This window comes from Scophthalmus maximus, chromosome 3 (assembly GCF_022379125.1).
Source record: "Scophthalmus maximus strain ysfricsl-2021 chromosome 3, ASM2237912v1, whole genome shotgun sequence".
Lineage (NCBI taxonomy): Eukaryota > Metazoa > Chordata > Actinopteri > Pleuronectiformes > Scophthalmidae > Scophthalmus > Scophthalmus maximus.
Genome location: NC_061517.1, coordinates 19,733,957 through 19,806,045, shown reverse-complemented (window position 1 = coordinate 19,806,045; position 72,089 = coordinate 19,733,957). Strand labels below are relative to the sequence as shown.

Below are 72,089 nucleotides of genomic sequence, written 5' to 3'. Positions count from 1 at the left end.
TAGTGCTGTATCCATGGAGATTAATTAGATTCCTTGAGGCTCTCCGTCGTTCTTCGCTCTAGACCCTCTGTGCACGCAGTGAAAGGGAAAGAGGGAAAAACACGGGAGGAAGTGTGAGACGCAGTCCGGGCAGCTTAAAGCGTCAGGCGGGCAGATAGGAACGCAGTAGTTGCCATGCGACGGCCACATAAAGTGGTGATGGCCAGGGTAATGCTACCTGGCGTTCTGTTCAGTGATTTAATCAGCTCGCCCCGGACGGCCATAAATCATCATCAGGCTGAGTTACAAAAGCTTAAACAGGAAACGCCAGCCAACTCTCAAATTCACGCCACTGCTGCTTCCGTAAAAGGTTGTACGTTGTAAGTTTTTCATATTGGCGGGCAGTGTGGATGGACGCTGGTAGTTTGATTGGTGATCTATGTGGGCACGAAAAAAAGCGTTTGTTTGAATCTCTGTCCCAATCAAGTGTTTGCTTATTGTGACAGCTGTTGGGTTTCTCTGTATTGTTGTGAGGTCTCAACCATACTATGTCAAGTGCCTTGAGATAATGTAAGTTGGGATTTGGCGCTACGCGGTTAATCAGTTGGGTGTGATAACGTTCTTAGCTGTTGCTTTGTCACATCTGTAATTTCCCATTGCCCGTTTTTTCCCCCTTGACTTAATATATGATGGTGTTACTGGTGTGTGTTGGGTGGCTGGGGCTCAGCAGAGGGTCATCCACCAATCAAAATGTCAATGATTTGATTCCCCAGCAAGACACTGAACGCTAAATTGCCCCCCGCGATAGCTGTTCCGTCAAGAGTGTGAATCATAGAAAAAGCGCAGGATATAGAAGAAGCACTGTATGAATGAACAAATTCAGTCCATTTATGATGCTGCTGAGGTCACAGTTAAAGTGAAATTGGAGCAGGCGACAAACCGACATTGATTGTGTTGTTGAAATAACCTGAACAAGATAGAATATCTAGCTCACAAACATTCGCAAAACTGGCTTGCTAGCTTCCACTTCCCGAGTGGAAACAAACTTCTTCAAATGCAATGATATATTGACTAATAAAACATATAAATGTTTGTAGGATATGGCATTTTTCAGTCATTAGTGCTCCACTATAGTACAGTTAGCGTCGTTGGCCCCCCCAAAGAGTTAAAGATTTGCTGCTGTGGTTTGTGCTTCACTGCATCTATCAAACTTCATATGCTTCTAAATGACATTTTCTCGCATTCAGTGTCGTCCTCTCGAGGAAGGACTTCTACAAGTGAGAGAAGCGTTATTTTGGCTAAGGCCGGTCGCGTGTAGCGCCATCATCACTACCATCTGACATCAGACGCCGAAGAGAAGCAGCACCAGGCATCGCAATAGAGAGGTTGGTGTAATATGTGTTCAGTAAGGAAAAAAGTTCCCCACCCCTCTTATCCACACCTTCCAGTGAAACGTATACCCCCAAAATCAATAACTCCTCAATCTAAAGGCCTTGCCTTCGGCCTAGTAGACGTGTCGGGACCTGTCTGTAACGATAACATCACAGCAGTACCCTGCAGAGAGACCCCTCAACAGGCAAACAGTATGGAAGCCACTCATGCCAGTGACATCGCCACCGACGCCTCACATTTGGCACCTTACCACTTCTTCAATCCACACAGGATTTTAAATTATTCCACCACAGAAATTTTGCCTCGTGCATGTGATGGATGAAGAGTCAAGTCATGCCAAAACGGTTTGCAAGGCACATTTCAAGGGTCATTAGGTAATCCCGGGAACTTTTCTCTAGCTGTATATCAACAATTTCCTGTGCTGTTTGATCGGGTAATATTTGTGGATTTTGCATTTAAGCGCACAGAAATCCTCTCATCTGTCTTTGAAGGAGTGCCCTCCAACTCCCCTTTAAGTACAGGACAGATGGCTGTTGTGTCAAGTAAGCTGTTTCAAGTAGGAAGGCAACACACTCAAACCCATGCACGCGCACAAACACAGCAGTCAGACTTGAACCGCAGGTCTTATCGGGCTGCCCCAGCTGTGTTGCCAGACGCCGGCCTCCGCTCGCCGTCTGTCTGCTGGAGTTAAACTGGGGGTGTTTAGAATTAGATTTAGCATCGATCATTTCCCCGGCCTGAATTGGGACCAATGTCGGGGGCTGGCAGGGGCAATCCCTCACCCTCCGTCCGTCTGCCTCACCTCAACACACCATCCGTCTGGCCCGGGAGAGACCTAGGGAGGAATGGAGAGAGCGGGAAAAACACGCTGAGGAGGAGAATGCGGTATGACGGGAGATGGGGCAGGGAGGAAGGGAAAGAGGAGAAGAGAAAATGGAGGAAAGATCGCGGAAGGAAGGATAAAGCGACAGAAGGATGATGGGAGAAAAGGGAGCCGATAAGAGGAAGACAGGAAGAGGTGATACCGATTTGGAGGAGAGGGGGATTTTCTCAAGTGGAGAGGGGAAGGAAGGAAGGAATGATTAGGCAGATGAGGAAAGGGAGAGCGGGAGTCGGAAAAACAAATTCACAAATAGCACCTTCCTGTTCTCATTCGGCTAAAAAACACTTGAAGTGTAAAGAAGGTTCAGTTGAGATTAAAACAGTTACTGGATGGATCACAGAGATTAGACAGCAGAGATAGAGGCCGCCGCATCTCAGCAGTGGTGTCATTTACATGACTTATTTGCATGGTAATTGTATTTCCATGCTACATTTCCCTTTATGCGAAGTCACCGCCGAGCAACAGGAGGAAGAGGTGATCGGCATATTAACAAGTTTCGTGGAGGCACAATGTCGGATGATGGATATACGTGTGTATTCTAACTTTGCATCCCTGCGCTGCAGCCGTGTTTGCTTTAGTTGCTAGAGGGAAAGGTGGTTAAGGACATAACATTTTATTGTATTATGAACATGGACTATGTCTGAAATCACTTCATATTCACAAATTACTTTGCACTACACTCATCCACAAGCCACCATTTTATTTGTGTGTCCGAAATCTGAAGTAACGAAACCTCATTCAAAACCTCATCTCAACAGTGTGGCTCACTTCATGTCCGAGTAGATGGTTTATTATTTTTCTCATGATCTAACATATTTGTTCATTCAATATTTAGCTGCCTAGGAGGGCTTCACTTGTAATAACAGTTTTTTGACTAGTGTGAACTGTCCATTGAAATTTCATAAACAACGCCTTTGGAGAGAGCGATGGAGAGTTCTATGGATATTGACATTATGTACCCACGCTCTCATAAGTCAGTGCGATCTCTCATTCGGCATTTCTTTCATTGGTCTTTCTGGCGGGTGAAAAAAGAGAAAAAAAAGAGAAGCCAAAAGTTGTCTGAACAGTTGTCAATGATAAGGAACAATATGAAGATTAGTTGGTGTCCACTCACACTGTTACTCACTATTGAGTAAACGATCGAGTATCCAAAATATATAGCGAAAAGTTAATGAGTGAACAGTTCAAATCCCCAAGAGAGGGATTGTTAGACCAAGTCTATGAACCCTCGACATGGTCGCGAAAAGAGTTTTCATTACGTCTAATCATCTGAACATTTTTTATATTGATAATATTATGGTTTTTACAACTGACGCCATCGTCGTTTTTTTTTTTAAATATCAGGCAGAGAGATTGACATGTTTGTGGCAGTGATGAACCCGTCACCTGAATTTGGAGTTTCCCCTGACACACTTGTCAAATTACAGTACGTCCTGCTTTCGTTCTGTCTACACTCACACTTATGTTTTAAAAAGCGTCCCTTCTTTGTATGTTTACGGCCTAAAACGTTTGAGACTTTTGTAAAAGCTGTTGGCCCATTTTTATGTAAAAAAAAAAGGAAAATCAAGGCTGCGTCAAAGAAGTAGACTTTGTAGAATATTGAAATCGTTTTTTAAAAAAGAAAACCGGGGTCGCGTGGGGGCCAAATTTCGGTCACATCTCTGCAGTATCAATCTGTCGGGCACTTTTTACGAATCGCACAATAAAGTCTTTTCAAGCCCGACACTCTCCGTGCCGTCCGTCCACCTCACAACAGTTAATGCCCCCCTCATCGGACTCCTGCCGCTGCCATCAGCGTGCTTGTTATGTTTGTGAGGCATGGCCTTCCCGAAGGCAGGGAACATTGATTTTTATATACCAACTCCCCAGCAAGGTTCGTTTCATCTTTAGTCTCGCTATCTATAGACTTGTGTCCGTTACAGAGACAATCTCTTTTGAGCGAATATAGTAATTGAGCAGTTGAGGACTCGCCGATAAACATTTGATCAGCGACATAATGAACTGTTTCCCCTTCGTAGAACAAAATACTCAACGCAGTTAATCCCCGAAGTGGATTTCTCATTACTGTCTTAACGGCTGTTCAATTAGGAGATCCCATCACTTTGAATTGAAAGTGAATTTGCCCATATGAGCTGCAGTCAACTGTTTGTGCAAAAGGGACCATTCAGTGTGTGTGTGTGTGTGTGTGTGTGTGTGTGTGTGTGTGTGTGTGTGAACCTTTTACCATCAGTTCGTTTGTACCGTTTATATGAAGGCAAATGCTTTTGTTTAGTGGTGTATGTTTTCTTATTGAGTTTTAGCACGTCACCGTAAACGTCTCTTCACAGCGAATGTGAGCAGCGAGTGCAGCGAGTGCGTCCGCTGGCAGTCTGCGGCCCCACTTCAGCGGCACAAAGACGAATCGCCGCACTTTCGCTGTGGTCGCAAACGTGACAGAAACAATGAGGCGATCCAGTTGTTGCGAGCATGACTGTGATGTCGGGGGGGAAATGTGTCTAATGGCGCCAGCAGGAGGCGGGAGAGAGAGAACAGGCCGTATAAATCCCATTGCTCCTCTGCTCATGCTGTTAGATCTACAAACACAATCTCTGTACATTAAGACGTTTTTTTTCGCACTAGGATCAACCAAAAGGTTTGGTTTGCTCAAGGATTTGTGGTGACTTTATTAGATGGACTTTACATGAATTTACATGAGCTTGTATTGAACGACAAACTGAACCACGGAGCGGGAAATAGACGGTAGCCCACACAGGGGTTTGAGAGTGTGTGTGTGTGTGTGTCCACCCCCGAGAATCCAAACACAAAGGCTTCTTACTCTTTTTTTGCCGCTCGACGCGGACTTTCGACAATCACAGACAACTATATAGTGGACGAGGCGCACAGACCAATTTTACGGTGGCCTCAAAGGCCTACGGAACCCCAACACAACCCCAAATTTCCATCTTAGTGGACCTGTCGTTCAGACCCGTTCACACCATGACACTGCTGTCTTTCTTTCCATTCTGTTAAAACCGCTTCGACGAACACGTCGCCTTTGTCCTCTTACTCACGCCCTCTCCGTTGTCAGTGGCACCGTGGCGAGCATCTCTCCGCTGTGTGTGCCCACGTACTCAGCGGCAGACTTTCAATTTAAAACTAGGCGGCATTCCTGTACGTTGTGGTTGATGATCTGGGATATTTCAGCCGTGCCAGCGGCTCGCAGTCATGGAAACTGACACATCTCGACGATTATTGGATGGATTGACATTGATTTTTGTACAGGTATTTGTGGTCGCCTACTAGGGTCTACGGTGACTTACCCCGTGAAATGTTTCAGAACCTACTTGATGGATTGGCACGGCATTGTCCTGACAAACCCTCCAGCGCTCGGAGTCGCCCCCTCACTTTTCTCATGGCACCTTCATCTGGTTAAAACTTTCATTTCTCCAATCGCTTCATGTCCAATCACCTGCAAAACCAAGAGCCTTACCCCGACGGGCTCGGATGGTAAAGTAATTCACAAAGTGATCGCATGCCGCCGTGAGACAGTGAACATGACACGACACACATCGAAACCGGCTCGACATCAGCGCGTCAGCATTGTCGTTGTGAGCAATACAGCACGCTTGTTGCCATTGGAGCTGAAATCGAGCTTGCATTTTTTCCACACTAAGATAAAAGATGATAGCAGACAGAAAAACAAAACATCTGAAAGATGAAGTCAAATGACAATAAGTGTGGTACATCTGGCGCAGCACTGTACAGCGGAGTACTCTCCTGTCTGATCATTAATAAAGAGGATGAACTGTCACTCATCATATCTGTCCTTTACTTCCGTCCAAACTGAGTTGATTTCCCCCCTCCCCCCCCCCCCCCCCCCCCCCCTTCCTTGACCCCTCTGCGATAGCCATCAATCCTTAACTGTTGAGAGACACACTCATTTCACGGGTCAATTAATTTTAATCAGAGTGTGTCAATTTAATCTGAGTTCAAACCACTAGACGGACACTTTGTGAAAATCTCATTAACCTTCCCGGTTCCAATCTGCTCACTTCATCAGCAGGGGCAGAGCTGTGACTCAGACGTTTTCAAACCCAGCTTTTTTTCTTTTTCTTTTTCTTTTCCTGTTTGTAAACAAACTCCTGAATTTTGGATAATGTCACGGGAACAGAAGGTCCCCCCCCCACCCATCCACCGGGGAGGAGAAACACACGACATCCTCTCGGACCCAAAATGATACTGACATTGATTTAGTGTCCTTGGGCAGGTGGTTTAATAGCAATAACGCCGGCAAGAAAATCAATGTGATCTCCCGATAAGGTTAAGGTTAAGTGATTGCCATGCGGATAAAGGGACGACTGCAACAGGAATCAACACACAGGAAGTTAATGCAAAAGATAGAAGACAAAGACATCTTCATCGGCCCCCGACGGAGACTGAACGCTCTACTCCACAGTACGTCCACACTCCGGGTATGCATGTGCTTCTTCAGATGTTGCGTGACGCGCGTCGGTTATCTCTCTGATAACGAGCGTGACATTTTCATGATTTCAATTCCAAGGCGTCCCTTCTGCATGAGACAGACGACGGCCATAAGCTCGTCCACCTGGCAAAGAAAAAGCTGCAGGACGACAGGTTAGTCACCTGGCCTGCGGACGCCAAGCTCACGACTGGAAGGAATGTTTCAGGAGATGCTTACGTCTGAAGTGGATCACGAGGGACACGACAAAAACAGTTAAAGCCAGGAGGGGTTAGGTGAGCTAATCGGTCATTTGACATTAACAGTGAATCAAACGCAGCCTGGCGTGGCTTCTCAAATTCGCATTAGTCTGGGACCTCTCGTTTAATTTTTGGGATTTCCAAGAGGCGTAAACCAACGGACAGCAGACGAGTCATGTGACGCCTGTTGAGGGACGTGACAATGTCGACGGACCAGAGCAGAGAGGAGACGCCCGTGATGATGATGATGATTCCACAATGTCTGTGAACCAGTGTTGTCGTTGTCTGTGAATGCTCGTTCGTCAGCGCCAGCAGCCTTGGTTGTTTCCAAAGTCGCCCCCCTCCGCGTCGTGGTGTAAACCCCGCCCATTGTCAGATAATCGGTGGTGATCGGACCGGCAAGTTTCCTGCCGGAGGGAAATCCCTTCCCAAAGGAGGGGATCCAGACCTGAATGAGCTGCCAGAATTCGTCCTAGGGTAAATCAGACGCGGGTCGCTCACAAACCTCGTTTCCAGTTTCATTTTCTAGAGTGACATTTAAAAAAACATTTTTTTCCCTAATATTTGATGATATTATACAACATCCAGTGTTTTTTCTGTGTGGCCTATCTGAAGCGACACAGGCAATGTCAGGCGCCACCTGAAAGGACCATGTAATTTTGTGGTGGTAATAGTGGGATCTCTGATACCTTTAATGTCCCTAAAGCCAAGTTTGCTTGGTGTAAAATGTTCTAAAATGGACCTAAAATGTTGTTGGCCACTCAAATTAACAGACAAATCGCGACAAAAATATGACGGCATGATAATCGTGGAGTAAACTTCTGAGCGACCAAAAGGGAGCCAAAAACCAGAGTGAATATTGGACTCATCCAGTGGCTGGTGGCACGACTCCAAATTTGCTCTGCGTCTGTGTTAATAGGCACGCCGGACTTGGAAGGTTCACTGTTATCTAGTTTGTTTATTTCATTTACTTGTAGGAATCTTATTTGCTCATCTCTTTTATTTTTGAGCTACGATTCTGATTCCCTCACGTTGAACGTCTCCTCTCCGCTGCAAAGTGCCGTAGCGGGAACGTGAAAAGAAACATTTGGAAGAGCCTTAATTGTACCGCACACTGGGCTACCTAAGTACCCACATTGATCCATACACACATATTATCACAATTTGGAAAAAAAAATCAAATTAGACTACTTTTATTGTATTAATAAAAGTGCAATAAGTATGAACACAGCGGCTGCAGCAGAGCAGATGTGCACGTGCGCATTATCAGCTCCTCCTCATTATCAGATTTACAGATGGACCAACGCAGTCTTGTGTACGCGTACTGTGGGTGCGGTGCTGTTGCGGTTGATGTTCCACACGCTTCATTTTGAGCCCGACTCTCTCTGTTTGCAACCGAGGCTTAGCGCTTTTTATTCTGGAGACATCAATGTGCCAACGCCACCGCTGCGGCCCCGGGTGTTCATTATTTGGATTTCGGCGTCGCGGAGAGCTGATAAGATGCGAGCTCATTTGCATGAGGGGCCGAGACGCCCTTCAGAAAGCACGGAGCCGCCGCGCCGTCCGGCTGCTTTGGTCACCGCCGGCCTTTCATCTCCATCTCCATTACTGTCCCTGCTCGTTCTTCACACAGACACACACACACACACACACACTGCGAAAAGATGACAAGGCGGGCGAGAGGTTTTATTCACCATCACAGCCTATCATTTTTTCGAGACAGCCTCAGCCAACCACGGCGGATTCCCTGCACGATGGGAACTGTTTCAGGACGTTCGCTTCAGACGAGAGAGACCGTCTCAAAGTTGTTTTTTTTGTTTTTTTTGTGGAGACATTATGATATTTCGATGTAAGAGGACATTTGGACTTTGAGCGCTGGAGTTCAAGAGAATGAGCAGCAGTGGGCTACGTGCACTCGGCTTCGTGACGTACGTCAGGTCCAAAACAATGCTGCCCGTCTGTTTTTTCAGTAGTTTTCTACTACTTCATTCAGAGTTTTGGCAAAATGTCCAAAAGGTTGACATTTTCAAAACAGACGAAGAAGTGCTCAGAGCACGGCGTCATCGAACTTTAATGGCGTACCAAGTTTCCATGGGTTTTTCCGACCCGTCGCGACCTGAGAAGACGATCGGCTGGTAAACAAACGTCGGGGTCATTTCTCCGTCACCTGTCACACTGCAGCAGACACTTACCGGTTAAACCGGACCGGAAACAGTTGAGCGGCACCCGGAAATGTTTGTGTACTTCTTTTACAAAAATGACTGGGAAGAGAGGGTGAAAATTCTTGCTACGATATGGAAACCCTTGCCAAGCCTGTCAGTATTACAGTGCGGGATTATGAGGACAGACACACACACACACACATGCGCGCGCACGTCTCTTTATCCCTCTCCCTCTTTCTCTGGCCTCTTTAGTATTCCGACGTGGCTCGTGACCCTCTGTCAACCTTCGACTTCACGGGCGGGGGGGGGGGGGGGGGGGTCGGACTTGTGCAGAGAGAAGGCCGGCCACCTGCGGCTCGCTGCCGCGGAGCCCTGTAGGCGAAGGGACAACATGGACGGACAGACGCACACCAGGACTCATCCCTTTTGACTGTAACACGCGTTCTCCTGTCGCCCCCGAGCTACAGCGGCCTGTTACAAAGCAATCCCAGTCAGACTGACACAAAAGCGACAAATACGCTTCCTAATTACAACAGAGGCCTTTATCAAAGCCCCCCGCAGATACATTTCCTTCAGCTCTGCGCTGGGACGCGGTACAGCCGTCTTAAGCATTCGTCTCACACCCAGTTGGCTCCTGGATATGATTCAGCCGGAGTACATTTACGCCTGACATTAAAATGCGACCGCGGTATACACAGCGAAATTGGATTTCTCCCCCCCCCCCCGCCTAAATGCAGATTGTGTCCTTTACGTCCTTCAAAACTGACAGCAAACACCTCGCCTTGCTTGTCGTTCACCGCCTCTGACACGTCCCGGCCGCCCGTTGGAAGTTTGATTTGCCTTATCTCCGTCCGTTGTTGCTTTTATGTGGATGTGAAGTTGTGTTTTCGTACTGTTTTTTTTTGTTTTTTTTCAGGGACCCTTCAGGGTGTCTGGGAGAGGGAGGTGACATCCGCGCACATTGCACTCGCGCCCGCTCGGAGAAATACACTTACGCACGCTGGCGCAGTAGTATTCGGATGGGAGCAGAGCTGATAAGTAGAGGAGCTTAAGAGCAAATGCAGGATATCTTAATATGCTTACATGCTGCATGCCTACTAATGGCTCCAGCTTCTAGCAGGGGCTGCGATTGGACTAACAGGCGAAGCGCCGCGCTTCCCGCATATCTGCCGCTCAAGTGTCCTGGAGCAAAGCACGCCGCTCTGCCTGGTGCAAGTTCTTATCCCCGTTGTGCGTACGCCTCGGAGGTGGATTAGAAAAACCCAAATGGTGTGTTTTTACCCACTGCGATGCGAGCTCATTGCTTACCGTCATCCTCCCAGCTGTTAGTTCAGTGCGCCTGCTGACCTCTCACATCTGTTTCCATTACCCCAGGACACACTTCTATTGACTTAATAGAAGTGTGTGCGTGGCTGCGTGCGTGCGTGCGTGCGTGTTGCAGGGGCTCACCTCCCATTTGCTCCCACATATCAGAGAGCATAGAGATAAACATAGACAGAGAGATTCCCACGAGTTTAGCTGTGAAAATGTGCGGCTGACATGTTATTAGTGTTATATTAGGTTTGCTAAGTGGCAGCTTGGGGAAAATGCTCACTTAATTTCTCGCTCACCTATTCGCATGCTACAGTTTGTCTTGTTGGTTTAGTCAATACAAAACAGAGAGGCGAACAAGGTGCAAAAAACATTAATCCGATTTCAAGATTCTCGTCGACGGAGCTGTTCCCCCCCCCCTTTCTCCACGGTCGCCGAGTGCCTGCTGACTGTGGGAACTGTCGGCTTTTCTCTGCAATATAGTGAGGTCTCGACCTCCCTATGTAAAGTACCTTGAGAGGATGTATGTTGGGATTTGGCGCTCTTCGCATGAAATTGAATTGATTTGAAAGAGGCAGGCGGAAAAACGTAGGCAAAATCAGGAAGACGGAGAGGGAATCATTCAAGGAACATGGAAGAAACGAAGGACAAGAATCAACAGGATTGACCCAAACTGCGCAGACGAACGGACAGAGAAGACTGCAGAGCACAAAGACTAAATACACAAGGGAGGCACGGGTGAAACAAGTAAGGCCCCAGTATACTCTAAATGGGACCATCATTTACCAAATTAACCTAATGCTATATTGAAGAAGACTTGAAACGAGTGACTGAGATCATAAACCATGAAATATTTTCTGACGTTTTAACTCAAGTGAGGAGTAGAGTCATATTCTCATAGACTTTTTGCAACCAGCGAGTCGCCCTCTGCTGGTCATTCCAGAGAATACAGGCTTCAGGCACTTCTGCATTGGCTTCACGGACCCGGTGACCACAACCATTTTAATAACTAATCTTTGGTCCTACCTGAGGAGTGCAGGCAGCAGCTGTGCTCTTAGAGTACAAGTAACCCGAACCCAGAGATGGAAGTACAAGCATGTATTTAATAAAATCTTAACCAATGGGGAAACCCATGTTAAACAAAACAATTGGTACGTTTCGCAATCTGTTCCAATTAGTTGCACAATCTAAGTCCAACAATACCCTGTTTTTTTAAAACCATATCTAACACTCGGTAATTAACATAATGGCATGAACCTCTATTTGGTTTCGGTTTGCACAGAAGCCTTGTATCTTTGTGTCAGTCCGCTGTTGTGAATTCAAAGCCCGTCGAGGCCACTGGAATTGTGAAGAAGAAGATATTAAAATATAGAAGTTTCCATTCATTTGATGGCTCTGTGCCTGTAAATCGCGTTTTCCCCCTCACTGTTCACGGGTGGGGTGTGAGCAGATTCATTAATTGAATTAATATCCCTGCCTTTTAGGAGCTTCTAATCCACCTAAACCTCTTTCATGAGTATCAGCTCCTTTGGAGACTTTTTGTATTACATCTTGCTCTGAGTTCTGTTTCCGAGGCTTTTTTCCAGCCTATCAATTACAGTGTGCGTACGTGCGTTTATGCGAGTGTGTATGTGTGTGTCTTTTTATGTGTGGGCTTAGGCTTCTCCGATTAGCTAACCCTGGTCCACTATCGCCCGAGGGTGTGGGACCACCACCACAGCGCCCCGCAGCCAACACATTCATAATAGAGATAAAATTAATTTGCTTTCCCCTCCACTATCTCCTGTTCTACCCCCTCTCTCTACCCGCCCACCCACACATTTCATACAGACATTTTTCTGGAGTTCGTCCTGTGACTCACTATCTCTCTCTCTCTCTCCGTCCCTCGACCATTTAACAGCGGGCCAGGCCGCGGCCTCTGACCTCCATCTGTGTCACGTTCGCGTGCTCTACATTTGCTGGCTTTCTTAAAGTCCTTTCATGGAAAATGGGCCGAAGCTTTTCACAGTTTTCTTTGTGTCAGCTGCATTGTGTAAACACAATGCAACATTTTTTTTTATAGTATGCAAATGAGTCCCTGCTAATAAGCTGTTGTTAACATTTAAATTGCAAGAAAAGCAGAATATGAATGAGAAAATATATTAAGAGTCAGAGTTTTTCTGCCAGCAGATGGATGGGTGAAAAATAATTCACAACCGTGCGTTTTGCTCACCTTCACCTCTCACCTCTCGTCTTCTGTGATGCGCTATAGACAACGACGTCATGTTGGAGGTGATGAGGTGAGACACAGCTCACGTCAGGGCCACATCCAACCCGAGGGCAGTACAGCCTGGATCTTAATATGATTACTCTGCTGTCGATGGTTTCATTTAACAACATATTCGCAGGACAGGCCACCTTCCTTTCAAGGAGTCCCGATTCATTTGAACGTCTTCCAGCTTTCTACGCGTTCCCGTAGTCTTTGTTTAGCATTGTTTGTTAAGCAACTACCTTCGCCCCTAATTTTTTAGCAGCACAAACTCTGTTGAAAATCTAAATTATCCTCTTGTTTCACAATGTATACACACAAATACAGCAGAAATAAGTCACAAATACTATAATTTACACCAAAATAATTTTTTCTTTACATGTAATGATTTTTATCTCAATTCACTTTTGTTCATTTTTCATTGGAAGTCTGTGTGTGGGCCACTGAAAATATGAATAAGTTTTAAAATATAAAGAAAAGGAGGACTTTAAGGAATCCACACCATCAGGACCTTCAGCCGTTAGTCTCTCTACATGACATATGAATGTGTGCAATAAACTTCATGTTATTATAGACATAAAACATCATAGCGCACTGATAAATTGATAAACACAAAGGCGTCGAGGCAAAAAGTAATTTCCCATGGACTACCTGAAATGTAATACTTTGCCTCAAAGCAGCAAAAGGAAAAATGAAGTATGTCATAAATCAAATTAAAGAACGGAGTGGACGACAGTGGTGTGTGTGTGTGTGTGTATGTGTCTGTGTGTGTGTATGTGTGTGTGTGTGTAACACATTTCTGTGAAACCATCCAGTGAAGCCATCTCGTAATAAAGTGAAAGTTTTCTATATAGTTCACTGTGCGTTTGTCCATCCACAGGTAACCATTACACCCCGTGACTCCAACCAATTCTCAGGGTTGTGGACATCCAGATAAGGACCTTATTGATTTATGTATTGGTGGGGCAGCTGACTTTGAAGGATGCCGCGATTTCATAACTCAAATCATAACTCAAATCATAACCAAGAGGAGAGAAAATCATACGATTGCACCACATGACTTAGGTCAGGGGATTATGATAAGGAGAAGCGGTCCTCATCATCTCGCCCCCTCTACCTTAGTAATACCAGTGCCACTGTGAATTTCCAGCACACTTCTGTCTGCCTCAGCAGCGTGACACAATCACACTGACTTCATGTGACTTAATGCAATCAGCCCTCACAGCTTGTGCGCAATTACACTGTTCCGTTGCAAAAGAAATTGTGGGTGCGATTCTGTGGGAAACGATCCCGCCGCGTGGCCCCCAGAGTAATTCTGTGGGGAAAGGACGAGGCGATGTCATTAAGCACACGGCTGTGTATGAAAAGCGTTCCGACTCCTTCGGGGATTGTGGAATGTGTTGATCATTGTGCAGAACGAAAGGGATTTGTAATAAATTCAGCAGCCGCAGCAGGATATCGGAGTTAGTCGAGAGCCCTAATTAACGGCATTTGACATGTTTATATAAAATGTGCAACAGATTTTGACCCCCCAGCTTGTTGATCTTTAACATACAATCATGCTAAATGACTATTTCATCATAACTTGCTATTTTATAGCGTAATTGGATCATGAGACAATGGTGATTTGGGGGTTTATCTCAACACATTCAACCAGTGTTCTAATATTTTTTTCAAAATGACAGTTTAGTCCAGAGGTGGCACTACAGTTAAAAGGGGCCCAAGGTCCTCTAGTGGGACCTGTGCTCACAGCCCAGCACCCTGCAGCTCGAACGCATTCATGCAACTTGGATCAGTCTGTGATTAAAATGTTTTACTTTGATTTTTCGGATTGTGAATCCAACCCTAAATGGGTTGATGATTTTGGTTCCATCATTTTGTTCTCAACAAATTATACTATGTTAATTGGTAAAGAAGATGTGAATAATTCATTCATCGAGATCTGATGTGGGAATTAAGTGTTCCCTTAATTTTTAAGTAGCAGTATATATGCACCATCAGTTCTTTACTGTATACAATTGATTAATTATTTTTTAATCTGTTATTTTTTCTTTCCCCTTCATATCTTCATCTTTTTTAATTTTTTGTATCACTTTGTTTTGATAAATATAGTCTATAATTTCAACAAACATTAAAAAAGGGTTTTGTGCAGATTGATCCAGAGATGTGCAGATTGATCCAGAGATGGACTGCACCTTTCATTCATGTATAAATGTATTAATGCATTTAGCTGGTGCAGAGATTTGGTTGTGCAAAGTTATGTAATTGGTTTCGGTTTGTTTGAAAATTTGATTAAAGATGCGGGTCTAAGCCATTGTAACAGGTGATAACAGTTCTGGAGTCAGTTTTATTGAACATTTTACAATAGTTGACATTTTACTACAGTCGATGTCTTGTGAACATCAGATGAACACGTCATCGTTGTTTCCATGCAGCGTGCCGTTGCTGCCCCTTGCGATATTATAAATTTACTTTAAAGCCTGGCAGTACATAAAACCTGTGATAAATATGCACCACCGTGTGATAACTCACCATCAAGACTAATTTGGAGGCACCAACACATAATTTACCCCATCAAACCTTTGTATTCATCTCAAACTCTCACCTTGATTTCCGTATACATTACTCGGTCCCACCTCTTCTTTCCTTTTTTTTTTCTCTCTCCCTGTTGCTCTCTCTTTCCTTTGATCGAATGCGTTCTCCCTCGTGCTCACTGGGACGTCGATCTCCGCTGCTCGGCAGTGACCTTCCTGTTTCTTCTGTTGCTCTACTGTCACAGATCACTGGTCAGATACTGCGGTGGCAGTGGAGGCCTCTCCACCCTGATGCATCGCTCATACTTTTTCCCAATGTCGCTCGTTGAAAAGGTGATTTTCTGCCTGTCTGGAACAATAAGCCAGCTTTGGCATATCGAGCTCAGCTGGTATGAATGCAACAGTACTGAGCCGTTCAGATCAGGATTTCATGTGAAGGCTCTGATGAGGAAATCATGTCTATATTTTTTATGTATATCATTAAGGCTTATCACAGGATTGGTGAGTGAGCCTCAAGGATTCTGTTGGGGCAAAAAAAACATATTTTTTTTCAGATGTATTACCATGTGGTGGTTAAAGTTGCCAATTAGTCGTTGATCTGTAAGCTACTCCTTTACAGCAGTAAGTACAATCAGCATCCTCCACCTCGGCCATTTACCGGCAGTCTCTCTCTCTCTCTCTCGCTGTGTGTCTGTGTGAGTGTGAATTGTTCGGCTGGAGACAGACAGGTGTGCTGGACTTAGAGCAAAGCCCCCGACCAGCTGCATCCCAAGACTTCGACAAATACCCACTGCCACCCTGTCAGATCGCAACACCTGCTTGACAGTCTGTGTTCAGGCCATTCAAAGATGTACTCTGCTAGTAGCCTATCACTTGGCCTGATTTTCCTCTCCTTTCAGTTCCGTCTCCAGTTCCTCTGCTCCTCTGCTCCCAGACCCCCCCTCAGCTCAGCCTCCCCCTTTTTGCTGATACTCGGTTCAATTCTATCCCCAACTTGTCGTGCTCCGCACAACCAGCCACCGGCCCAGTCCTTGTACTCCCACCATCCTCCTTTTCCCCTGCTCGCTCCCAGCTCAAATCGCTTTCCTTAAACTCAGCTCTTCTCCAGTCTCCGCCTTTCTGTATACTGCACTTGGGTTCAATAGCCTTGACACCAAAGTTCCAAAAGTGCCAATCCTTACATTGCTGTGAATGATCATTATTAACATTCTTTTAACTGTATGGCACACTGCTGTATGTTAAGTCTTTATCTGTAAAGCAACTTTAGATGTCATATAATATGTAATATTTACGTAGTGGTGAATGTGGTGAATTAAGTCACGTAAAATGTACAGGTACTTCAAAATAGAACCTAAGTACATGACGCTTGTACTGTGTTGTATAATGGAGTTAATAACAACATTCCAACAAACCATGACCTCAAAACCAAACAAAGCATTTCATCAACACATAACTGACACAGTGTCAATAAAAACTGTCAAAATTATAAATCTCATAGTAGTGATATTTATTACAAAGCTGTCATGGTATTTTTTTTGTACAGTTTCATTCATTTTCCTTGCAGAAACCCTTGCAAGTCTACAAACATCAGGCACCATACTATACTATACTATACTATACTATACCATACTATACTATACAGCATTCACACATGTATAATAAACACTATGATACATGTTGTATACTACACTAGCTGTATAGTGACTGCACCTATACTGGCTCTTTGCATATCATTGAATCCTGCTGTAAAACAAATCATAGTAATCATGAATAATCATATATCATGTGTTGTAAGTGTTGTAGTCTAAGACCTGAATTGCAACAGCTCACATCCTCTCAGCCTAACCAGAAGATCTATATTATCAAGTCTTCCTCAGTCTTAATAATGTTTTCAGGTTAAATTAATCAATATTATAAATAATATATATTTATAGTTGAAGTACATCTGTTACATATGAGATTTTTTGCAAAAAAATACACCTTGTAGATATGAAGGGGTAGACGTTGCCAGATTGTTGCCCGTCAATAGTTGTATTAGGGTTACGGTAAGGTGAGTTATGGTTTACGACAAGGGGGGTTGCCACGACAATGAATAAAAGCGGTTTACGGCAGCCGTGTATATGTGCGCCGCTTGTTGTTAGCCGCGCAGCTAAGTGCATGCTCGTGTTGTATTTTTTAACCTCAACATAACGGTGACAGGGTTGAGTCTTCCAACCGGGACAAATGGATGTTGGAGAGCTCCTGAACTATCAGGTAGACTTTCAGTTCTTCGTGTCGGTGTTTGGGGAACTGTGACTCGGCTAACCCTCAACTTAGCTCATTCATCGGATTGCATGCAGCAGCATTGCTAGCAGTCACTTTTGAACGGGAGCTAGCAGACTTTAGCTTAGTCTCGTTGTTTACTTTTGCTGTGCTCGTTTGTGTCCGTTAGTTGTCCACCAAATGTCCGCACTATGTCTCCTTACGTAGCACCCGACAAAAGAACAATTTAACGCCAGTAGTTGTTTACAGTGACCAACTTTAAGCAGTTAGCGTGTTAGCATAACAGGTTGCTATGCTACGGCTTCAGTGGATGACGACAGAGACTGCGACACGAACTTACACTTGTGCGTTTATTGCATAAACTACTTACAAACGGATTGAGGTGTAACAACTGGGGACAGTCAGTTAGATGACGTCTCCTGTATAGTGTACACAATTCCATACAGTTTTGTCAGTACAGTAGATAAACACACTTCAGATCATTTGAAGAAATTTCTATATTTATTTGTCAGTTTTCAATTGCAAATTCGGCACACCAATTGCTTTCTAAAAAATTTGATTTCACGAAACCTCACATTTTTACACAATGTCTAACTGCGTTGTTTTAAAAAAAATGTCACTTTCTCAGACTAGCTGATAATATTGGTGCAATTTTGCAACGATGTGTAAAGAAGGTAGCGGATCAAAGATTTTGTGGTAGTTTCTGCTGTGTTCTATATATTTGGGTATATGCATATAATCCTGTTTGCAATTTCATGATGCATTTGTAACTTTGGCTTCAAACAGACCAAATTTCTGTGCACATAATTTCATTTCACCATCTGTCTTTCACCTCACAGCCTGATAGAGGAGCAAAGCGTCCCAGGCAGGGCGATGGCGGAGCAGCGGGAGGCGACGAGGAGTCCAGAGGAGGGAAGCAGCAGAAAGGACAGGGTGTCAGGGAGTCGGCCAGATACCGGGACGTCGCTGCCGGAGTTGGAATCGAAGGAGGGTTTGAGATGAGGAACACAGAAGAGCAGACTGGGGACAGGAAGAAGATCCTGGAGAAACTGATGGACCGGGATGAAGAGGAGCCTGAGGTGGGGGAGATTATTATAGATAATAAGATTGTTAATTTTTCTCTGAAAAGTGAAAAATGTCTTTGCAAAGATAAGATACTACCTTTTTTAAAAAAAAAGGCTTCCTCTCTTGCTCATAGATGTAAACAGTTTATTTCTTCAGTAAATAGCTGCACAATTTGTTGCAGTGTAAAATGTTCACAGAAAAAACAAACACACATTTATTTCCTGAACACAATGACAGGACAGTTGCACATTCAGAAATGACACAAGACTGTTAAAAAGCACAGTATGACCCTATAAAGTATGAAAAGTACAAGTCTGGTTTTGTGGTGGTGATATCAACTGGAGAAATGTTACGCAGAACGGTTAATCAGGACCTGGGACTCTGATAAACTCTTACATCAAGCAGAAGTGGGGGTGTGTTGGTGTGTGTATTTACACCACAAAACAGAAAATGCATGAAAAACAGAGTTTACAGAGTATTTGTAACATTAAATGCATCTTTTTTAACTTTCTCCTGCTCAACTAATGTTCAATCATGTATAAACAAATACGCAACCAACAATTTGTAAACGGTGTAATGGTTATGGGCCTGCGATGATGAGGTTTAGATTTATCCAAACTAAAGTGTCAACAAAAACGTTCAGACTGTTCACTGTTTAAATCTTTGGTCATTTAATACACGTGAGCTACACAAATTGAGCGTTGCCAAAGATTAACGCAACCACGCCCTTAGTTTGAATTCAAATATGTTAGGTCTGAGTGTAACTGGTGATATCTTGCGTTGTCCGCATTGTGTAATGAAGAGTCCCAAACCGTGGAAATCTTTGGAGGTGATTTCCAAAAAACACTTCTTTCACTGACAATGGAAAGAAAGAAAAAATACATCCTCCAGTAAAAACATGTCAGCACATTACTATGAACTTTAAGGTAAAAGATAAACTTTATATCGTTATGACAGAAAAATTATGGAACACAGTGACATGTACCTCTCCCGTGGAGTGCATTAGCAAAAGGGGAGAGGGAAAGCGGGAAACACCCTTTTATGGGCAGGGTCCGACAAAAGGTAACTTAGGGAAACAGAACCTCAGTCACAAACGTTACACATGTATTATAGGGAGGCTTAACCATGTCAGGCAATGACTATTTACAGATTTTGTGTAATAACAATACAAATATATTGGACTCTGTTATATATGTATATATTGCTGTTGCATAACTTTACATTGTTACACTAGTCCAAGTTTGTCATCTGTGTTCACTCAACCCCCAATGGCTGTTGAGTCCAGACATGAAATGCGTCAACACATCACAGTAAAGGCAGTCCATGTAGAAAAATATTAATAAGAGGAACATCTGGACCGGGGAAGATTCTTTGCGGTTGTTCTTTGTCAGTACCTTTGTAGCCATGTTACGTGGTGCATTAGAAAACTGCATATCTATTATCCTTGTTATTATTATCTCCCCCGCCGAGGCCCTTTTAAAATATTCAGTGTCAAGAGCTACTCAGAGAAAAGTGCTGCTCTGCTCGGTAATGTCAGACAATTGTAATTTCCTAACCTGTAATTATCCGTTCAACACTTCACATGCTTTTAAGTCCTCACGAGGTCCGACACGTTCCCCTTTCCAGTGAAATGCATTCAGTTCCCCTTGATTGTTGCAAACTTCTGACTACTCCGCTCACATAATTAGGGAGACCCTTAGTACTTTTCTTTCTTTCATTCTGTCCTCTCTATTTTCTCCCTTCTCCCTCCCCCTCCGCGTGCTAATCAAACAGGCAGAGCTGGTGGATGAGAGTTCAATGAAGAAAATGATCCTGACCTTTGAGAAAAGATCGTACAAAAATCAGGAGCTGAGGATTAAGTTTCCGGACAATCCCGAGAAGTAAGATCATTGATGACGGTCCATGTTGTTTTGCTCTCTTGGTAGAATTTGAGTTTTTGTTAATAATTGACAATATGCATGGAAATTAAGCAAAAAAAAATAATTTGTGTATTTACTGCTACTATTATATATATTTTTTTCAAATGATTAAACCAATATTCACTGTTTTTCCAAAATAAAATGTCTTATCAAAATTGTGAAAGACCTTAGTTCATGACAGGATGTCTCTACAAGTAATAACCATTCCTATGCTGCACTTTGAAATGAATGGCAACAACACATGCTAACCAAACTTTGTTTTTTTTTTAAAAACCAGGTTCATGGAGTCGGAGCTGGATTTGAACGACATCATCCAGGAAATGCACGTGATCGCCACGATGCCAGATCTCTACCACCTGCTGGTGGAGCTTAATTCCGTCCACTCGCTGTTGGGCCTCCTCAGTCACGAAAACACTGATATCCTTTGACGTGATTAAATCGCAAAGACTGTCTGTCCATTTTGATCCACTCACCCTATTTGTAGGATTTAGTGTTAGATAAGTCTGGTTATATATATATATATATAATATAATATATTTTTTTCTTTTGTCTACAAATCTCAATCTGAATTGATGCTAGTTACAAGTATTGTGTCTGTAGCCTTATATTGCTGATTTCCCCTGTGCCATATGGAAATGATTGTTGTCCAAAAATGATAAGAAACACATCAGTGAGCCGAAACAGTGCATTGGGGTACACGCTCCTTTACTAACTTACCTCAACTTGGACATTGCAGTTTTATTTTTGCCGTTGAAGGTAGAAGTGGACATGAAGTGTGGCTGAAAATAGTCCCTGAGAAAAACTTTATTTCCTCTTGTTTGATCAACATTTGCTCCAGAGTCTTTATAAACAAAATGTAACTACATACTTTTCCTCTTTTTAAAGATTAGAGACAGTAAGGGTGTCAGAAATGAATAAGCGATTAAGAAATGCTTTGATTTTTTTTGTCTTTTGATGGGATTTGTTTATAATAGAAGAAGTATAGAATATTGCGAGACCTATCCTTTAATTATGGTATATTAATATTCTATTAAAGCAGTGTAATGTATTAGTTTAATAAAATTTGCTTTAAAAAAGGGAACAGGTCAAAAGAGTGAAGAAAAAACTGTAAGCTACAATTACAACACAAAAGTCACTGAAGAATTTTGTCTGTGGTCGTCTTGAGCACAGGCTGGGGGGGGGGGGGGGGGGGGGGGGGGGCATGGACTTTTATATTTATATACAGCAACAGCAGTTTATTTTCCTTAACCTAAAGCACATGTCGCCATAGCTGTGGTGGACTTGCTGCAGGAGCTGACGGACATCGACACGCTCAACGAGAGCGAGGAGGGGGCTGAGGTGCTCATAGATGCTCTGGTGAGTTGAGGGTTTTACATCAGTCCTCGACGATATCGAAGAAGCAGCACTTTGTGGCGTCGGTGCTTGAGTTTCTAGGCTCTGGCACCGAAACCGGGCAGAGAATTGATTCCTTTGTCTTTCTTAATGAATAGAAAGCAAAGCTTCGTTCGCCTCTCGTTGACTGAAAAACGCCTGATTGCAGTGTTTCCATGACGCTTCCTCAGTCAAACATCTGCCTGCATCTAATACTGTATATTGACGGATATTCATGCAATATGATGATTATTTCATCAGTAACAGATTTTTAGATATAAAATGATATTCATATTAGTTTAAAAAATAACATAATACGATTGTTAATTAACTTTTAGAACATACTATGATTTAAATGGGCACAAAGGTGTACACAACTTAATGATTTCAGTTCATCGATTATTCATCCACCCTGTTTACATTCTTTTTGCCTTTGTCAGGTTTTCTTGCAATAATTTTTAATCTACACAATTATAGCATCTTCTCTCCCACTCTTCATTTTTTCAGTTACCTAAAGCTTTTCTTTGTCAGCCCCCAGCTGTGTGTGCTGGCGTCACTTCTAAATGTGAGATCCTCCCTCTTTGTAACCTCCCTCTATATCAATACTTTTGGGTGGCGATATCGATATTAGGGAGTACAAGATTTCCAATACGGATACTGTACAACGATATATATATATATCGGCTCAAGAGGAAGAGTCAGTCGTTCTCTAACCAAAAGGTCGGCAATCAATCCCAGCTTCCCCCAGTCCGCTTGCCGATGTGTCCTCGGGCAAGACACTTTAACCCAGAATTGCCCCTGACAGCGTATGAATGTGACAGCAGCGCTGTGTGAGTGGGTGAATGTGAATTTAACTTTTTTTAACTGTGATGTCTGATGTCACCAGGTTTTGTTTGAGCTGTCACGACATGCTTTACATTTAAATGTAGCAGTTCAGTGAAGGAGTCATTACAAATAAATAAAAGAGGAGTAAAGTCTTAAGAATACATGTCTCAGCATCACAAAGCCTTTCCTTTTGTTCGGTTAGTGTCTGACAGGAAGTAATGTGAATCACTCGACAAAAACAGCAGTGTGTGCGTGTGTGTGAGAGAGAGTGAATTGGCTTGTGATGTGTCCGTGGGTGAGACTGTAGCTCAGCTGGCTTTGCAACACTCTAAGGATAAAGGCATTGTATAAACACAGTTGCAGTTACCATGCGCCAATAAACCGGCCCCTTTTTTACCACATCCAGGGGAAACAGTTTCAGGGCAGCGAGGGGTTGCTTGTCTCTCCCCTTTGCTGTTATGCCCCAAGCTCCTCTGTCCTTGTTGCCAGGAGGCAGGTTGGTATCCTTAACAAGGTGAATCAAACTGATCCACGACTGCGGTGACTCGTAAATCTTTGTCGACTGTCCGTCTTCTTTCACCTGCGATTGTATTTTTATTTTGCCAGTCGTCATGCTGCGAGTCTCCAAGCTTGACCTGACTGATAACACTTGGACATGTTCGGAGAGGGTCCGACGGGGACAGTTTCATCTGCCAAGACTGGGGCTGAAACTTGTCTTTGTCACACCCAGATTCCTCTGCATTTTATTCTGTTCTTCGTGAAATGAGTTTGTCAGTCTTCCTCTGAAACGTCACATCACGTAGCAAAACACAAATGTAATGGTCGAGCTGGCAGATATCCAACACAGTGGGGAAAGGATGGAAGTTGTGAGATTCCAAGCGTGTTCTGTTAATAATGAAACCAATGTAAAAAAGTCCAGCAATCACACTTCATGTAGACAGTAGTCATGATGAGAAGGGGACACTTGTTTTGGGGTTGTGAATTGCCATGTTAATTAAAGCTTCAGTGTTTAATATTTAGAAAAATATTTTCACAGAAATTTAATATATTGTCCATAACTTTGTGTTCATATATGTATAATCACCTGCAACAAAGAACAGATGAATCAGTATATATAGTTACATGAGGTGGACCCGACCTCTATGAAAGTCGCCATGTTTGCTACGTCGTCTTAAATATGGCTGTTGCACAAAACAGTCCAGAATACGTCGCGTTCACGTAGAATTTTTGATTCCAATTTTTTAAATGGAATCAGCGGTGCGCCACCATGAAGTGTCCCCTGTCGGTTGCTCAGTTGGTTGCGGTTTGCAACTTTACTACCAGATTCCGCCAGAAAAATTACACACTGGTGCTTTAATTTTCATATATACATCTTTTAACGGTTCAATTTAAAGGTTTGTATTCCGTAGGCAATGAAAATAGTTTAAAAGTTTAAGGTTTTCTAACACCTATGCAGGGGGATGAAGTCTTTCATCCCCGGTGGATTTGCCTCAGGCCCCTTGTGTTGTACATGTGTAGGAGCGCTGACTTCATCTCTGTGTCTGCAGCTGGAGGGGCAGGTGGTGGCCTTGCTGGTGCAGAACATGGAGCGACTGGACGAACAGGTGAAAGAGGAGGCTGACGGTATCTACAACACACTGGGTAAGGAGATGCCCACAGCTGATTTAACCATGATGTTCCAGTTAGTGTTCGTGTTATTGCCATATACCGTAGACGTGTAGTTCAAACTCAACTCAACTCGATCTCAGACCACTTTAGTAACTGGCCAACAAAGCAGGTGCCAGGAATCTTACAAAGACTGTTGCTGTTGTTCAGTGATGGGAACCCAAGTAACAATACTCATAACATACTCAAAGTATTTTAGTGTTTCTCTATAGTGTGCCATGCCATGTCATATCTCATTTGCATCCTGCATATGAAGTCAAAGTCAAAGTAGCTTTATTGTCATTTTATTGAGAAGTCAGACAATATAACATAATTTGAGTGGCAGTCCCCTGAGGCATAAAAACATGAGAAAATTAGACAGTTAAAAGACAATTACAAAAGAATAAGGTGTATAGCGAAAGTGACCTTAAATCACTTCTGTTTGACAATTCAATGGTAGGGGAAACACTGGAATATGCAGAGCAAGCATAGGTGATCAAGCATGTCTCGTTTTAACTCTGAACCACGACGAGCTCGGAGGGAGGTGACAGGGAGTCCTTGCGGACTTTGACGTTACAGCAGGCGGTGACCAACTTTATTTGTCCCTCTGCTGTCAAGTGGCCTAAACTTTGTATTTTTTTTTCCCCAGTGACAGTGAATAGGAGACGTCATTGTGTCTGGGTTTTTGTTTTTATTACCCTCAAAGTCAAGCAGTTTACGGAGAGTCTAAATCATCGCAGCATAGATTTTTAAAGCATTAGATAAAGACTGATGGTCTAAGAGAGGGCCTGGGACAGCTTATAGTTAGAGAAGTCACGCTCTCTGTATTTAGCCTCGCATGAAGCCGACTTTTCTGCCTCTCAGCTCTTTTTGTGTTCACTGACTCCACTGAGATGATTTTTTTTTTTTTCCTTTGTTGCCAGATTGAGGCCGAGCGTCAGGAGGGTTGTTAAGGTGTGAGTGTGTGCGTGTGTTCGGCTCTGCTCGTGAGTCTGGGTTATATCTGGGGGGGAGGAGAGCTTGTGCATCCTTTATTCAAGCTGTGTGTGTGTGCGTGCGTTTGTGCGTGTTATCAGGGGAGCTTTCCAAGCTTGAATAAGCCTTTTGTCTGCCTTGGCTGCTCTCTGCTCTGAGCCTGCTGTCCTCCAGGATGCTGTCTGTCTGCTCTGTTTGAATCACTGATAAAGGCGCTCCCTCTCGCTCTCCCTCAGCACCTTTCCTCTCCAACTTCCCTTTCTGTTTCTTAACATCTCTCTGTCATCTGCAGCCCCTCTCTCCAGACATTGCTCTTTTTATATATATATATATATATATATATATATATATATATATATATAAATATATTTCTTTGTCTAACTTCGTTAAATTCTCTCCCAACTCCATCTTCCCTTTTTTTAACTTTAATTTTAGTTAAAACAACGGATGTTATCATATTCACAAGTTTGCCTGTTGTTGTTAGGTAAGATAAACGGAAAATACAGATAAATGATGAATGATTCAGATGTTAGCAAAAATAATGGTGCGGATCCGACTTCTGATACTTTCTGGAGTCTCATTATGTTATTGGTTCATTCTGGTAAATGTATTTTACCGGTGGGTTGGGTTTTAGCTAGAGTCCGACCCATATATCGGTTGGCCGATATGTTTAGACCCCGACGATATTATGAGCCCCCAAATGTGCATTTATGTTCACATTTTAGGTAAAATAAATGTTTATTTTCTTAATTCAAGTTCTGTTTATTTTTGTATTTGTAATTTTTGTATTTATGATAAAGTTTATGGTTAAACTAAAATATCAAGCCTTGATTACATTTCTTTGTCATAAAGGTTTGATAATGACATCATAGAATCATTGACAGATTTAAATATATATACGTAACGGCCGATGTATCGGGAATCTTGTACTCCCTAATATCGAAATCGGCCATCAAAAATCCATATCGGTCGGGCTCTAGTTTTAACCACTTAATTGTTCTGCGTTTGATTGCTGCTCTAAGAAATCTTTGTTAAAGCCAATTTCTTTGATCTTCAATCAATGGTTACAGGTATTACCCCCAGTAGAGTGCCACCGATGTTGGTGAATTGCTTTTCTCAGTGCTTTTTACACCTTTTCCCCAAAATATTCTCAATTCCGGCCATGACCTGAATTTGTGGGTATCGTTGCCTGTCTGCATATCGCAGTTCCTCTAACATCTATTTGACTATGCTGGACATCTATCTTGTCCTACCTCTTTTTCGTCGCTCTCAGTTTCCCTCTCTCCTTTCATCACCACCCCACAGTCCCTCTCTCCATCTCTCTCTGTCTGTCACCTCCTGCTGCAGTCTGCTCTGAAGGAGATATCATGTGGCAGCGACAGCTCTCTAATGATAATATTAGAAGAAGCCAGGACAGAACCCAGGCGAACCCTCTTCATTTCACAGTTCTCTCCCTTCAAAGTGTGTTTGCCTTGGTGTCTGCACAGTATAAGTTCACTTGTGACTGACATAAGGCTTTGATGTTGGTCTTTCAATAACGCGGTAGTGAGTGGAAAACACTGAATTTTATAATGACACTGGGAAAGAGTTTAATGTGCGACTGTGACCGATACTTGACCCTTGGTATCGCCATTTATCCAGTGGTTCAGATCGGTGCCTACCTTCAGTGTTAAATCTCTAACAGAAATTGGCGCCGGTAGGTTTTCAGTGCTGCGACCTGAAGAGTAATTTCTTCTTTTCTTCAGCTATCGTAGAAAATATGGCCGAGTTCAGACCAGGCCTGTGTGCCGAGGCCGCCCAGCAGGGACTCATGCAGTGGCTGCTCAAGAGAATTAAGGTGAGAATGTGGTAAAGCATTGGCTTACGTCACGTTTGAAATGATTAGTCAGTTAATTTGTTGTTTTGTGCATTATATATAAGTATTTATAATATTGTTTTGTTGTTCAAATATGACAATTAGCTGTTTTCCATGTCATAACCTTCTACTAAATGAATTAACGTTATGTGGACAGTTGGTTGAACAAAACAAGACATTTCATAACAATGCATCGGGCTGTAGGAAATTTTTAAAGTTTTTTTTATTTCATATGTGCCAAGCCATTAATCAGGAAAATAAGCCCAAGACAAATTGATTTATTAAAATCTTTAGTTGCAGCAATGTTATTACTTCAACTGCAAAACTGTCTATTTGACAACTAGTTGCATACTCACTAAAGTTAACATTAACTACATTAAAACTAATAATTTAACCCATGATCAATTCAGCATGATGTGTTTCCAATTAAGTGAAGAACACTGCAACATTTCATTTTCATTCATTTCTTTATATATATATATATATATATATATATATATATATATATATATATATATATATATATGTATATAAGAAAAACATGTGTTGATCAGCGTTTCTGTAAATGTCCAATTATTACCCAGCTGGCTTATTATCAGCTGCAGTCCTTTGGAGAGATATTCAAAAAAAGTGACAGAAATATAAGTTAATTCTACAGTGAAATCGATGCTTTAAAATTAAATAGTATCACTCATTTTTTTTTTCAAACTCTGTATGAGATGTTATTGTGACTGTAAACAGTGAAATGGATTTTGTGATATAACCAGTTGATCCAGAAAATACAATATCTGACATTGCTGTTGCTTTATATTACCACAGTATACAGTATATTTGGTATAATATTTACTTCGTCGTTGTAGACATGGTGTTTTTCTAATACTCTGGACAACAGAGTTTTCTCAAGGTGAGTAATAACTTTAATTTGGTCTCTTTCCCCGTCGTCTCAGGCAAAGATACCGTTCGATGGGAACAAGCTGTACTGCAGTGAAATCCTGGCCATCTTGCTTCAAAACAATGACAGTAAGTGTGTCCTTGATTACAACACCATTTTATTTTTTGGGGGGGGGGCCTTTATGTCCTTTCTATCTTTTCTTTGTCCAATTTTGTTTCCATTTCCCTCTATTCACATAATGTTCTTCTTTCTCTCTCATTTTCCTTTTACCTGCCCATGTTCCCATTTTCTTGTTCTCTCCTTCTGTCCTTCTTCCTTCATTTGGGTGTCCCCTAATGTCTCAACTGTGATTGTTCCCTGTCTCTGTCTTTTCTTGTTGCTTCTTGTCATTCACTCTCTTCCCCTCCTGTTTTCTTCTTCTTCCATCACTTTTTGATTTAATGTTACCTTTCTTGTTCTTTCGCCCATCCCCTTTCAGTCTCCTCCATCTCACCGCTTTTCTCCTCCCCCTTGTCTATTCGCCGTCTTCTCCCTCCCTCACTAAAACCCTGCAAAGCCGCACATAGCTGCGGGTCTATCAGGTCCTTGGACAGGTTTTCATTAATGGTACATGCCATATTGATATTCAGTGGGAGTCCTGTCTTCATTTTACACTCGTTCTCCTCCGTCTTCACTGGCGCTGCCTCCATTCATCCTCTCTTACCCGCCCTTTAAGTGCAAAATACAGTCGAAATAAAAAGGTATTTTTCAAGAAACAAAAAGAAACGTGCTGCCATAAATATTGTTCCATATCATAGTGCTATCAGTGTATTGAAGCAGGAATAAGACAAGACTACTATTAGGAAAATTGCAATTTGGGAATTTACTTATGTGTTAGTTTGAATGTAATTATCACTTCCTGCTGTCAAGTTCAACTCTTGACGGGTTTATATGTAAAATACTTGCTGCAGAGAATGAGAGCAGCTTCTAATCTCATCTAATTAAAACCCTGGAGATTCATTGCATTGTTCATTTCACTGTTGATAGAAAGTAACCAATGTAAAGTATGAAATATTTTTCTAAACATGAATGTGATGTTTGTGTGATTTAAAACTTTGAGGATTTCTGGCTGAGGAGATGAAGGCAGTTAGGCCTCACCTCCATTTGCTGGCAGCAGGATTGCATCGTGTTACCTTAAACAACATTTTAATACACAGGTCTAGATGGAATAACTGTATATTTTTCAGTGGCCTCATTCTTCCTAATTTTCTCTCTGGAGGTCCCTCGTGGCCAGTGTTTGTCCGTGTTCATCGTATGCCTCCCTAGCACTTCCCTTTTTTCCTCCCTGCCTTTCTGTTTTACTTTCCTTCATCCAGCCACTAAATCCTATTTTTTTTGGGACTGTTTTCTGTTCCATCTCTCGCTCCTTAAATGTATGTTTTTTTTTTTAAGTCATTTCAATTTAATCTCCCTGTTGTACCGTTCCTCTATTTTTATCCCATATCCTTTCTCCCACTTTGTTTCTCTCGTACACAGATACCAGAGAACTACTGGGTGAGATGGATGGCATTGATGTGCTGCTGCAGCAGCTATCTGTAAGATTTTGCCTTTACTTTTCTATTTTTAGTCGTCTCCTTCACTACCCTCTTTTATAACCCATCATCCACTTGAGCCTCGCAGGGACTCATAAATCTCAGTAATTTCTCAAACAGGAGCATCCTTAAGTCTAGGTTTTAACCATAGACTGTATATAAAAATGGACGTAGGCGCTGGGTCCGGAAAACAGTTCAAACTTGTCATCGGTTAAAAAAAAGAAATGCCGCCTCTTTCTTTTCGCCATTGTTTGTTTCCCGTTCGAAGTATTTTCTGTTACTAAGTAACAAACTGCAGAGTAGACCATTTGCTTCCCTTTTACACTCGTACGAAAATGCTACTTGTAAGTTTATGGTCACGTTATATGTGTTTTCAGGTGTGTTAGTATGGACAGAGATAAGAATGCAGCATGTAGACAAACATCGTTTTAGATTTAAACCTTTTTGGTCGTCATTTAAAAGGCAACATTTGCCCACATTCCTAAATTATTCCAATCACTTAAACTGTTTCTGTGTTGAACAATTCCCCTTTCATGTAGAAGAAGTATGTCTGTGTGGGTGTTCAGTGCTCTTTTCTTCCTTTTTTCAGGTGTTTAAACGTCACAATCCGTCCACAGCCGAGGAGCAGGAGATGATGGAGAACCTCTTTGACGCTCTGTGCTCCTGCCTCATGCTGCCCTCCAACCGGGACCGCTTCCTCAGAGGGGAGGGGCTGCAACTAATGAACCTCATGCTAAGGTGAGGCTGTGCACCATACGGAATGTCATCGCTGGGAAACATTTTTTTCTTTTCAGTATTTATTTTTGATGATATTGTTGGTTTGTCAGTCGGTTCTCCACTTTGGTCCAGAATGAAATGTCTCATCAAGTATTGAATGAATTCGGATCAAATTTTATACAGACATTTATGATGCTCGGTGGGTAACACCTGCTAACTTTGGTGAGCCCCTGAGCTCAGCTCTTGTGCCATCATGAGGTTGAGTTTTCACAGGGAATGAGTCGCAAGCAACTAGTGCAAGCATTTTTTATTTGAACGTGGTCATTGTTAGATGATACATTTTTTTCATGGGTGACACTAAATTTGCATTTACACTTTTGTTAAAGTCACAATATGTAAGCTCTGGAAGTCAAGCGTGCACTAGCATAAGACTTGGAATCAAACCAATCCCCTCCCTCCCCCTGCTCAATAATGCTTAACCCCGCCCTTTAACTATATCCTCATTGTCTCAGCCAACGCAGGACCTTTCTGTGAGTCGGCCACAGCAACATAGTCTTCCAGCAGCTACATAAAACCAGCTTGAAGCGTCAGTGTGAGATGACTAGTTGACCAGAAGTGTATTCACATATTGATTGACAGCCATGAGCTCCCACCCTTGACGTTGACCTTCTCTGAGGGAATACATCTCTGCCCCGCTGCCGGGCTGCTCAGTGACTCTGGGTCACAGAAGCCTCTGACAGCAATTCTCCACATAGGTTTTGAAGCGAATATCAAATTAAACCAAACTTACATGATGTAGTTTAATGCAGCTGTCAGCTTTTTACCATGTGCTGTGCAATGTGCAGATTGTCTTGCTGCATATTATGCGACTATCTACCTAGTTTGTGTTTTATTTGAAAGAGCACTGCTATCACAACCACCACATACAGAACATAGTTCAGGAGCACAGTGGAAATCTGTGTGCTTATGATCAGGACATATTTACCGTTAACACAATAAAATATGGGGCATTAACTCGCCATGAACACAACAAAACCTAATGGTTTGTGTTGTTTCCGCGATGTAGCATGTAACTTGTAATGGTCTTCTGTGTTTGACTGTGCATGGTACACGATTCAATCTGTCACTTTTCTGGCCAACAAACTATTTCCGGCAGTCTGTTGCATTTGCAGACTCTAAACCTTTAATTCAAACCGGTTGCTGCAGTTCGACCATTTCCCCCCACACTCAATCCAAAGGTCATGTTTTGAATAAAAAGTCACAGTTTGACAGTTCAGCTCGGGCGAAGCAAGGGTTAGTCCTTTTCAGACCTGTTGGACCACACCTGCATTTTCTAAAAGGGCAACAATCATAATTCTCAACACGATCCTTATACAGTATATTTTTTATGCAGTTTTCCAGTCTCAGTATGAATGTGAAAATTGTCTTTGTTAAAATCCTAAATGTGTTACAGTTAATGAATCACTGCTCAGACAGGTAATTTCTCTGAGTAAACACCAGTAAGACGTTAAATAATAAGACAAGATGAGGTCCGACTTCTGAAATTAAAAATTCTGATGCCAAACAGTAACGTTTGTGTTGCAAAAAGCTTCAAATTCAAACAAAACCCACACAATTCTGTGCACGTGTCATAGTAGACTATGTTATCATATGGCATGAGACTGTGTAATTACTGCTACTGTGTTCCTTTTAATGCTCATGCACTGTTTCCTACTTAAGGATTTATCAACCGTGAATAAACTGAATTTAATACTGTAGTTCTCCATTAATATTCACCTCTTACAATGTACTGGAAGGCTAGAATGAGGGGGAATGTTTAACAATTGGGCAACAAGGTACAACTGGTGTTGACGCGTGAATATCTGCAGATGTACAATTCAGCTCCCACAGCTCAGTTTTTGTATTGTGAAGATGTAACTACTCGTAGCATAACAGGGTGCAGCGTTGCACACAGTGGCACGTCTGTCTGCTCTGTTGCCTGACGAGACTGCTAATCCAATCAATCGGCAGTTGGTGGAATGCAGCACTGCAGAGACGTAACCCGAAAGATTCATAAAGACACATTACACGCCTTTATGAAACCCCCGCAGCCTCTGCACCTCCTTGCTGATAATCACATCACTGGACACCCAGATTTGGTGACGTGGATCAATATCTCATTATTGGAATGCAAAAAAACCCTTTTGTGTTAAATCGCCCACCTGGGAAAACACGAGTTAGAGAAAGATAGAAAAGGAGGAGGAGGAGAAAGAGAAACACCAACATTATGTCTTTGGGGAAAGTTATTCAAGTGTTTGTAGAGAATCTAATTGTGAAATTGATTTGATTTGCGACTCAGCTAAATGTTTGTCAGGGGTACTGGATCATTTTCCTGTATGAAGCATTTTCATCCTGCCTACACAGAGTGCTGTACATGAAGCACAGTTGGAGTCATAAACAGAGTCCGTGTTGGATTTCACCTGTTGACGCCAACACTGCAACACCTGATGGATGTGTCGTACATTATCAGGCCATTACCGTGCATTAGTCATTCACCCCTAAGCTGCAGTAATGTTAACATTCCCTCTTTTCATTACTCTTCACCTTTTCCAACCGTTACTGCAAAAATGAATGTACACCTCAATCAGTCATGTAATCATTTTTTACATTTTTTTCATTTTCTTTGTGGCAGAGCGATGCTTGTCTATTATGTCTAGTTTTACCCTGAAAGAATCCTGAGCCTTTATTCAACATCCACACATCGCCACCCAGAAACAGCCGCACAAACTAACCATTCACAGCTCGTTTTTACGGTCTTCCTCTGTAGCTGCTGTAGCCTCGATGTGTAGTAACATTTTTACCAGAGGAGCCTACATGTTTACATTCTCTTTGCTATGCCCTAACAATTTTACCACGCAAGTATGAATAGTTTGGCAAAGTGTGCAACAGGAGCCATATTCACAACCAGTCACCTTTCATTTATGTATCTGTTGCAGTTCGTGATTTCTTAATGTGCAAGTTAATGAACTGACAAACAATTTGGGCTCCTTAGAGCTTCTTTGGTTTGATGAATAATTCTTGACACGGCTGAGACTGAAATTTTTAATTTGTGAGTGAGCCGATTTAATCCTTATGAAAAACATGATTTAAACGTTCTTTATCCTATCTTTTACAAAATATTGTATTGATGCAGTGAGGTAAGTTACCTGCAGGACACATGGACTTGTGACTTAGAAGTCCTCTTGATTACAGATTTAGAGGTACAGCTACGTTTTAGCACTGAAATGCTTTGCAAAAAATTCTTTGACTAAAAAGTTTGAAGTCTCAAAGTCAGGACTGAGTCACCCCTCATTTTTAAAAGATCCTCCTCCCTACGTCAGTTAGCCAGGTTTTGCTTTTAGCCCTAAGGATAATTTGTAAATATGGCCCCTTATAATTTCAGTTCACGCCTTGTGTAGACTTTTTGTGTTTCAAAACGAGTGTGATCTCTGACAGACTTGGTCAATTAACATGATTTGTAAATACTTGCAGCAGTTTTAACACATCTGAGTTAAGAAGGTTAGGAAGAGAGTAAGAATGCTAATTTCGCAGTGTATTAAATAAGATGTAAAGGGTACAAAAACAAAATAAACTCAAAAACAATACAAATATGTTAAAGGGGATAATTAAAGGGGAGTTTAATTAAAGGGGAGTTTAATTCCTCTCCAAAAGGCGGTAGCTGTGTTGTGGCAGCAGCTCAATATTGCAGACCAGTTGAAGTAATTTTAAATCCTCCAACTTGAAAGTTTTTGAGCAGTTTCATTATCATTTTTAGGGATTGATCAGCTCTCGCTTTTGAAACCACAATGCAGCTGCAAAATAACAAAAAACAGAGAGAGAACAGAATACAAAAAAGAATAATCATCTTCTCTTACCGAGACACATTTATTGGTTTTCCATCAAAAACTCCATTTCAATTCCGAATGGGGCTCTTCTTTTGTATATGGCTCCGTGCTACATACAGATTTCACATCTGGTGCCTTGATAAATTCATGGCACAGCTAAACATTTGTCAGACCAGACTTGACCCTGAGTCTAATCAAAAGCCTATTCGTGTCATTGTTAGCACCAACTAACATCGGCCCACAATTCATTTTGGGGTGAGAACAGCGTAGTTCAGCTGCCTACCATCTGAATTGCCTGGTTTCCCTTTGGGGCCCCCCCCCCCCCCGGGCCTCTCCTGCCGTCCATCATATATAATGTGTCTGTCTGGAGAACCAGACTCAACTGCCTGAAATATGTGTCCCTCCTCCGAGATAAACACTGTCATCTGTCATTGGTGGGAGTGGAGGAAGTGACACTGTGACAGACTGCAACATGTCTGAAGAGGAGGGGTGTGTGTGTGTGTGTGTGTGTGTGTGTGTGTGTGTGTGTGTGTGTGTGTGTGTGTGTGTGTGTGTGTGTGTGTGTGTGTGTGTGTGTGTGTGTGTGTGTGTGTGTGTGTGTGTGTGTGTGTGTGTGTGTGTGTGTGTGTGTGTGTGTGTGTGTGTGTGTGTGTGTGTGTGTGTGTGTGTGTGCGCGCCATTGCTTCTTAGGCCTTTCATTTGAAACTAAGCTTGTTCCTTAAATCTACTGAAATAAGTGTCTCTGGCTTCAGCATTGTTCCCCTCGTATTGCTGCAGAGAAAAGAAGATGTCTCGAACCAGCGCCCTGAAGGTCCTGGACCATGGGATGATCGGACCAGAGGGAGCAGATAACTGCCACAAGTTTGTGGACATCCTGGGCTTGCGAACCATCTTCCCGCTTTTCATGAAAACCCCCAAGAAGATGAAGAAAACTGGAGCTTCGGAGAAGGAGCATGAAGGTCAGTCACTACAGACCGCTTTCCTTTAACAAGGTTGCGATGCCACTCTGATTTGACCTGTTATAGGAGGGTGACTCGTTGGGCCGAGATGGTTCATTGCAGTGTTTTTTTTTTATTAAATCCCATTAGCAGAAAACGTTACAACAAGGCGATAGAAATGTAAATCACTGAGTTAAATGGATACCAAGTGTTTCTGTGTGATAATGACACTTGAGATCAATGGATTCCACAGAAACAATAAAAAAACTATCTAACTAAGTAAACTATCAGATTCATTTTCAGAGTTCTGGAAAATCTCATTCATGCAATAGATCAAGCAGTGAAAAAAGTCCTGGAAAATGATCTTCTCGTTTCTTTTTCTTTAGCTTAGAGGTGTGAAAACCTGCAACAGGCTATTTTCAGGACCTAAATGGTAGAGATGATGAAAGTCCTGAGAGAGTTCTTTGAATACGCAGCATGCCATATGATTTCAGTGTCAAATCCATTACTGTGAGCGACTGTGTGATCTGACTTTCCTTTCAGTTGCTTGCACATATAGCAGAGTAAAACGCTGGATGACAGGTGTGACTGGACAATAACAGGAACCAGATTTATGAAGTTGATTGGTTATTGATTTATCTTGTGTCCATTCTAGCTCCGGGAAGTTTAGTTGCCTTTTCATTCGCTATTGTTTTAAATAAAGGCACATGTTTATTTGTGTTATCGTATGTGACTTGCTAAATCTAAATGTCGAAAAAATCTAATTAGTTTGCCAGCATTCTGCACTTCTTCAGATTAAGTTTAAAACCTATTTTATTTGTATGCAGTCAAACCTCTTTTTTTGAAAATATTTATCATCAGTAATTTCTCTGCATTGCCATCCAATGTATTTATATCGATGGAAGACTCTGCCACTCTCCAATGAAAACTACTACATCTCTATGTATTGGTTTTTATCGGTTGTGCTGGAGTTTGCCATTCAGTTGGAGGATTTAGATTGCTTGCCGTTCCTCTACGGCCATATTTATCTCGCTGTGATTAAATCCGATTTTTCCGAGATGAGAAGACAAGTAGAACACAGAAAGCCACTGGTTAACAACAATTATTATTTCAAATGAAATATAATTGTCCTAAATTAGTCGACTTGTTTTAATGACTCCAAATATTCTGAAAAATTACATTAGTTTAAAGATTTAATGTGAAATATTATTGAAGCTCAATAATATTAATTTGTTACTGCCTCAGGTTTTGATGATGCTTGTAAACATTATTAATGACAGTCGTAGAGCTTCTTAAAATTTGTTGTAATGACCTTTAACTCATAATGGGGTTTTTTTTCGTAAAAGCCTGTGCAATTTTCTGGCGGCATCTGGTGGTAAAGTTGCAAACCGCAACCAACTGAGCAACCGACATGGGCCACTTTATGGTGGCGCACCGCTGACCACACTTCCGGTTTCCGGCATCGTCTGAAAATCTAATGTGAATGTGACATACTCCGGACCGTTTTGTGCAACCGTGTTCAACACTACGTAGCAAACATGGCGACTTACACGGAGGTCGGCTACACCTCATGTAACTATATTTAACTCATTCAAAGTTGACGAAAAAACATTGGTTCATTGTTGCAGGTGATTATACATATATGAACACACAGGTACGGACAATATATGCAATTTCTGTGAATAAGTTCTAAATATTACACACTGTAGCTTTAAGTTATTACACTGCTCATGACTGGGACTCTTTTTTTTTCCTCCCCTTTCTTATTCTCCTACTTCTCTGCATCATGCAGTTGCATCCATTTCCTGCAGACACTCTCAATCCTAATCTGCTCATGTGTCACGGTCCGCCGCCTCTTCAGCCTGTCAGTTTACTCTATCAATCCGATCTTGATTGATTTTCCTGCCTGTGCTCTCAAACCTCTCTTGTGTCTGAGTGAGAGATAGGAAGCACAAACAAGAGCCCGGAAAAAGAGCGAGAGATTGGATGTCCGTACAACACAGGATGAGGGAAACAAAATAGAGTGTAGACCGAAAGGAAAAGAGGTAGAAACCTTGTACATCTCGCTGCTCTTTGTTTGATTACCCATGTCCAGAACGTGAAACCCCTCGTCTCTCTCTGTCCGTACTAATTAAGTTTGATGCATCCAGTGGGGCCTTCACAGCCCTGCAGAGGAGAACAAATTGACTTGCCGTCTCTCCCAGGGTACTGGGTGAATTAACCTTTGACCCCCAACCCCGGAGCAGCAGAAGGAAGAGTAGTGAAGATAACCTGTCGTAACAGTTTAACCCCCCCCCCCCCCCCCCCCCCCCCCCCCCCCCCCCCCACCCCCGTGTGTTGGAGCCCCTACAAGGCAGACACACATGCCTAAACGTCCAGAGTAGGATTATGTATTGAATATTTTAATGGAGAGGTGAAAGTCGGAATGATGCCTCCTTGTTAAATCAGCAGCTGTCTTTGTTTGCACTTTGAGATTGCTTTTAGCAATGAAAAGTGCTCTATAAATGAAATTTATTATTAATAATATTTGTTGACCGAATGGTTTTAAGTGCTTTATTTGAAGTCAACCCTCAGGTATAGACTATTTATTTTCACTTGAAAACCAACAACATAAACTTGACTGTAATTTGTGGTTCTTCCACAAGTGTGCCAACATAATATTGTTTAAATTGTCACACACATAATGACAGACTATTTCAGACTGAAGGCAGAAACCAGTCAGTATCTGGTGTGACCACCATTTGCCTCACGCAGTGCAACACATCTCCTTCGCGTAGAGTTGATCAGGTTGTTGATTGTGGCCTGCGGAATGTTGGTGCACTCCTCTTCAATGGCTGTGCGAAGTTGCTGGATATTGGCAGGACCTGGAACACGCTGTCGTATACGCCGATCCAGAGCATCCCAAACATGCTCAATGGGTGACATGTCCGGTGAGTATGCTGGACATGCAAGAACTGGGATGTTTGCAGCTTCCAGGAATTGTATACAGATCCTTGCAACATGGGGCCGTGCATTATCATGCTGCAACATGAGGTGATGGTCGTGGATGAATGGCACAACAATGGGCCTCAGGATCTCGTCACGGTATCTCTGTGCATTCGAAATGCCATCAATAAAATGCACCGGTGTTCGTTGTCCATAACATACGCCTGCCCATACCATAACCCCACCGCCGACTTCGGGCCACTCAATCCACAACGTTGACATCAGCAAACCCCTCACCCACACGACTCCATACACGCTGTCTGCCATCTGCCCTGTACAGTGAAAACCGGGATTCATCCGTGAAGAGAACAACTCTCCAAAGTGCCAGGCGCCATCGAATGTGAGCATTTGCCCACTCAAGTTGTTTACGACGACGAACTGCAGTCAGGTCGAGACCCCGATGAGGACGACGTGCATGCAGATGAGCTTCCCTGAGACAGTTTCTGACAGTTTGTGCAGACATTCTTTGGTTATGCAAACCGATTGTTGCAGCAGCTGTCCGGGTGGCTGGTCTCAGACGATCTTGGAGGTGAAGATGCTGGATATGGAGGTCCTGGGCTGGTGCGGTTACACGTGGTCTGCGGTTGTCAGGCCGGTTGGATGTACTGCCAAATTCTCTGTAACGCCTTTGGAGACGGCTTATGGTAGAGAAATGAACATCCAATTCACGGGCAACAGCTCTGGTGGACATTACTGCAGTCAGCATGCCCATTGCACGCTCCCTCAAAACTTGCGACATCTGTGGCATTGTGCAGTGATAAAAGTGCACATTTTAGAGTGGCCTTTTATTGTGGCCAGCCTAAGGCACACCTGTGCAATAATCATGCTGTCTAATCAGCATCGTGATATGCCACACCTGTGAGGTGGATGGATTATCTCGCAAAGGAGAAGTGCTCACTGCAATATGAACAATATTTGAGAGAAATAGGCCTTTTGTGTACGTGTAAAAAGTCTTAGATCTTTGAGTTCAGCTCATGAAAAATGGGGGCAAAAACAAGTGTTGTGTTTGTAATTTTGTTCAGTGTATATAACCTTTCTAAAGAAACCATGTTCTGCAAGTCTTTTAAAGCCCAATTAGGGCACGATACTACACAACCTTCACACCCATCTTGTGGAGGTCAGATATAAATGTAGAGTGTCAATGTAATTTTTTTTTCACCTTAATTTCAATGTCAGAAACCAAAATTGAAATGCTAAGGTGAACCTTTCTAGTTCAGTATTTTTTTTAGAAATCTGAGTATATTTTATGTGCTCCCAGTGTTAACACTGTCACATTCAATGTATTGAAATAGAATATTTCTATTATTAGTGTATGATAAGAAGGAAATATTAATTTTATTTCATACAGGACATAATTACGATACATTATCAGGTAATAATTCTTATGCACAAAATACACAGCAGCGAGGTTTTGAAACGAGCTAATGAAAATAAAATGCACTGAACAAGAAAACATTGTACCACGTTATTATGCACTGATAGCAGCTCGTAATTCAGGGAGGAGATAATATTCATACAAATACATATTAACATATTACACAAACATACACACACATAATAATAAAAAAAAAAAGCTAAACTATCAAACATAAATAAAGTTGCGAAGTTTGATCAGTTCAAACATGCAACACAAGCTTTCAGTGAAATCACATTCAGCTGGACTGTCGCCGCGGTAACGGTGTCGTAATACAGACTAGAGCATAAATCAGCCACCGGATTAGTCTGTGTTCGAAACATATAAGACAACGGTGTGACGTGCACATGCATATTGCAGGTGCATTGAGTGAACCCTCCGTCTCAGTAACACTACTAACTGGAAATGAAGAGAATCAAGTGGTTCTCCAGAATAACACAATGACGTCGTAGATTAATTAACTATCAGCAGCTTCAAACAAAAGTAATTAGGCGGTAGGGACTTCTCTTCTCTCTCTCTTTTCTCTCTCACACACAAACACACACACACACACACACACACACACACACTGTCACAAACCTCAGTGCTAAGATTGATCCCCGTAAAATCCTTTCTGAAATTGAAACGGTACCTTTGACCGGGGGGTTGCCAGACGGTATTAGCATACAGAATGACATAATTAATAGAAACATTGTAAGTGGATAGGGAAAAAAAGCTGAAACAAAAAGAATAATGTCCAAAGCTAGAAATGATTTGTCGCTGCTTTATTTGATAGCGAGACAGTAGAGAGCGGCCTGGATTCAAACCTTGTTAGCGACTCCAATGCGCTCTGCCAGGTTAGCTACCCGGGCGCCCCCACTCAGGAATATTCCTGTCACACCGCTGCCATTCACCCTGTCGCTGGGTCTCGGCTTATTGGTGTATGTACTCTGTCATTAACAGTGAAATGAGATTGTATGATGGAAATTGGTTGCAGCCGGTTGTTATATTTAGGCGGCTAATGATGCGAGCGAGTGTGAGAGGGAACAGAAGTAAACAACTCATTTACATGGCGAGGCCAAGTTGGAAAAGTGTTTCTTTGTGTGCTCGCGAGAACGTGGGTGTTTGTTTGGTAGTGACAGAGAGAGAGAGAGAGACGGTGCTCAAGGGAAGAGTCTGAGGGTGGAAAATTAAACCTTTGTCGCTGATATGTTTGAATGCCAAACAAATACCTTTGAGTGCTGAGTTTGTCCCTCTCGTGACCCTTTTTTTATAATGAATACACCACAAAAAGTAATGTGAGGAATGCTCGTAGATAGAGAAAAGATTATCATTTTGTGGCTTCGCGGTTCAAGCCAAATGTCGTTTATATTGCCAACATTTACAATATTGACAATGAGGATGACGAGAGTATTGATTCCTGACATTAATGAAGAATATGATTTGGGAGGACATCGAGCAACGTCTGTCGTTGGCACCTCAAAAGAGATGGGACGTTATCCATGAGATGCCTCTGCCATGATGATGGTCCATAAAGTGAAGCCAATGCGGGAAGTGCCGGAAACCTGTAATCTCTGGAATTACCAGCAGAGGGCGACTCCACTGGTTGCAAAAAGAAGTCAATTTCTATAGAAGTCTATGAGAAAATGACTCTACTTCTCACTTGATTTATAACGTCAGTAAACATTTCCCTGAAGAGTTTATGTTCGCAATCTCTAGCTTCATGTCTTCTTCAATACAGCACGGTGTCCATTTTTTAACGATGGTCACAGTTAGAGTAACGATAAAGCATGATATGCATTAGGGGGTGGCTACAGCGTGATTGACAGGTAGTATCCGGTTGCAGGTAGCTTCAAAACGGCAGTTAACAAAACCAATGGGTGACGTCACAGTGAGTTGATACTTGGTCCACATCCAAAACCTTTAGAATGAGCCACCGACAGCCAGGGCGCGGAGAGAGGTCCCAGGACAGCCGATGGTCCAGCACTGAGAGCCCTGGGAGAAAAGAGAGCACAGGGAAGAGAAAGTAAGGGAATAGAAAGAAAGTGAGAGAGGCACACAACCTGGTTGTCCATGTACTCAAGGGAATAAACAAGGTGGGGGTTGGAGAGATGCAGTTACCTCATTAGCAGGACAACATGGACTAGGTTTAACGTATTCACTGAGACTGGGACCAAATCCGTCGGCGGGAGAATGGCTAAAGGTACCAGACCTGAAGTTATCAAAGAACAAGCCAGCACCTGAAAGTTTAAGCCTGAAAAAAAAGTTTTAAATGCCTAGACACTCTGATGTCAGCAGCAAGGTTGTTCCAGAGGAAGGGGCCATGCAGTCTTCTGACTTTTTTTCTTAACCCATGGGAACATATTAAGATTTTAAGGATTTCAGACAGGTACAAAACAGGCCTATCCATTTTCCGATTTTGTATGTCATTAATATCCCCACGTGACATGAATAGAGAACCCTTGAAAAGGAAGCTCAAATTGGTGTAAATTGGTTTAATTTTCTGAATTTCGTTAAAATTCTAGCTGCAGCATTCTGCACCATTTTCTGCCTGAGCATGTGCAGTTAGATCTACTCAGTGAGGGGGAAAGATGGGAAAGGCCATCTGATAGAAATAGAATTCTTTTATTAAAAAAAATCCCCCTCCCTGAATTAAAGTAGTTGCATGACAAAGATAAAATGTGGAATTTTTATCAGCCCATTACCTTTATCACCAGCATCTCTCTCTCCTGTTATTAACAAATGGAGATTCTTAAAGCATGACTATGTAGTCGAATATATGAGACTAGATAAGTGGCTTTAATGGAGAAACTTGGTTATCTGGATTTTAATGATGAAACTTTCATCAAGTATTTCAGTCAAACGCGGAGTAGAACTCTTGTTTAATCACCTCCCCTCCCAGCAGCCAGCGCCTCTGGAACAGATTGAGATTAATAACGTTTTACATGATACAAGTTTGATTGTAATCTGTTTTGTCAGAGTCATGGTGTGTAATCCTATTATTAGTGTATTTCAGAGGGAGAGATTTGCTTTCAGATCCCTGTGTAAAGTCACATCTAATTAACATCCTATTCACGTTTGGTCTTTCCTCTGGTGGGGATTGATCCTGTTCCGTCTCTGTAAACTCACACTTTGATGAAATGCGCTGTGGTATATTTAGACAACGTATATGAAAGCTTACGAATTACTTCATACTCTGTCGAGGAACAGACGCACTCGTCATTTAGAGGAAATGTATCAGCGTGGTGGGGAGAAAAGTTGGATAGGAGTGGGACATGCAGCATCTCAATGTGGAACAAAATTGCAATATGCGCCATGTTTCATGAGAAATTTTAATAAAAGCTATAATGTCTTTTTTTGTATGAAGGAAGATGTGAAAAATGTTCCCTCTGTCATCATAGACCACCTCTCAGAGAACAGATATATGCCGCTGTACCAAAGTAGACCAGGTATAGTAGTATTACTAGTATTTGGTGCTTCATTTCTTAAACTTGACTTTAGACTGAATTACAATAATTACAATACATTGTTCAAGATTCTGCTCTGGGTCTCCTAAGAATCCAAGACTCTCCTGTTCTGAATCAACAGGACTTTTCCAGGAACCTTCACAAGATCTCAGGAGCATATTTCTTACATTTGATCACAGGAATCTAATTCCTGTTTGAGTCCCTGGGCGGTCGTATCTGCCTGCCAAATGTTTCTGTAGCACTAATCTCAAGAACTGAACTAGGAAATAAAATTCCCTGTATGTGTTTATGTTTCTACTGCCTCTGAAGATATGGGAACATCCACCAAATTCGACAGATTACAGACTCAAAAGGGACATTAACATTTAAAATGCTAATTCATTCCCTCGATACATACTACCTCTCTTGCCTCACGTTCGCTCGTGGTCAGAGCTTGTTCCCTCCCTCATCAAGAATTGTTCACCATTTGCAATGTCGACACGTCGCATGAATCTGACACGAGTTGGGGTTGGTGCGTCATCTGTGTTTGACCATTATAACCACAGTCAGCTCTGAAACTTCAGCCAGCCCCTGTGGCCATCAACATTTCTGAAATATCAGAAAGTTCTACCATGTGAGTAGGAACTCAAAACTCTGCATTAGTACAGTCTATGGTTAGTTCCCGAGTTCCTTAAACTGTTCTTGGTCCTTCTTGTAGGGTTTGGTCGATTTCCAGTTTTGACTGTTGGGTCCGATGTAGGAGCTCAACTGTTTGTTTCTTCCGTATTTTATTTTAAGCAAATTGGCTGAACCACAATTTGACTGGGTCTGGCAATTTAAAATGTGCCGTTCATCAGCAACCTGTGCCAGAGGTATCACAGTGCAACATCCAGCTTGTTTTGCAGTAGTAGTAAACAATATGACAACATGATATTATGTTTGTTAATAAATGGACCAACAGTACTGTCTGACGAGCCCTTTTTTTGAGGTTATGGCGAGAGGATGCATGTTTAGAGGTGCATTACCCCCAACAAGTGGACAGCAGTCGCTACACTCGCATTCTCATGGTCCACACTGGAGCGTCTGCAGCCCCACCCCACCCCCGTGAAAAGTGACGATTACGATAACCTGCAGTTAGTACATCCTGTGACCCAGGAGGAGTTTGCTGTGCTCAACGTAGCAAATTTGATCAAACGCGAGCCATTAAACTGCTTAATTGTCTGAACAGCATTCAGAGTGTAAGGCCCGGGTCATACTCCAGGAGGCAAAAGAACAGCAGCAGCCTCGCATGTGGACAGCGCACACACATCTGTACTACGTTTGAGGGTATTCGTGCACGTTCGCAACAAGAAGTGCTCCTCTGTTTGCGATTGTGATTGTAGGGTTTCATGAATTACCTGTCGAAGGTCCCCACTGCGACAACCGCTTGAGTGCTGGCAAAAGACCCAGGGTTTATTGCGATGTGGGTCTGGGCAGTAAGAGCTTTGTGCTCTGTAGGAAGAAACTGCAGAGGTCTGTACAGATGGTAAATTCAACTCAGAAGTTATAGTGGTTGCTGTCAGGGAAGCCCGTATTTTTGTGACGTTCAACAGTGACACGTGCAACGGGAGGTTATCTCCTGTCACGATCATGTTGCTGTTACTTTAACCATAAAATGACTACACCTTAACATGACATGTTGAATGTATTTGATGTCATAGGTATTTATACACGTTCGACTGTGCAACAAATTCATCTTGCTTGTGCACATTTTGAATGCGCGATCTTTGTAATGCATTTCATTATTAATGATTCGTCACAGGCCTTTCCTTGTTTTTTCTTCTTTATCCTTCGGTTCTAAACTTGATATCGAAGAGCAAAGCAACGCATGTAAATGAACTATCGATTGGACACCTTTTCTGAGTACAAACGAGGAAGCTGTTTTACTCAGCCTTGCCCTCCATCTTGCACCCACAATGTAATCCAGCCTCGCTGCCTTCACAAATCTCAACCGAGCCGTCGTTTTTTTCTTTCAGTTGGGTGAGAACATTCCAGATTCCACAGCCGCCGATCAATAGCCCTCCTCGGCGGGGCGTGAAGGTGGCGACATCAATTACCACTCGGATCAAGTTGATAAAGTAGTGTCCTTTCGGAAATGGCAGTTAGCCTCCCTGTCATTGTGTACAGGAAATACGGTTGTCTGCATGAAAATAAGGGAAACCTTGGACAAGACCTGACTGATGTACAACCGGGGCACAGCTTTGACTCCATGTGATACCTGTCAGAGTGCCTTGCATTTAGAGTTTCATCTGAGCTTCTGACATGCCATGAGGTAAAGGATTGTAAAAGAAATGCTGAGGGTTTCAAAAAACACTTTGGGGGACTTAAATTATTATTATTATTATTATTATTATTATTATTAATGATGATAATGATAATTAGAGCCAGTTATATAAGTTTGCCGATATTAGCCTTTCACAGACATAATCAGTGCTTTTGTTTACCGATATGAAATCTTTTATTTTACAGAATAAACAATGCAGGGAAAAATTGGGATTCATGCTTATTTTTTCAATTGAAGCTCTATTTATTTGGTTTATTTGTGTTTTCTTTTTATTTATAGTTATTTAACGTCAACGTTTATGGATAAACTAAAACATCAAGCCTCAGTTAGATTTCTTTTGTCATAAAGGTTTGATAATGAAATCTTAGAATCATTGACAGATAAAAAAAATGATATCTGCCAATGTATTGGTATCAGAAATCTTGTACTCCCTAATATCAATATTGCCATCGCCCCCCCAAAAATTCATATCGGTCGGGCTCTAATGATAATGATTATAATAATAATGTAGAGATTGAGTTAAATAGAAGTTTAACAGAAGAGAAGAATTTTAAATCAAGGCTTCAGGCTCACAGATTAAAAAATAATTAGAAAAGAAATGTATTTTTGTTGGATGTATTTTCTATTGGACTGTATTTCGAGCAGAACATGCCTTTATTTTCTTTCTTTTTCTTTTAAACATCTTGTGTTTTAGTGCAGTTTGGCCCTTTAGTGCTCCCCGCTAAACGGATAAGTGTATATTCTGACAGGTCCGACAGTGGCGTGTGTGTTGCAGCCTTTAGTTTTCCCTGCGTCTTGTGGGTGAGGAGGCTGTGGGTCATGGGGGAACGCAAAAAGGTAGCTCATAGCAAACACGACCCCTTTTAAAAAAAAAAAGCCGAAATGGGATAGATTCCTGTACTCTTGTTGCTTAGCAACTGCAAAGCCTTGTTGAGAGAGAATATTGACCTCTTGTTGATAAAGTCCAATTACACCCCCCCCGTTTATCCAGAGATTTTACAATGTCACAGTCTGCTCTGCCGGTGTGTACTATGTCCTGAGGAATATTCCACCATACGCCTGTCACCTACCCTGGGACTAAGAAGTTATTCGAGTGAGATCTCACATTGCATGAATTGGTTTGACAAGGGCACTCAACGGGGCTAACTAGTTTTTGTTGCTAATTTAGTCTATTACCGTGTTTTTCGACCTCCCCTTTTGCTCAATGGGCCCCGAGCTGCCTCTGACAAATCTCTCTATCACCCTGAGAAATGTAATTCAGCCACGGCCCCAACCGTTACACGTGTTCCAGCAATGCCCGGAGATGAAAATTGATTTCTAAATTTCATTAACATGTTCTCCTCCTCCTCCCGTTCGGTGGACCCTCTGTGAGAGTATCCAAGCTTAGCCGGCTGCGTGCTGTAATTGCAAATTATCAAGCGCTAATCGATTTGTTCTTTCTGAAGGCCGGCCGACGTGAGTGTGACTGGGCTCCGGTTTGAGACAATTTGACCGGAGGGGAGCATCAAAGTAGCTCATATGTTAGGAAAAGCCACGTACACCTGTTGGGCTGCGAGGCCATGCCGGGTCACTGTAATGAGCTTTTTAATCAAGTTATCATGATGTAGGAGGCTTACTTCTCACCTTTCTCTCCTCAGAACACGTCTGCTCCATCATCGCCTCCATGCTGAGAAATCTCAAGTCCCAACAGCGAAGCAGACTCCTCACTAAGTTCACAGAGAATGACTGTGAGAAGGTCAGTACTCTTTCTTTCTTGTTGCTTTCCTCTTTCATCCTCCTCTCTTACTCCTTTCTTCTTCTCTTTCTTTGTAACTCCCGCCCCTTGATTGCCAGCAGATTGCCTAATAGGGATGTCTAAGCCGAGGCATTTGTGTGTCTGATACCCACATGCTTTGGTTGCAGAGTAGCCTCAGTCCATTTTATCAGAAGTCCCCGCCAATTTGAAATTTAAAGGATCTGAAAAGATTTTTACTCTAGAAGTTATTGAAGTTTCTATTATATATCATAAGGGATTTCTGTGTCTGTGTTTTCCTCTCTGCTCTCTTCAGCTGGTCTGAAGTGAACTGGGCTCAGTTCGAAAATTGCAATTTCACATGCGTCAATGCTCAAATCAGAATCTAGCAACATTTAATTTAAGATGTTTAGACAGCTATAGATTTATTTAAGTAATAGCGTTTCTCTCGGAACTTAAACTTTATGGAGCTTCCTCAGATTGCTACTTATCTAGTCATGAAAATGTGACTTTATAATTACCAGAATAAAGCCTTACGATAAGACAAAACTAACATCTAAGCCCCTTATATTTTTCATTACACCATTCAAACACAAGGTTTAATGTTTTTTTGGTTTAATACTAACTAAAAGCTAGTAGAACACTGCATGATTTTATAGCTGCAATCATTAGTGGATTCCTCAATTAACCAATTGAGAGAAAAGTAACCGGCAATTATTTTGTTAATCAACTAAATGTCTCAGTTGTTTTTTAAGGTAAACAGACAAATATTTGCTGTATCAAGTTTCTGCGCTTGTGTGTTATCACATATTTTTGAAGTTTGGACTGATTATCAGAAGTTATGATTTCCACCAGTTCTTGATCTTTCGAAGATTAAACAATTAAGAGATAAACGCTGCGAAAGTAGTCAAAGCCCTGTTTGTTTGTTTGTTTGATTTAAATGGAGAAGTTTGAAAAAGCAAAGTTTTGTTTATATCCCATACACTATTTGACACTTTGTTTTCAAATTATTATGTGATTTGCATTTCCTTATACTGCCCATTTACAGTGAGAGAATCCTTTATCAGCTTTTTTAAGATGGAAATAAAACCTGTATTTGTTTAGATCGGAATATAATTCCAGGTAGCTCTGGGCCTAATCGTGTGCGTGGCATTGCCTCCTTCTTCTTTCTGTGCAGCAGTTGAGGCTTTGACTGAAATGATAGTAAAAGCTTTAATTGTCAAACAATGTGGGAAACTTTTAGTGTTAATTAGAAGTTGTTGTTGTTATACAGTCCTCTTGGCTGGAACCGATTACAGGTTTAGATTTTTGATTATCATAAAATGACCATATCAGAGTATTTTTGTCCATTTTATTTTCACCAAAAGCTGGAGGCAGATGATACAAGGTAGTTTTAAATATATTCAGGTTCAACTGCAGGTCAGCACTACTCTTCAGTACTCCATTTTTACCAAACTCGAGAAAATAATTCAAGTATCATGCTGGGATTTTTGTTTCCACTAGTCCCACAACCCTCACACATGCTAAAAAATCTCTCATATTTAATGTGTTGCTTGAGGCCATCGCAGTCGGACGTGTGGCTAGTGATGTAGAAACTGCCTGTTGTGCAAATCAAACGCGGAATGGCTCTCTGACCACTAAACCGTCCTCGTCTCATTTCCATTATCCACCTTCTGCGCTCACTTGTTCATTTTATGGGGAGTTTTTTTTATGTTGCTAAGAATAAGAATCTTGTAAAACAAATAATTTATTTTCTGTTCTTGGTTTTCCACTTCATAAACCCGGTCCACTAGGTTGCAGCAAAAAGATTAAAAAAAGAATCGATAAATGATTAAGGTGAAGTCAAAGGAGACATAATTTGAAACAAGGCTGATATATTGCTCCACAAACATAATGGCAGTTAGCAAATATATGTACTTTATATGTGTCATTAAGTAACTATCATCAAATTGTTTCGCATTATCTCATCTTGTTCCTTCTATACTTTGTGCTCTCGGTTTTCCTGCTCACATGTGCTGCACTTCTCACTTTCTCTCTCTTTGCCCTGTTCCTTCTCTCTTCAGGTTGATCGACTGATGGAGTTGCATTTCAAATACCTGGAAGCTGTTCAACAGGCTGACAAGAGGATCGAAGGAGAGAAACATGTTAGTGTCTCTCTTTTTTCCCCTCCATCCCTTTTGTATTCTTGACCAAAAATGTGACACGCCGTCAAGGCGTTGCGTCTGATCAAGACATCATTAGAGGCACTGATGTTCCACAGAATGTTTGCGTGTATGAACCGACCTGACAAAGAGTTTGGTCCTGTTCTGACTGAGAATAATCTGATTCTGACCTACAGTCATTAGGTGTTGATCTAATGATTGTAATTCATTATCAGTATCAATCTGTTTCTTCCAAAAAGCGCTCCAATATTCAGTGTTAAGTTGCACTTGCATGTATTCATAAAAGTGGATGCATTTCATTAGCTCACCTTTTTATGTATTTGTGCGAGCGGCCTGCTTATTTTTGTACTTTGCCACAGCTGTTTTGTTGACACCTTTTGTATAATTATATTATATAATTTTGTATAATTGTATAATTATACAAAATCATAAGCTGTATTTTATCAAAGCAAATTATAACACCATTTCCAAAGGGGTGATCATTATAAGGGTGACTATTATTATGAAAGAAAAGTTTTAACAAGTAAGTTGTTTTTATGAAAATACGTTTTTAGGGTTTAAGAGCTTGTCTTGGGTCTAATCTTTCTATGAACCGTCTTTTTAAAACCTCGAAGCAATACAGCACGAACGATAACCTTCCATTAGCATTGTCTACAGACAGGAAAACATGCACTCCATTGCAATTCAATCACACACGTGGTTTTTACAAATAAAACTAAATTTAAAAATTCAAATTGCATTACGGAGGCACAGATGTCAGCAACAATCCCCATCAGGAAGGGTTGGGATGTGTGACTTTGTAGCTTTTTTGTTGATAAGGTGGGGGATAATGGCTTCAACAGAGAGAGAGAAAGAGCTTCCTGTTCTCAGAAAAAGGAGGAAGCGGTGAAAAAAGGCAGATTTAGCAAATGCCTGGACAAGAAGAACCAAAAAAGAAAGAGACAAATGCAAGGAAGAAAAAGGAAGAAAAAGGAATTTGAGTGAAGGGGAATGATGAGGGGGAGGGAGGTGTGTGAGTGTGTGGAGAAAGATAAGTGTGAGATTCCTATCTTCAGATGACAGAAGATTAATTTCTCAGACAGACGTCGTTGTGGGATTGTCGAGAAAGAGGCCCGGCAGTTTGACATTTTTTCCCTCCATTTTTTTTTTTTTTTTTTTGTCCTCGAGTTTTCTCCCTCTGTCTTCTCCCGCCTCGCTCCCTTGTCTCTTCCTCCGGAATGAGCGGTGTGTGACTGTGATAACCCGGTGATAAGAAGCCTTGTCTGTGTGCGCCACAATCTTTGAAGCCAGACGGTTAGCTTTCCCCAGTTCAGAGCCACACTGTGAGCCAGGTACATGTGAGGCAGAAAGTGATAAAATACCTATTTGTGGCCAAAGCAACAATGTTCTATTATATCTACCAAAAGGGGCTATAGAAAAAGAAGAAGAGGCATCGCTCCCTGTAATGATTTAACCACTAACCGTTTCAAGCACAGGACTCAAGGACTATAGAGCTTTTGCAGACTCTTAATAGGATGAATATGAAAACATTATACGCAGATTGATTAACTGTCATATAAATAATCCTGGTACAATTCACAGAACCTTAAGACCAACCGGCAGTTCAATAATGTAATGAATACGTCAATTCTTAAATTTATCGATTGGAAAAAGTGTTTTAATTAGGTGAACCACTAATGTAATGTGCATCTTAGTTTATAAAACCCGGCTCAAGGTAACCGAGTCGCAGTGGAACCGGAACGCAGCACAACACGACGTAGCAGTCATGGCGACTTACACGGAGGTCCCCCTAATGTTACTATATTTAACTCATCCAAAGTTCTTTGTTGCAGGTGATTATACGTATATGAACATATAATTATGGACAATATATTACATTTCTGTGAATACGTTCTTCTAAATATTACACACTGCAGCTTTAAACACGTTGACCCGTCTGTCGGTGCCTTTGACCCTTCAAAACATCCATAGCATTTGTACCGTCCTTTGACACCAAATCCTCATCATTCTCATAACAGAGTCTCGTGACAAGACTCAGTTGACTAATTGACAGGTTTATGTAATGGCTGTTGGTGAAAATGGTAAACTTTACCTGCTAAACAGCAGCATGTCAATGTTGCCTCTATAAACACGTGAGCAATTCTGCTAAGCACAAGCCACTAGCGTGGCTGCAACCCCCATTTTTACTTGATTCAATCATCTAGTCACCAGTAGGTGTGTCATTGGAGTCATCAGTTGATACCTGGAATCCCAGGTATCAACCCCCTCAGCTCCATACCCTCATGTTGTGAATTTGCAAACTAGTTGTTGTCTTTTTTTTTTTTCTTCGACAAGGACTTGAGTGTTTGAGCGAGTGACCCCTCTCCCCCGTCTACGGTATCGTAGATGTAGGAATCAGGAGAGTTCGTCCTTGGTTGTATAAAAGTGTTTTTCCAGAGTCGTATTGTAATCGTATTGTTATTAGTTTTATTAGTATGGCTTTGTGAGTGGACTGCTAACTTGCTTTACTTTTGTATTTTTAATGAGTAATTTTTGCAATATTTTGCAGTGATTTCTCTTTTAATGTACTGGGTTGGGTGTAAAGTATCATGGCTTTAGCATGTTCCTGATACATTTGCCACAGCATGGTTGAGGTTCTTATAGCTCAATAGATTGAGCAAATGCCATGGTTTAATTCCTACCACAGCTCTAATACGCAGATATTTTCAATCTGTGTAAATCAAAGCTTCCAGCGAATGTCAAAATGAGGTGATAAAGACGCCAACACAGTTCCGTCCAGCGCCTCCGCTGAATCAGCTGCCGTCAGTAGCAGTGTGTTTTATTTCTCTCTGCTGTGCCTTTTTGGTTTTCCCCAGATAAACCTCCTTTTAAGGGGCGGTAAGCAAAATGTTTTTCCACTGCAACATATTATCCACAGATTTCTCTGGAGGATTGCAGCAGAAAAAAAGCTGCTGCTGCTGCTTTTTCTCTGCATCTCCAGCCCGGTCCCTTTTAATAAGCTGCTTATTTTCCTCCCACCTTGGTGTCTCTCTTCCCTTCTCTCTTTATACCCTTCTGATTTTCTCCTCACGCTTAAAGCTGCTTTTCCATCCTACTATATTTATATATATATATATACTCGTTTTTTCCTCCCTCCTCCCGACTGTTTATCTCTTCCCTCTTTTCCTATCTTTTATTCACAACCGGTGTCCATTTCACCTCTCCTCACTAACAAGGAGAAGAGTGGCTTAAGTGACTTTTTTTTTGTTGCATCTTCCCTGCTTCCCTTGTCATCCACTCAATTATATATTTTCTTCTTTTGCATCATTTATCTGCATCTTTTCATACATCCTCCATCTGTCTTGTCCCTACGTATTTCACACCGCATCCTTCCTCCTCAGTCCTCCCCTTCTTTCCCTCCTCCCCGTTTCTTCTCTCGCTCTTCCCACATAATGCTGCCGCCTTCACCTCTCTTTCCTCTCCTCATTTCCTTCCAGCCCTACTTTCTGCTCTCGGCTTGTTTGTAACGGCTCTTGCAGATTGATGAAACTCAGCGAAACACGGCCAAGGCCAAACCTCAATACTGTAAAATGCACAGTAGAGTGCACTTTCCTAACACCTAAGAGGCTGCTGCAAGAATATACAGCAGAAATGGACCCGTTTAGCATTGCTGACAGTAAATCTCTGAAGAAATTCTGTGTTGAGTTGGAATTGATTTTGCACCTGGATGCACCTTAAATGTTTTCCAAGAATTAATGTTCTGCCTCGCTCTCTCTCTCTCTCTCTCTCTCTCCTTGTCTGTCTCCCAACGCACACACAATTCTTCAGTGAACTGTTTTTGTCTGTCAAAGCTTGTTTATCCTCCCTCCGTCACTGCTCTTTTTCTTGTCTCATTTTCCATCATCCATCATTCCTGCCATTAGAAGTCACCTTTCATTAATTCATCCATCTATTTGTTGAGGACGAGGGCCTGCAACGACCTGCGGTGCTAAGCTGCTGTGAAATTCATTGCTAATAACTCGTTTGTGTTAAGAACGGTTAAGTCCAATTCATTAGGCCATGTTTATGATTCTTGGATTGTACTGAAATGTCTGTGCTCTTTAGTCTAACTCCTACAAATGACATTCATATGCAAGGACAAATTAAAACTGCAGCATTTAACATTTTGCAGATATGTACACTCAGTTGCCAGTATGTTTTGGTGATGGCACAGGTTTTACTGGTAAAAAGACTTGTTGTCTAGTCTGGGGGATTTAATATACCACCAAGCCTTGTGGCTGTACCGGCTACTAATAGCCCATCACATAAGCTAAATGCCTTGGTTGCCAGTCAACAAGAAAATGGTGCTGACCCCACCTGAAAGTCAAAATACTTGACTAACCTTGTACCGCTGCTCTAAGGGACAATTAGTGAGTTCCCCGTTGTAAAAATCTCAGCAGGAACGACCCCTGAAGTTGAATATCCGATGAGAAAAAGTCTAAAGACCCTCACCAACCCCAACATCAAACTACAAAATAGAATCAAGACCCATCCTTGCAACCATCCTGAAAAGATCAGAGCTGCTCGGCATTATTGAAACCACCTGGACAAGGTTAGATCAAGGTATTAATAGGACATCTTAGCAGATAAATTACTTTAAAAGAAATTGCATGTTCGTCATGCGTAACCATGGAGACTGCAATCAGTTTTTTGCTTATTATTTAATATTAGCGGTTATGTTTTTTTGTTCTTGTTGTTATTATTATTATTATTATTATTATTATTATTATTATTATTATGAGAGTCTGGCCGATATAGCTTTTTGGGAGTGAAACATTTTCAACGCCGATGTATCAACCTATATATGTATTGAAAACAAATTAGCAATTATTCCAAATATTGGGAGTCATTGAATTCCCAATATTCCTACGACTGTAGAAGTTAAGAGACGTAATCAAACTCTTATGACAAAGAAATGTAATTAAGGCTTGATATAACTGTTAAATTTGGAAGGAGTTCAGCAGAGACTGAATGACGTTGTGTGCTTGGTAGCAACTACTTCCTCCCCTCTAGTAACACAGCTGCTTTGCTCTGCCCAACTTTATGAACAAACTCCTAATTGATGTGTGCACCCAGAGCACAGGGCCGTTGTTTCTTCTGGAGATTATCATAACTTGAAATCAGCATGTTGTCTCACTAAGTTCTGGATTTTTTTTCCCCCTTCAAAGTTTACCTCATTATCAACCTTTGTGTGTCTGTTTTTAATGAGGACATCTAACCTCTCTCTTTTGGCTGTTTGCTTAAGCTTCATGAAGAGAATTACATTCTACACACAAACACACACAAAAATACACACATGCTCATACACACAGTCACAGTGGGTTTTTGCAAAGTGCTGACAAAGAAATAACTTTAATTCTGCATCTAAGCATCCCAGCGGAAAAGAAAGCACATGAATAACAACCAGCCACACACCCACTATCTCATACACATCTTCAAAACAAGATACACATACGTTAGAGGATACACACTGATAGAACGTCTTGTTAAAAGACACACACACATTTCATTATGCACACGCACACAGCCATACATAAATCACACACACCCATCGCACAGACACTCACGGTGCAGCTAAGTTACAGTAGAGGGACTGGGACTGAAAATCACTGCTTATTACTTTGTCTGCACTGTAGCCCGGCTGCCGGGCTCCCCTGAGGTCGCAGTAATTGACTTGTCCAATCCCTCCTTTAAACGCGTTATTCTTCCTCTGCCTCTTCTGCCCCGCGTTTGCCGGAGGGACTGCGCTGCCACGCAAAAGATATTGGCCGCAAATGTCAAAACTCACAAGTGGACACAACTCTGCCACCGCGATGAATGCTGCCATGCTGCCCACATCCGCCCGGGTTTTAATATCCCAGATGTCCACTCCCATCTGCTCAAAATAATAAATATTTAATGCACTTGTCCACTCGTTGCACAGATTCAAAGGTCCGATTTAATTCGTCATGTGTGTTGAATATCCTGTGTACCATTACAGTGAGGCTCCCTGCAGGCTGTAGCAACTGACTCGTCTAAGACATTATTAAAAAATGTTTTATCTTGCCTTTTTTCTTACCTGGACGAGTCCTCTTGTTTCTATAAAGTAGCCTAATGGGAGGAGTTATTTCAGGTGTCCACGGTTACAGAAGTTGATGTCTGGCATAGACAATGTGACAAATGACATGGCAGATGGGGCATTTTTTAAGCTTAGCCATTGCTTTGGAAAATATCTGTTTTGCTGAGGAAAAAAATTCAAAGGTAGAGGCATCTATAGCTACGTATAAAGTTTTATATAAACTGCATACAGTAGAAACTGGTTTCGGTGACTAGCTTTTTATTCGTACACACATCTACTCCATTTTCCCACTTCTGATCAACCAGTCGACCAATCATCCATGATTACGATTTGGAAGGTGTGAATGTTTTGCGACCCTTATCTATGTAAGTTTGCAGTTCAGATACATTTCCACGTATCTTTGCAGAGAGATGATTCAAGCTGCACCCAACACCCCACAACAAATATTCAAAATTACGCACTGAACATGCTCGTAGTCTGTATTTGGGGCAAATTCTGTCTCCTCTCGGGGTGGAGCTGATGAAGCACTTGAAAAATGTTTAGTTTATGCTGAGGAGGAGTGCCCCCATGCCCAGCTTTCTAGTATTCCTCCTCAAACATTTTTAACATCTCCCTCCCAGGCAGATTCTTTGTAAAGTAAATAAACGTAACCAGAGTCTCTGACTGCAGTCACACAAAAGAAAATGATGGCAATTTACTACTTACATCCAAATCCTGACATTAAAAAAACCAATTTACGCTGAAAAGAATAAACATATACAGTTATTAGTGACAACCTAACAGCAGTAGGAATGTTGGGAGAGACCTCTCTCTTAGAGATCTTTGACAGGGTATATAAGTCATCAGGATTTTTTTTTTTTTTTGAATTACAGAAGCACAACCTGATAAAACCAAAATCCAAGTGAATGCTCTTTGTTTTCTATGGTTTCACTTATTACGGTCGCAGTTGTATGCTGGTCAAGTTACGGCAAATTGAAGTTACTGTAAAATCTCCACAGAGTGGAGACGAGCCCCGTCATCTAAATGGCCAATTCCCAGCACAGAAAAACAGGTCGAAAAATACATCAGTATTTATTCAATAGTATTTCAAAAACACGGAAGCATTGAGTCTTGTTGTTTAACTGGAATTAATCAACATTTTTGACTCGTCCAATAGCCGAACACACGTCTGACCCTTGATCATCAAGTCTCCCTTTGTTACTTCTGATTACTCACCATTCTGATTATACAGCAGAACAGTGTCGTCCTACTGATGCATCAGAGGGCAGTGTTTCCAATACATTGATTTATTTGTGGCAGCCCACCACAATGTCAACATTGACTGCTGCCTATTGGTTATCTATTTTCTTTTCTATTTTATTGCTATTTCAAAAGGGTGAAACCTCATATCATTTTAGAGTTAGTCAGTCACCTGAAGAAGGTTTGTTTTGGCAAGAGCGTCACAGTCATCAAAAGTGCACCTATGGCCACAACCTCCAACTCTACTTCCTGATGACTTTCCCAAAGATTTAAATGCAGGCGTCACTTTTGTCAATTGTGCTGCTACAACGAACTCTCGTTCAAAGTCAATCGCATCCCTTCCTCTTTCCGTCTTGATACAAAATCTGAATTAATTTGGCTGCTCAGCATTTTTATGCATCACACAGCCGGATTGGGTGTTAACAGCTTAATTGTGCCATGCAGAGTGTGCATTTATATTTAGCTCATATCATCATTTCAATCATTCCAGTCTCCCATGACACAATTCTCAACATTTTTAGACATCCCACAGGGCATGATTGGATGTTAAATGGAGTCCAATTCCCACCCCCACTGTTGGGAATCACTGTTCTGGCTGATGGACTGTTTACCACACAGCACAACACTTTTTATTATAGGTCTTCTGCCTGCGTTGCCTTGATGTTACTGTGTTTCTTTGATGTTTTACCTTGCTCTCAGAATTCATTTCTGATTGCACACAAACACAATGCGGTAAGACATACTGTACGTCCTCTAATCTCGCCAGTACACACATCACAGTCCTAGCTGCCGTCACACGGTTTCATGTGTGTTGAGATAAAAGTCCTGAAGCTGGCGGCTGTAATGGGAACATGTGGATATGAAGTAATTGAGTCGTCCATGATTTCCTCAGAAAACGCCACCAGCTCTTCTTTGCAGTATGCGTCCGATGAGCAGTGTTGAGGATGACAGGAAGTAGACTTGCTTCTTGTGTGAAACAATGAGTGAAAACGCAAACACAGGGTGTGCTGCACATCTGTGTGTGTGTGTGCGCGTGCTGTTTTTAGTTCTCCCTCAGGGCTCCCATTTATGTATCGTGTCCTATCTGTTACAGTGGTAGGCCTACATCCTGTGTTTTGTATCTTTGGTGAAGTTGGATTGGAAGATTTGTGCAACTTTGCCGCAAGCCACTGCATCGACTCTGAATAATAAGTAGAGTTGTCCTGGAAACTGAGTTAATCTTTTTTTCCTACAGGAAGTAATAGGGAACAGAGTTTCCATTCAAAAAGCTTTGTTTCAAGTTTCTTTTTGTTGCATATTTAATGGGCACCAGTTGGCAACAAGGCCAAGCTTTGGGACTATTTTACAAATGCAGAAACTCTCCTTTTTGTAATAAAACTGAATTCTGGGCCAGTGTTTTACCCAGGGGACACAGAAGAGACAAACGCTTCACATTCAGTGACTATTAAAGGCTCTTCTTGTAATTATCTGCCTAGTTTTGAATCTTTAACAAGCTACAGTTCACATTCTACAATAGCCCCTATTTTTCTAAAGTCGTCCTTTCTTCTCACAGGATGAAATCAGAATCTGCTGTCAGAACCCAATTGCTTTCTTGTGGTGTGTCAAGTGTTATTGTAGATAGAGGACCACAATGGAGATAAGCCTTGGGGCTTTATTGTGTTTTTACCCTCTGTTATTTCTAGGGTGCGGTCGAAATATCCTTCTTATCTACAAATTCTATCTCTTATTCCTTGACCTCAGTGGAAAACGTCATAAGGTCAAGGAAAACCTGTAAAGGAGGACTCATAGGACTCAGGAAAAGCCGACAGCGCTGCTCAGAGAATCCCACCAGACTTTCATTGTACTACATCATCACGCGATGGCGGATGTTTTAGACGTGCATCTGCCGTGGTGAAACTACAAATTTCCGAAGATGAACTACTAAAAAGCGCAGCGGTGTTTAACCTGACATCGGATGTAGATGACTCATATGCAACTGTAACTTACATGATGACGTGCGCCTCTTCTGGGTCATATTCATACTCTTCTACTTCTTTTACTTCTTTTTCGGATTGAATCGTTTATGTTCGTGCATGAAGCGTCACGTTAAATATCGCTGCCGCAATGAATTGTGGGGCGTCTATATCTCCTTTCCTTTCGCATAGGAAATTCCAGTGTAGCCTATGCTAAAGGAGAAAGGAAAGGAAGCATTGAAGCTCCTTTCCTATGCGTTTAAAGAATCCCAACAGCTCTTATCATCATGCCGATCAAGTACTTCCGGGTCAGTTCAAGTTTTAGGAAACTTCCTTTGCAAATTTGACAATTCAACCGTACCCATTGATGTCAGTTGAAGTATGTTTTGAGTTGTGTTCTGAATAAAAAGTCACCAGTGAGCGGCTGTTGTTCTGTTGTGTGTGTGTTGGGTGACCCCGGGGTGGCAAGGATGTTTTGCCACAGTCCTGGGACGTCCGCCAGAGCTGCATCGCCACCAACTCCCTCGCCAATTGAGCCAGCATGGTCAATGCCTGCGGCTGCGTTCCATCTCTGTGGTGTTGGCAATTTAAGTTCGCAGGGCCCACGCCTAAACGCCGTTCAAGCCGACGTGTGCTTTGAGCTCTCATTAGTTTCCTCAACTTCACTCCGTAGCGACTCCATAGCGCTACTCACGTCTACTTACGTCGTTACTTCCGCCTTCGCGGAGCTGTGCAAACTGATTCAACGTCATAGCCAATATACCACGGCTATGAACCAATCAGATCGCTTGATTTGAGCTACCCGTTTTATATAAATGGCTATATTGTTTCGTAGAGCCCGGCAGAATAAACAGTGCAGAAAAGTTGTTCATTTATGTTTTAATGTCATAAAGGTTTGATTAAAAAAAAATGTTCAGGGTATATATCTCGCGTTAAATTGGTATTGAAACATTTTTACTCCCTAATATCGGTGTCGCCCCCCAAAAATCAATATCGGTTCGGCTCTATTCTATCCTTTCGCTTCCCAGCTTTCAAACGGTTTTAAGAAACTAGTCTTGCATTATAGTCGTCGATAGCCGCCCTTTGACTGACGCATGCTAATGATCTCAGCTCCACGGCTGTCCTTGTTTTCAATGGTGTAATTGATCTCAAAGGACAAGGGCCCCTTTGTAAGTTTTAATTTTATCCCAGATTAAATCATTGGGATGTAAATGTCACGTGTGGTAGCCTTTAGCTCCTCGCCGCAAGCTATTTGTTTTCATTAGGAGCGATTTGAAAAGTTGCCCTTTTGCTTGATTTACTGTGTCGCACACTGTAGCAAGATTGCTTGTCTCCGTGCTGGGCCATCCTTTTTGTAGACGGCAACGGATACAGGTTATTTTAGATATTTTATTTCTGTGTCCAAAACTGATCAGTAGAATTTTGTTGAGTGATGTTAATCCTATGTTTATGGATTTAATTGTTTTTTATTCATATTTCTCTAAGATTTTTAGGAAAGAGGTGAGACCTGGTGGGTTCAAAATGGGTTACAGATTCCTGCATGTAATCTAGGGCTGCAACAAACGATTATTTTCATTATCGATTAATCCGTCAATTATTTTCTTGATTAATCGATTAGTTGTTTGGTCAATGAAATGGGGAAAAATTAAGATCGTGTTTCCCAAGATGATGTTTTTTTTTGTCCACACACCAAATATATTTAGTTTACTGTCATAGAGGAGCAAAGAAACCAGAGAATATTCACATTTAAGAAGCTGAAATCGTAGAATTTTTTCCCCCTTAAAACTGCTAGAACCGATTGCTGGATTATCAAAATAGTTGGCGATTAATTTAGTAGTCGATCAGTAATCGATAAATCGATTAACTGTTGCAGCTCTAATGTTATCCTTCAATTTGATTCTAATAGATGTGATCAGGGAAAGACAATCACATTTTACCATTGCCTTTACGTTGGTAAGTTAACTATCACAATGTTGTACTGTTTGGCAGATGGCCTCAGCACTACTCGCACTACTTGTCTTTTAGTGTGTGTTTTAATAGTGCAATTGAGCGTGTGGTGTGCAAATAGTCCAGTTTGGTGAAATTAAAAAGCTAAGATTTGAATGTAAAGCTCTAAAAGCAGCTTTATCTGCTTTGCCGTCCTCACAGAATAGCGTAGTTTACCTCACCACTGTTCATGTATAGAGGTAAAACTGTGTGACAGTTTCGATGTTTCTCTCCCACTCCAGTGGCTCACGCTCCAGTCTCCCCTCTCCCCTCTCCCCCTCAGGTCTGCTTCTTAATCTCTAATGGTGATTAATGTGGGCTGTGTGCGTATTGGCAGCACTGTGTTATTGGCATACTGACAGGGTTGTTAAGATGGATAACTATGCAAGTGTGTGTATGTGTGAGTGTGTTTGTACCACCCCCCATCCCCCCCCTCTTTTTTTTTTTGTAGCATTGGCGTGAAATCAATTGATTTGTGTGTCTGGTCAATGGAGAAAATGGATTTGTGGAATAGGCTGAAAAACAACACCTACATTAAACTTAGTGACTGGTTCTGTTTGTTGAATCTGTTTGAAACGTGCCTTGTAGAATACAAACCCCCCCCAGACAAGCAAACTTGTTAAATTGTGACGTATTCACCTCATTGTTGCACAAAAGCATATTCTCTTTTAATAATGGTGTGTTGTACCGTGTGTGTGTGTGTGTGTGTGTGTGTGCGCGCACGCAGGAGATGGTTCGTCGCGGGGAGATCCTGGATGACGGCATGGAGGATGAGTTCTACCTTCGCCGCCTGGATGCAGGACTGTTCGTCCTTCAGTTGATCTGCTACATTATGGTGGAGATCAGCAACTCTGGGATTTCACAGGTACACACATGCATGCACACGCACAGATGTGCGCACACTTGCCAAATGAGTCCTCTCTCAGATGAATTATTGTTGTGAGCACATCTGATCAGACAGGAGTCAGATGGTGTTTATGGACACTGCAGCCCAGTCACTTCAACACTGATCTGGTTTCGCTGGACTGTTGCAGCATGCGACTTTCAATGTTTCAGATTTAACCCAAAAACAATTTGTACCCGCAGTTCAAATAGCTACAGTCTGGCCATGGTATCCCCATGCTTTTTAGGGAAGTTACATTTCAGATATCTGTTCCATATCCATCATGCCTCCTGGCTGAAATAAAACTTAAATTTGAATTCGCCTCACATATCGAGTGTGGAAATATGAGCTATAATGATTCCGTGGCTACTGTGCCTGTTTTTTCCCAAGGAGTCTTTGTACACCTTTGTGAACAAACATGAACAAAAACTAAGCTTCGGGCGTCTGAGTGGGTGTTTCCAGCGACAGTGACTGACTGACACCTCACAGACGGTGTTGCCTGGAGACACGCTGTCACTTTCTGTGGCGCACTACTAACTGGAACACATCATACCCCCGACGTCCTGTATACCTACACACATTGATAAAAAAAAACTTTCTTTTTTCAAATTCTAAACAAGCTCTGAATCATGGAGTTCACCATCCACTGTTAGTGATTTAAGACGACTGTCCCTGTACAACATTCACCAGTTACCTTTTTGTTCATGTTATTTCAACACCTGCTGAGCCATTGTTGGCAGCTTTCACACATGTAGCACCATGTTTTTTCCCTTGTAGAAATATTAATTAAGAATTTCACCAAATAATTGGAAAAGTTGAAACCGGCACCGAGGATATGTACTGATTTATTAGCAAGAGTGACTTTTAACTCCCTCTTTTCCTCTGTTTTTAGCTGCAGCAGAGAGTCCATCAAATTCTCAACCTTAGAGGAGGCTCCGTCAAAGTAGTGCGCCACACAATGAGAGGTGAGTCATTTCATTATCTTCAACGCACTCGTATCTCAAATCAGGTATATCGCTCAGTGAAAAGCATCCGAGGGGGGCAAAGCGCACCCTGCGTGCACTGTGTGTACCTCAATCAGGCCGTGTTACGTTTTTATATTCTTGTGATTCCATGTAATTCATAATGATGGTGCAAAAATAAATGCATTACTACAATATATAAAGTGATTGTCTGACCTCATGATGACATCATTCCTATTTTATGATCTTAAATTATTTTCCGATCCGTCTGAGCTTCAGCTTTTGTTTTTTCTTAAGTCATATGATAGCAGGGCTATCAAAATAAAATTTGTAACTAAGCATGGACACTTCTTTGTGATGGTCTCTTATCATATGACGGGGAATAATTGTCTGATGAATATAAGATTTAGATTGTCTCTCTGTTATTTGCGGGATTAGCTTGGAAATTTTTTTTTGGGGAATATACTTTTGTTTTGTGAAAAGACAAAAAAATAGCTAGTTTAGTGATAGAAATAAATGCAGTGTAAATATCATGTAGGGGAAAAAAATAACCAGTGCTTGTTCTGATGAAATCATCCTGTTTCATCTGTGTTACTCCCATTTAACAGAAAATCTGATCTTTCTCACTGATTATGAATTCCAATCAGTTCTGCTCTGCTCCGGTTTCTCCGTATTAATCCGTCGCTACTGAAACTCGTTTGCTGCAGATGTTTCACAACAAGGAATTATGCTCTCTTACACACTGCTGGGGCCTTTTCATGTAAAACATGTGGAGTAATTGTGAGAAAATTAACTTGGCTTCTGACCAGAATATGGTAAAAATGTGCTCGAATAATGCAACAGTTTAGAAATCAAGGCATGACTTTCTTAAAAGCCTCTCTCAAATAAACGCCTTTCTTCTGTTAAGGTCAATGACATTTAGGTATAGTATTTTTAAGGTTAAAGTAACGAAATCACCCTATATGCTGTTTTAGGTAAAACATCCAACAATGTTTTACTGCGTTATTGTGACATTAAAGTTTGGTTTGACCCCATTAACAAACCCAAGTGGAAGCGTCTGACTGAAGCTATAAATCACCTGAAGTTCTACAGGTTGTCTCGGCCCAGTGAAATAGACAAACTCAAATGTTTAAGAAGATGTGTGTGTTGGCAGGGGCCTGCCCACAGCAGCTGCTCCTACATCTAAAGCAGACTTATTACTTTCAGAGAAGCACTTTATTGACACATTTTTCAAAAAAATCCTCTTTTTGCAGCGCACGTCTCACGCTGGCAAGGAAGCAACATTTCAGGGGGAACTGTTGGTATAATCGCTGCTCTTTGGCTGCGCTTGTCGTTTGATAGCAAGCCCGCGCTGTCCGCCTGCCAAAGTGGTTGTGCTGGAATATAATGAAATACTATGAATAATGTCGTTCTTCCTTATTCTGTGGAACAAAGGAATCGACTTGGGCCAACTTCGGCAACTGGGTGTCAAAATGCCGCTTTCTATTTTTTAAGGTTGAGCGGGCTTTGTTTTATATAATCCGCGACAGCGTGCTGTGGAGACGTTGGTTCAGTACGTCCTTCCTTTGCAGTAGTACTGGTCACACTGTTCCCTCTTCATGGTAGAGGACCAGAGGAGGATTACGGAAATAATGATGGCGGTCCAGAATATCATTGAATATAAAAGAATCAAAAAATTATAACAAAGATAATGCAGCAATACACAATAAACCCCGCATTTGAAACATTCCAGTAGAAGTGTGTTTACAAGTGTTGTTCTTCACATTAGCTGTGTGCAGATTTTAAAACAATATGCAGTAATGCATCCCGATGTGCCAATATGCATTATGATTTGTCCATGTTGCCATTGTGAAAAGAGCAGACACTGTCACTCATTCGCTCCCCTATTCCATTCTGTCCTGCAGTTTTAGTTTTTTTCCATTTGCTTTTCAAAAAGCTGGCAGTTGTGTTATTTTCTACCCGGCGTGACATCCATCCTTCCTGTATCATTGTCGGATAAAGCTCGAGGACGCGGCGCCGCTCACACACCCTCTGGCTCTCGGTGGCATGTAGCACTGTAGATAAAGCCATCCGTCACGCACCGCACTGCCAGCAAACATGGCGATTCTCCAGTCCTCCTCACTCTCTCTCTCTCTCTCTCTCTCTCTCTGTGTGTGTGTGTGTGTGGGTGTGTGGGTGTGTGGGTGGGTGTTCATTTACATATTTGCATAAAGGTGTGCCCTGCTTGTCTGTGTAATTTTTGCTTACCAACATGATTTTTCTGTTTGTGTGCGCCTGGACATGTTTGCCTGTAGCGTGTCTACATATTTCTGTGTATGCCCTTGCGTTCATGTACATTTTTTTTTTTTATACATACTAATCTATGCAGGTATGTACATGTCCAGTTTGCTCCTTTGTGACTCAGTTTGCATGTTGTGTTAATGTCTGCCCTTGCATGTTTTTACATATTAATGTGCATCGTGTGTGTGTACTCGTCCTTGCGTGATCTCCACATATACTTAATTGTCATGCACTGTGTTGTGTTTATGTGTTGCAGGCTTTGTGTGTATGCGTCTGTAGTGGCACAATGCTGGTGCACTTCTCAAAGTGTGTGTGTGTGTATGTGTGTGTGAGTGTATCTCGCTGTGTGTGCCCTCACCCTTTTCACAAGGCCGTGCTGTGGAGCCCTCTCCCATTTCCAGTGCCCCACCCGCGGCAGTGTGAAGTTGCGGGAAAAAAAGGTTAAGCACATGCAGAGTGCGTCGCCAGCTCTGATGTCTCGACCTTAATGACGTTAGTTCTCTGAACGAGAAGCAGTTCTGCGGGGGGAGAAGGATGAACACACTGCAAGGAAAAACATTGATGTCAGTAATGTGGGGGGACATCTGCACTAAAGGTTTTCCTTTTAAGAAACTTTTGTTAGGTCAAGTTACTGGTAGTTAGTGTCTTTTTTGTTGATAAGCAGAAGATTCACAGCATGTTTAACACTGTGACTGGCCTTTTGGGTAAGTTAACGCTAATAGAGCTCTGAGAAATGACAAGAACAGGAGTAGATGACGTTCTGGTGATGGTAAATATACTTTATGGTGAACTTGTCTTCTCCTTTGCCTTCCGCTTGGGTTAAGCTCAAAGGCAATTAGTTTGCACGACATGTTGTCTGATGACAGAAGTGTTCTTAGCTGTTCTGAAAAGCCACACTCTAGAATACCAGAAAACAGGCCAGAAAAGGAAATGACATACCCCCCCCCCCCCAACTACTTAAAAAAACCAGAACACCTTGGCAGATGGCTGGCTAATTGTAGCCATGCAAACGATCAGGTGCTTTTTCTCAAGGTGTCCTTTTGAATGTGTTGATGGTCATGTTTTCGAGGCGCCGCTGCGGTCAGCATTATTTCAGACCCCTGTTTGTTATTTCAATGTGGATATTGAGACGATGAGGGCGGGATGATACGACTTAGTGTCAGGGGCACTACTGTACGTGACGACTGATGCATTTGGAAGATTAACACACTACAGGACCGTCCGTGCCAACTGCTCTAGCTGTTCTAACTTTTTTTTTCCCCCCCAAAGCGCGGCGGCGTCCTAGCTGCAGCTGCATTCACACCGAAAGGGCCCGGAGTGTCTCCAGCAGTGGCTGCTGCTGCAGAGACTGCTCCTGGAAATGATTCCCCCTGTACTCGAGGCAGATCAGTCCCAGTCACTGACCTGAGTAATGGCGATGCTCAGCACTGTATTGTCCCCCAATGTGTTGCCGTGGTGACAGAAGGAGAGAGCACCAGCGTGCCAAAGAAAAAGGTTCCTGCGGAAGAGTTGAGGAGACACTGAATCTCTGACCTTTCTGTCTGTGTGGCTGTCTGCACCAGCGCTTATAGACACACACACACACACACACACACACACAAAGGGACAATGACAGGAGTACAGTGAAAAGAGGCTGTAGGTTTCCCCCCTAACCCTATGTCTTTGATGAGATCGCTCTCTTTCTCTCTCGCTCTCTCCACTTCGCAGAACATGCTTTTCTCAGTCAACCTTAAAATTCTGCCATTTTTTTCACTTGAGTAGCGTCCCACACCTCCGGGGATCACATTCAAATCCCCGGCGCTGCCATTCAAGGCTGCATATCTGTGTGCCATGGTCCAAACCCACATCCTCTACCTCCTAATCCTGAACTTGCTTTTATGACTTCACTTCCAGCACTCTGGTCGTTCTCAGCCCAACTCTCCGCAGCATACCCAATGATGGAGTGACCTCTGTTTGTGTCTTCTCGACTCAGCTGAAAACTTGTTTCTAAAGAAATTGTTCATGAACCTTACGACCAAAATACCAAACGTGTCTGATTTATTCTCTTACTCCTCTGTCATGTAGTGGTTGAAGGTTGTATGATTTTGAGGTACCTCTTTTATAAGTAGTTCCTATCAACTGGCCGTTGTTTAGATTATCCTGGTGATAGCTAGTTACTTTGTACTGTCCTCTGTTAATATAAAATACGCATTTAAAAATCAATATTTTAATATGAGTAATATCAGTGCTAGAACAGGTAACGTTGGAATTGGAAGTATCAATATTCCAATATCGATCTGCAGATGCAACATCACAATCTTGAGAAACTGTGACTTTCTGTGAATGTACAACATAATAGCATACACATTAAATATGTCAACAGTTGGATTTTAAAATGATTTATTTCCATATTAATATTTAAAAAAGTATGGAATTTTTCAATGGAAAATGTGTAGGAACCTTGTCTTATTGATGCGTTATGTGCATTTTGATGATTATACTTGTTTTCTCTTAGCTACATGGGATTGAAATGCAGGACATAAAATTTCCTCGTGATGTATTTTTACCGGGTAGATTCTCTGCTGATCTGAGTTCTACCTATCTCCATTGCTGTCATGCAACACGGTGATATCATTGCTTTCAATTCGTATTATTGAACAGTGCAAGAAATTGTTGTCTGCTTTAGGAGCAGCTTCCAGGGTTAATTCCGTTTTAGTAAAACGCAAATCTACCTTTTTGTAGTTGTGCTTCTGTCAGTGATTATAGGACAGTGTTACAAAAATGGCGACAATGCTAAGAGCAGTTAGGTAATCAGAGAGGTTTCAGCACACTCCCTTGTTAGCCAGAATTATACAGTAGAAGCAGCGGAAGACGGATGTAAAGTCGCGAAACTGTAAAACAAAATCCCCCTCGGTGTCTTTGACAGCCATGTTTCACCCGAAACCCTGCGGGCTCCCGTCAGGAAAGCCCCCTTTCACTCTTTTCCCTCTGCAGTGTCTCCCAGCGAAGAGTCGTCTTTTTTTTTTTTTTTATCTTCCTGTCTCATCCTCGGGTTTAATGTGTAATCCCCGCCTTTGGCTGAGAGACAGAGCGAATGCCCGCACTCCTCCGGGGCTGCAGCAGCAGCAGCAGCGGCGGCGGCAACAGCAACTTTCTCTCTCTGCACATTAGACTCACAAATCGACTGTCGACCGGTCTCGGAGGCCTCGTGCGGGAGGCAGACGCACAAAATGAAAGAAAGCGCTCAGGGGCCGCGCGATGAAGTGCGAGCACTGCACAACACACCTGGACCGATTACTGCTCGCGGCCGTAGGACACAGCCGCCATCGGGGGATTTCTCGTGACGTGACAGCCATATTTCACAGGAAAATACCTTGTGACGTGACTTCTGTTCCAAACGGATGACTGGAGACCGTCTCGACTAGAGTGAAGGCAAAGGAAGCAAGTTTTTAGTGTTTGCCTATGCATTTCTTTTGATTAAATCTGTATAGTTTTTGAATTGTGTACATATTTAAATGATGTGTGTTCATGGCCAGCTGCTGTTCAGATGCTGACGTACTCTTTCTGTCCCGTCAGGAGTAGAGTATGAACACAAGGCTACTCACCTTTCACTCCTCAAGTTTGCTTTTTCTAGTAACATTCCGCCCATGACAGACTGATCCATGTGTCATCGCCTTTAATTTTTGCATCCAGCGGTCGATGCGATCCCGCTTGCGAATGTTTGGCTGCGAGGACGCTCCTCGTGAGAACGCCAAGTCAAGTCAACTAATCCGCCGACTTTCCTCTTGTCTTGTGCAGAGTACGCGGAGAGCATCGGCGATGGGAAGAGCGACGAGTTCAAAGAGGCCGAGCGGAAGAGGATCATGGACCTCGTGGACAACTTCTAAGCTCACCTCTCTCTCTCTCTCCCTCTCTCTCTCTCAAACACAAACCGATCTGTTCTCACGCTGAAACCCCCTCAGGTTCTGATTCGGGATGGGTGGTGACAGTGAGCTTGAGCCAGTGGCCTGATTTTTTTACTTTCACAAACTGTAACTAAAGTCGCTGCAGAGGACGTTTACGTGCACAGAAATGCCACGAACGATTGTTTTGTTATTTACTTATTTTTCTGTCGGTTTTTTTTAATATTTTAAAGAAATAATCGATTGCCTTGTCTCAATATTTTCAGATCCACTGTGGAGGAATAAAGAACAAGACACTCAAATAATCAAAGAAACTAAATGTCGGATGCTTTAATAATGAATTAAGTCTTATTCATCCAACACACACAATGTGCTTTTGGTCAAAATTCTAAGAGACTGTGCACCACCGAGTTCAGATTGACTGAAACACAAAGTTTAAACACAAGAAGTTCTCCGAGCGGCAGTTTTCCGTACTCTGGATAATGTGGACAGGCTTTTTTTCTCTCCTGCTCCACCTGGCGTGTTTGTTTTGGATTTTGTGTGTAAAGAAAATATTTTCTAATAACACATTTGGTGGCGAAATCTCGATTGTGCGCGCGCGCTCTTGTTTGATTGGATGTCGCGGTTTAGTGAGTGAATTTGGTGCGGCTCGTTTCATAACCGTCACACGAATCTTATAATGCCCCGCGCTTGGTTATTGTTGCACATGGACACAGATGGAGACGACAGAGCTGTGGCTGCAGCTCGGTGCGCACACACACACACACACACACACACACACACACACACACACACACACACACACACACAGAGAATCCCCACGCAAAGACAGACCTGCTTCTTTATTTGTCTGAACCCACCCACTGCTGGATCTCAGCAGAGCTCTCCGCTCATCGGTGAAAAACAAACCCACTCTTTTTATTACGCCGGGGGCAGCCATGACCGCGGACACGTGTTATGTGCCTTGAGGGGAAATTTTGTCACATTCGCCTCAGACGTGCACTTGGACTCAAACGTGAACCGATTTAGAATTTGGTCAGAGGCAACTGTGACTGCAGAAACACAAACATGTTTTTTGCTGAAACTCAAGAATTCACACACTAAAACACACGCCACCATTTATTAAATGCTCTCAGTCTAAAATATTTTCGTTCCCATTTTAGGATATTGCTCTCAAGGTCAGTGTGTGTGCACAAAACACGTAACTCAAGAATTCATATGCTAATCATGCCGACATAAACTTAAGACCTTTTTTAATAAATTCTTCACAGAGTCTTCACACACATGGATGTAAGAGACAACAGAAGTGGTTGGCAGAGGCACACGACCATGAGGCGCCGCTTCTGGTTCTGCCTGGGTTGTGCACTATACATCGCTGGATCCATCTCTGTGCTTGGGAGCTGGAAAATTTAAAAAAAAATCCCCCAATTACCGTTGCATCTTAATCGATTTAGGGGAGACGGATTCGGTGCAGAGGGAGATTTGCGTTGAGTTCATCCTCTGTTTGCAATCTGATATGAATCTCCATGTCCTTTTCATAGCCCACAGTATGTGACAGAGCAATTGTACATCTGCAAATGTATATATAATGTGTATATTACTTGATTTACATTAGAAATGATCCCCTGCTTATCACTGATACACAGCCACTGGTGCTTGACCAACACTTGGCTCAGCGATGATAAAGCAACAGTATCAGATCACATCAGTAACATGACATTACCTTTGTCCTGCTGGCTGATGTTTGTCTAAGCACCGTGAGGCTGTTTGACGTCATCGGTCGTTAACGGCTCGATTTAAGACTCATTTTCAAGAATTCTATTAGTTCATTTCTAGACCGTCTCGCTGAGAAGCCTTGAGAGGGGTCAGACTAATGGACAATTCATAAAAAGAAAAACCGAGCAAACTTCATCTGCCATCTGTGTTATGTACGCTGAGCGGACTGCTGTGTCTGAGATTTAGTAAATTAAAAAAAAGTTATATTGTTATTATTATTATTATTATTTATAACACGACACGGACAGAAGTGTCTTTTGTAAAAAAAAAAAAAGGCTGCTGATGATGAACGAGCATTTGACCTGGAAGTATCCGATATTTTCACATCTCTCCCACAAAAACGACAACACGCATCATAGTCATTGTGGAACCGTCATCACAGGCGTCTCCTCTCTGCCCTAGTCTGTTTTCGCGTCGCTCGACAGACGTCACAGGATTCGTTGCTATCAAAACTGCGTCCGTAGGCTTTTTGCTCTGCGCCCGTTGGTAACGCCTCTTGGAAATTGAAAATGACTGCAGAGATCCCAGACTAATTTGCAGTTGAGTATAAGTCTGACCGCGCCAGGCTACTCACGTGCCACTTCACAGCCAATCTGTCCATACGAGCGGTTGCTTGCACGAGGCGCAGTAACGCTGAGTTTAGGCCCATGACAGATTCACGATCATGGTTAATTCAGCTCTGTCATCCAGCCCTGTACTGAAGGCGAAACCTATTCGCTCTCTGCCTGCCATTCGTTTTTTTCTCAACTCGTTTTACTGACAAAAATGTAACTTGAACACGTCTGACTGAAGCAACCGGAGGACATAACGTTTACATGAAATTCGAGCAGCGTTGATCAATCAGGTCGAGTGATCATCACGGAGAGATGGTGAATGTTTTTCGTTACCGCGGTACTGGCGACCGTCACCGAGACGTTCCGTCTCCGGCCACAGCTCCATTTAATCCTGAGAATAACAGGACCGGAAACAGGGACAACCAACCGCCTGCATGCATTTGATGTGATCTGTTGCCTTGCAACGCTTCCTCGCCGATGGCTCTCAGTTGTCCGTCCCATGTGAAACTGTCGCAGCGTCTCCTCCCGTCCACTGTGTACCTCCCTGCCGTTAATCACCCATTTCGATCCGCACCCTCTCTAGATCCGCGCCCATGATCCTGGCAGCAGGCGGCGATGTTGGGAGGGAACGGGACGGGGGAGGCAGCTCGCTGACAGCCATCACATCTGCTGCCTTGCCTAAGTGTCTTCACCAACCCTAATGTCGCTCAGTAACAAGATGGGGTGGAGCGGCGGGACGTCGTTTGCATATTGTATTGGCAGAGGAGGCCCGGGCCCCATGCATCTCTTATCAGTGATTATGACTGTGGCGTGTTTAACAGCAGTTGTACAGCAATTTCACAGCCGAGGGGAGGGAGAATAATTGTATTTTCCGAATGAATGAGTGCAAACGCCGTGCGACCGCTGTGCTTTTGGGGCTTCTCTCCGTTCAGTAGGGGACTGAGAGGAGAAGATATTCTGTTTCTGAGAGCGAGCGCAGGGGCTGACAAAAGCACTAAGCAGGGGTCGGAATTCAACTCCGCGGCGTCTGGGTTTCAGCAGCGGGCGGACCTGAGAGATTCCTTGTTTTTCAACCGTGACGCAAGAGTTGCTCTGTGAACGGTGTTTTTAACCAAACACGCGGTCAGCAGCTCTGACCGTAGCGCTGGTCCTTGCTGTACCTCAACATTTCAGAAGACGAGACTTCATTAACCGTTGCGGCAATCCGTCCCAAACGGGAGGAACGAGATGCTCAAAAATCAACAACGGTTCTGGAGGAAAAAGTACACTTCACGTACAGCCGCTCTGCAGAAGTGGCCGGGGGAAAATGTCGTCCGGACGTCAGTGCATGTGGCCCCTTTCACGCCAGGCAACTG

General features: G+C 42.3%; 1 protein-coding gene across 2 annotated transcripts; it reads left to right on the top strand.

The window, feature by feature from the left end:
• Positions 1-17,301: 17,301 nt before the first annotated feature.
• ctnnbl1 (catenin, beta like 1) lies at positions 17,302-68,990 on the top strand. 2 transcript variants are annotated; one of them, XM_035645551.2, is made up of 16 exons: positions 17,302-17,460; positions 18,309-18,548; positions 20,308-20,414; positions 20,731-20,870; positions 21,712-21,809; positions 24,197-24,290; positions 27,014-27,105; positions 28,071-28,143; positions 29,531-29,548; positions 30,204-30,324; positions 34,944-35,125; positions 46,889-46,986; positions 49,047-49,127; positions 61,126-61,263; positions 62,174-62,246; positions 68,301-68,990. In XM_035645551.2, the coding sequence occupies exons 1-16, from the start codon at positions 17,431-17,433 to the stop codon at positions 68,387-68,389; spliced, it is 1,674 nt and encodes a 557-aa protein (XP_035501444.1). In that variant the 5' UTR covers positions 17,302-17,430; the 3' UTR covers positions 68,390-68,990. The 2 variants fall into 2 exon arrangements, with proteins under 2 accessions (XP_035501444.1, XP_035501443.1); XM_035645550.2 differs by having other exon boundaries at positions 29,531-29,589; positions 30,176-30,324.
• The last annotated feature ends 3,099 nt before the right edge of the window (positions 68,991-72,089 follow it).

Coding starts and splice junctions, on each gene's coding strand:
- ctnnbl1 (XM_035645550.2), top strand. CDS start 17,431: ATGGATGTTGGAGAGCTCCTGAACTATCAG. Junction 24,291..27,013: donor CGGTATCTACAACACACTGG/GTAAGGAGATGC, acceptor TCTTTTCTTCAG/CTATCGTAGAAAATATGGCC. Junction 61,264..62,173: donor GCAACTCTGGGATTTCACAG/GTACACACATGC, acceptor CTCTGTTTTTAG/CTGCAGCAGAGAGTCCATCA.